Here is a 72,089-nt window from a genome sequence, read left to right as displayed (position 1 = left end):
GGTGCCAGGAATAATAATTCCTGTCACCTGTATGTGACATGCCAGGCCCCTCCCCCTTTCCACTACACCTACACACCCCCAAGCCCCTAGAGCAGTTCCCACCCCGAACCCCAAAAACCAACCCCCTACCCCTCTACCCCCAAAACCCCAAGTAGGTCCCCCCAACTCGATCCTCATCATCCCCCACCCACCACCCCTACATACAGGTCCCCCCAAACACCAACCTCCCACATGCACCCATTCACTTACATGCACACATGCATACATGAACTTAGACACACATCCCCCCACACATACACTCACGCACACCCCCATGCACTCACACACACACACACCCCCCTTCCCTCTCAGACAGCACTTACCTCTTCTGTCACGCTGCTCTGGGAGGGAACGGGCTCCCTGGATGCTGCTCCGCCCCTATCGCTGCCTCTCCATACACCGCCACACCTATAACTGCTTCATAATAGGCGTGGCGGTACATAGTCTGAAGAAGCGGTGAGGGTGAAGCAGCATCCACCCCCCCACCGACCGCCAGCATGGCGCATGGCAGCCCTCACTGCCATCAATGGCGGTGAGGCTCCATGCGCCAATATTAGTCGGGATGCCAGCCTCCAACATTGGTGGTCTTTCATTGACCGCCGGCATGGTCTAAGTCTTCAACAGATTCGCTACACTCCTGTTTACGTTGGAAGAAAGCATGTCTAGTAACAGCAACACATACAATTGGTGAATAATGTTCATTCAAATCTAAAATGGCTGATTGAAATACATCAACATCACCTCCTCTCTCAGACGTCTGCATTTGGTTGAAATATCTAAGACCTTCTGGCCCGAAACAGTGTAAAAGTATTCTTTTCTTCCTCTCAGCCAACAGTATATGGCCATTGTCTTCTAATGTTGCAATATAATTGAAAAAATACTCTTTCCATTCTTGCCATTTAATATTTGGTTCACCAGGATTAAAGAAAAATTCTTTAGGAGTATTGAGAGTAATTCCTATATTCATACTGCTTGGTAGTCTTTCTTCCATATGTATAGTATTCACTGTCACTAAAGCATTACCTATTGTGTATTCCTGAGATAAACACAGGTCATGAAACGTGACCTTAAAAGCGAATGCATCAGAAACACATTGAAGGTTGTTAACCAAAATGCATTGGAAAAGAATACACTCAAACCTGAAAGCAAAGCATGCGCTTGTATTTAAGCAATGCACGAGGCTGGCTTGAGGTAATTGTCAATCTTAATCACGAGCACAAGCCTTATCTGCATCTGCGCGAGAAAGAACAATGCGCTTGATGGTGACGGCTTTAATTTTAAAATAAACAATCCTTTGCCAAAAGGTATGCACTAGTGCTGAGCAAATAGTAAATCAATTATACATCACCACACACGCGTAAAAGTAACTTACATAGACTATCTTGATGAAATCGTCCGGAAAGTAAAATTAGTATTCAATCCTTTGACGCTGTAAAATGTTCTCCATCGGCTCTCAGGGAAAAGTCCAATAAGATGTGAGTTTGTATCCAGTCATCGCCAATTCTGTAGTGTCTGCCTTATTACTTATCCAGCTGAGACAAATGTTATGATCCACAGCCTTTATTGTAGAAAGGAGTAGATACACGTCCAGCTCTCTCCTCCTCTCCTTCCAACAGTAAACCCCTGTGCACTCTAATTTCGAAACTTCCCAGTCACACAGCCCGAGACCTACTTAACAATTCTACTACAATACTTCATCTACTTACTACAATACATCTGTACAGGTTGCTTAGAGACCTCTCTGTCAGTTCCATGGGGTCAGGATACCTCTCTCCTGAACCCTTAAATCCTATTTTATCTTTAAGTCCCCCTGAGAACTGTATCCCAACTGACAAAATGGTGGCTGCATCTTTTTTTTTAAGTTGCGGCCAGCCACTCACAGCAATGCTGTTGGTGTGTAGATCCACGGATCCACAGTGGTGGATCCACGTCTCTAGATGTACATAAATCTTATTTCTTTAACCCCTTCGCTTCCAGGCATTTCCCCCTCAGCTGCCAAGCCTTTTTTTGGCTATTTGGGGCAGTTTGCGCTTAGGCCCTCATAACTTGTCCACATAAGCTACCCACGCCACATTTGCGTCCTTTTTTTCCAAAGTCCTAGGGATTCTAGAGGTACCCAGACTTTCTGGGTTCCCCAGAAGAAGGCCAAGAAATTAGCCAAAATACAGTGAAAATTTTGTTTTTTTCAAAACAAATGGGCAAAAGGGGCTGCAGAAGGCTGCTTGTGTTTTTTTCCCTGAAAATGGCATCAACAAAGGGTTTGCTGTGCTAAAATCACCAGCTTCCCAGCTTTCAGGAACAGGCAGACTTGAATCAGAAAACCCAATTTTTCAACACAATTTTGGCATTTTACTGGGACATACCCCATTTTTATGATTTTTTGTGCTTTCAGCCTCCTTCCAGTCAGTGACAAAAATGGGCGTGAAACCAATGCTGGATCCCAGAAACCGAAACATTTCTGAAAAGTAGACAAAATTCTGAATTCAGCAAGGGGTAATTTGTGTAGATCCTACAAGGGTTTTCCTACAGAAAATAACAACTGAAAAAAAAAAATTGTAATTGAGGTGAAAAAATCTGCAATTCTTCTCTACGTTTTACTCTGTAACTTTTTCCTGCAATGTCAAATTTTTGAAAGCAATATACTGTTACGTCTGCTGGACTCTTCTGGTTTCGGGGATATATAGGGTTTGTAGGTTCATCAAGAACTCTAGGTACCCAGAGCCAATAAATGACCTACACCCTGCAGTGGGTTTTCATCCTATACCGGGTATACAGCAATTCATTTGCTGAAATATAAAGAGTAAAAAATAGCTATCAAGAAAACCTTTGTATTTCCAAAATGGGCACAAGATAAGGTGTTGAGGAGCAGTGGTTATTTGCACATCTCTGAATTCCGGGGTGCCCATACTAGCATGTGAATTACAGGGCATTTCTCAAATAGACGTCTTTTTTACACACTCTCTTATATTTGGAAGAAAAAAATGTAGAGAAAGACAAGGGGCAATAACACTTGTTTTGCTATTCTGTGTTCCCCCAAGTCTCCCGATAAAAATGATCCCTCACTTGTGTGGGTAGGCCTAGCGCCCGCGACAGGAAATGCCCCAAAACACAACGTGGACACATCCCATTTTTTGACAGAAAACAGAGGTGTTTTTTGCAAAGTGCCTACCTGTGGATTTTTCCCTCTAGCTCAGCCGGCCCCTAGGGAAACCTACCAAAGTGGTGCATTTTTGAAAACTAGAGACCTAGGGGAATCCAAGATGGGGTGACTTGTGGGGCTCTGACCAGGTTCTGCTACCCAGAATCCTTTGCAAACCTCAAAATTTGGCTAAAAAAACACATTTTTCTCAAATTTCGGTGACAGCAAGTTCTGGAATCTGAGAGGAGCCACAAATTTCCTTCCAACCAGCGTTCCCCCAAGTCTCCCGATAAAAATGGTACCTCACTTGTGTGGGTAGGCCTAGCGCCCACGAAAGGAAATGGCCCAAAACACAAGGTGGACACATACCATTTTTTTTACAGCTAACAGAGGTGTTTTTTGCAAAGTGCCTACCTGTGGATTTTGGCCTCTTGCTCAGCCGGCCTCAGGAGGGGCAGAAATGGCCTAAAATAAATTTGACCCCCTGTAGGAGGCTGGCCTGGCTTGTAGTGGGTACCAAAGGGTACTTACACTCTGTAGCAGGTCCAGTTATCCCTTATTAGTGTAGAAGAGGTGTTTCTAGCAGCTTAGGCTGATAGAAGGTAGCTATAGCAGAGCAGCTTAGGCTGAACTAGGAGACATGCAAAGTTCCTACTATAACACTGGTGTCATATGCACAATATCATAAGAAAACACAATACACAGATATTCTAAAAATAAAGGTACTTTAGTATCTCAGTGAGTACCCTCAGTATGAGGATGCCAGATATACACAAGATATATGTACACAATACCAAAAATATGCAGTAATAGCAAAAGGAAGTAATGCAAGCAGTGTAAAGTTACAATGTATTGCAATAGGAGCACATAGGTACAGGGGCAACACAAACCATATACTCCAAAAGTGGAATGCGAATAACGTATGGACCCCAAACCTATGTGAGCTCGTAGAGGGTCGCTGGGACTGTAAGAAAACAGTGAGGGTTCGTAAAATAGCCCACCCCAAGACCCTGAAAAGTAGGTGTAAAGTGCACCTATATTCCCCAGAGAGCACAGAAGTCGTGATAGGGGACTTCTGCAAGAAAGAACAACACCAGCAATGCAACCAAAGTGGATTTCCGGACGAGAGTACCTGTGGAACAAGGGGACCAAGTCCAAGAGTCGTGACAAAGTCGAGATTGGGCAGATGCCCAGGAAATGCCAGCTGAGGGTGCAAAGGAGCTGCCACCGGATGGTAGAAGCTATGGATTCTGCAAGAACGAAGAGGGCTAGAAATTTCCCCTTTGGAGGATGGATGTCCCACGTCGTGTAGAAGCCTGCAGAGGTGTTTCCACGCAGAAAGATGGCAAACAAGCCTTGCTAGCTGCAAGGGTCACGGTTAGGGTTTTTGGATGCTGCTGTGGCCCAGGAGGGACCAGGATGTCGCCACTTGCATGAGGAGACAGAGGGGGCACCCAGCAAGACAAGGAGCCCTCTCAGAAGCAGGCAGCACCCGCAGAAGTGCCGGAACAGGCACTACGAAGAGGAGTGAACTGGAGCTCACCCGAAGTCACAAAAGGAGATCCCACGACGCCGGAGGACAACTCAGGAGGTTGTGCACTGCAGGTTAGAGTGTCGGGGACCCAGGCTTGGCTGTGCACAAAGGAAATCCTGGAAGAGTGCACAGTAGCCGGAGCAGCTGCAAATCATGCGGACCCAGAGGACCGGTGATGCAGTCTTTTGTTGCCTGCGGTTGCAGGGGGAAGATTCCGTCGACCCATGGGAGATTTCTTCGGAGCTTCTAGTGCAGAGAGGAGGCAGACTACCCCCACAGCATGCACCACCAGGAAAACAGTCGAGAAGGCGGCAGGATCAGCGATACAAGGTTGCAGTAGTCGTCTTTGCTACTTTGTTGCGGTTTTGCAGGCGTCCTGAGCAGTCAGTGGTCGATTCCTTGGCAGAAGGTGAAGAGAGAGATGCAGAGGAACTCTGATGAGCTCTTGCATTCGTTATCTAAAGAATTCCCCAAAGCAGAGACCCTAAATAGTCAGAAAAGGAGGTTTGGCTACTTAGGAAGGAGGATAGGCTAGCGACACAGGTAAGAGCCTATCAGGAGGAGTCTCTGACGTCACCTGCTGGCACTGGCCACTCAGAGCAGTCCAGTGTGCCAGCAGCACCTCTGTTTCCAAGATGGCAGAGGTCTGGAGCACACTGGAGGAGCTCTGGGCACCTCCCCTGGGAGGTGCAGGTCAGGGGAGTGGTCACTCCCCTTTCCTTTGTCCAGTTTCACGCCAGAGCAGGGCTGGGAGATCCCTGAACCGGTGTAGACTGGCTTATGCAGAGATGGGCACCATCTGTGCCCATCAAAGCATTTCCAGAGGCTGGGGGAGGCTACTCCTCCCCAGCCCTGACACCCTCTCTCTGAGGAAGTCCTTTGCTCTGCCTTCCTGGGCCAGGCCTGGCTGGACCCCAGGAGGGCAGAAACCGGTCTGAGGGGTTGGCAGCAGCAGCAGCTGCAGTGAAACCCCGGGAAAGGTCGTTTGGCAGTACCCGGGTCTGTGCTAGAGACTCGGGGGATCATGGAATTGTCTCCCCAATGCCAGGGTGGCATTGAGGTGACAATTCCATGATCTTAGACATGTTACATGGCCATGTTCGGAGTTACCATTGTGACGCTACACATAAGTAGTGACCTATGTATAGTGCACACGTGTAATGGTGTCCCCGCACTCACAAAGTCCGGGGAATTTGCCCTGAACGATGTGGGGGCACCTTGGCTAGTGCCAGGGTGCCCACACACTAAGTAACTTTGCACCCAACCTTCACCAGGTGAAGGTTAGACATATAGGTGACTAATAAGTTACTTAAGTGCAGTGTAAAATGGCTGTGAAATAATGTAGGCATTATTTCACTCAGGCTGCAGTGTCAGGCCTGTGTAAGAATTGTCAGAGCTCCCTATGGGTGGCAAAAGAAATGCTGCAGCCCATAGGGATCTCCTGGAACCCCAATACCCTGGGTACCTCAGTACCATATACTAGGGAATTATAAGGGTGTTCCAGTATGCCAATGTGAATTGGTGAAATTGGTCACTAGCCTCTTAGTGACAATTTGGAAAGCAAAGAGAGAGCATAACCACTGAGGTTCTGGTTAGCAGAGCCTCAGTGAGACAGTTAGTCATCACACAGGGAACACATACAGGGCACACTTATGAGCACTGGGGCCCTGGCTGGCAGGGTCCCAGTGACACATACACTAAAACAACATATATACAGTGAAATATGGGGGAAACATGCCAGGCCAGATGGTACTTTCCTACACCCCCCCCCCCCCCCCCGGGGAGCGACCCATGCCTACGGGGTCGCTCCCCTAGCTTGACGGCGCAAAAAAAAAGATCCAAGGTGCCTAATGGTTTTTGCCCCCAGCGGGCAGAAATGGCCTAAATAAAATTTGCCCCTCCAGGGGAGCGACCCTTGCCTAAGTGGTCGCTCCCCATCTGTAAAACAACAACAACAACAAAAATCCCCGGTGCCTAGTGGTTTCTGCCCCCCTTGGGGGCAGATCGGCCTAATTAAAATAGGCTGATCTGCCCCACTGGGGGGCAGAAATGGCCTAAAATAAATTTTCCCCCCAGGGGAACGACCCTTGCCTAAGGGGTCGCTTCCCTTACGTGTAATTCACGGGAAAATAAAAAAACTCCCTGGTGTCTAGTGGTTTCTGTCCCCCTTGGGGGCAGATTGGCCTCATAAAAATAGGCCAATCTGCTGGTGTCTAGTGGGCGTTTTGACAGCCGGATTGCTTTCAATCCGGCTGCCAAAACGCAGAGAGAGACTTCAAAGGGAAGGAAATAACTTTCCTTCCCTTTGAAGCCTCTCTCGGCCTCCCCCACGTGATCGGAAGAGAAATGCTTTGCATTTCTCTTCCGGTCGCGCTGGAAGCTGAGCTTCCAGCACGATGGGAGGAGGCCCTGTGACTAACAGCGCGCGATCGCGCGCTGACCTCACAGAGGGGGTGGGGGGGTCGGGGGTGGAAGGGATTCCCCTTGCAGCCCTGGCCTGGGGGGAGGGGGGTCGGCCCTCGGGGGGAGCACTAGCGCTTCCCCCGAGGGCCGGTCCCAGGACGTAATGGTTACATCCATGGCGCCACACAGGCGCAGCCATAGACGTAACCATTACGTCCGTGGCGACGAAGGAGTTAATACCTCCAAAACTACTGAATAGATTTACATGAGATTAAAAAAAATTATATTTTAGTCCAAGATCTAGCTTTCTGCCACATTTTGAGTGATTTAATTCAGTGGTTTAGCCTGTAGTTGTGTCTTAAATAGAACAAAAACACTTTTCCTATTGGAACTAGATTCCAACTAAAAGTACTTACTGGCGACCACCAGTAGGTAAAATACAAATATATGGTATTTAATCATGAACATAGAGGCCGTCAAATCCAAGAATCCAGATATTTCATTGTATTTAAACTAAGAGCCCATATGGATTGAACAATGAAGAGAAACTTTATGTAAGCCTGGAAATATAAGCATGTTAATCTGAAAAGTGGCATGAAGAGGAACTTTATGCACGTGTAGGGAAATTGTGCTAATCTGCAAACTGATCAGAGGTTGAAAATTTTACATTAATGAGCAATAATGTTATATTATTCCAACCTAGATCTACTCCCATTATAATGATATGATGCAAGTTCTAAAAATGATTGTTACTATGGAAGAGTAGTCAAACAAGGTCTTGTATGATAATTTAAATATCACTAGTGTACCACTTAGACAAGCTGAGAATCAAGGAGTACTATATCTAAAAGAGAGATTATGGCGGTCATTATGAACATGGTGGGAAAGACCGCGACCACCGTGGTGGCGGTGAACAGAAAATTAATGGAAACCCGCCTTATAATGTAGTGTAGCCAGTTTTAATGTAGCTTTCTACGCGTTTGCTTAACGTATTAGGCCTCTGTGCACTTTTCCCTAGATACATTTTATTGAGCCTCGCACTGTTATTTTACAATAACCAGTTTCACGGTCTTGTTTTATTTCCTTCTATCACACTGTTTAGCTTACTTCAGCACTGTGTTCTCAAACAATACATTCTTGCTCGCTCTGTGCTTCAGTCATGGTTACAGTCTGGTACACTGCCGATAGACGTGGTAGAAGTTTAGTCTTTATGGTTCGTAGAAAGTACACATCCTTACGTAGGGACGTTTCTTAGAACACCGGCGTGTTAGTTATAAAAACACTTTCTAGTCCTGGTACACTTAAGAGGGAGATTCCGACCAGGAACCCACAACTAGATGCTGACTGCTCTGTTGCAGATGCTGATCCAGATCACAGGCCTTTGCTCAGGTATGAGGGTTGATGTCCTCCCGGGGGAACCAGAAAGGCAGGCTTAGAGCTTCACATGCTGTGCTCAAAATATAACTTAGAAAGAACATAATTTAGTTGCAATATGATAGCCTTATCTTATGTTTCACTCTCCTCGTTACTATTTCAATCCTGCTGTGTTGTATGGTTCTGGTTATTGCGGCTCACGCCTTGTTATCTAAAATGCAGTTGTTTTATTAAATCAATCTTTAAAACTCAAACTGCCTTTGTCATTTATATATGAGACCGCACTTTTTACGAGAGAACTGGTTGTGACCTGAGTGACCACGACTTCCCTGAGAAGCATTAAGATGTCACGTGCTCGGCTGCCCAATTGTCTCTTCCCTTTGGGAGAGATGAGGCACTGCTAGTTAGCCGGAGCATAACCCGGATTTGGCGTGACAAGGGTCCTTCACCGTGGGTCAGACTTAGTCCCCCACACTGCGAACGATCTTGCCGCCCAAAAATCCAGTAGTCTCATTAGGATAATGAGAGCTTACGCGACAATAATGAACGAAAATCCCAACCCCGCCAAAAATCACCAGTCCACCACTTCCCACCATGACTCTGTTGGCGGGAATCCCAGCCACCCCGCCACCGCCAAGCACACCCACATCCCGCCCTCCAAATAATGATGCACAAATCACCTCGGCTGACAGTGGAGGCCGGACGACCATTGGCGGCTGCGACCGCCACGGGCGGCAAGTGGACTCAACAGCAAAAAGTGCACACATTGGCTAGACGTATGAACCCACACACCTGACACACATCCAGAACCCAATAAGACACCCCCAGAAACACCCCACAATCCCTTGCAACAAAAGCAAGACAAGAAGACGGCGAGCACCAGAGCCATACAGTGAACGCCAGCATACAGGACACGCACACCGACCCACAGAAGAGCACCCCTACCTCGTTCCTAGCACTGACACCATTCCCCACACTCACCACGTCCCCCCCAAACATCCACGCTTCACCGAAAGGGATTTAAGGACCATGGTGGACGAGATCTTGAAGGTGGAGCCACAAATATTTGGGGACGAGGTGCAGCACACACCCATTGCAAGGAAAATGGAGCTGTGGCAGACCATTGTGAACAGGGTCAATGCAGTGGGACACCATCCACGCACCAGGGACGACATTCGAAAGAGATGGAACGACCTGTGGCGGTAGGTCCGGGGCATGGCATCAAGGCACCACATCGCAGTGCAGAAGACTGGGGTAGGACCGCCACCAACACCACCGACTACACTGACAGGGAGGAAAAGGTAATGCCCTCCTGCACCCAGAGGGACTCACTGGACTCACTGGAGGAATGGACTTGGGTAAGTGATCTACAATTACCCCATATCCACCACACCTGTAATGCATGCACCACCTCACCCCACCAACACCCACCAGGACCTACACCCCTCCCAGGCATCAGCCACTACATCCACCCCCCTGCATGACCACAAACCCACTAACAGGCCCACATCCCTCCCCCTGTGCACAGTCACCCAGCCCTGTATGTACCCACAATGGAACGACACCCCTCACCAAAATGCAACCCCACACTGGCACAAAATGCAATGTCAACCTCACAAAGGCACCCTGGAAGGCCACTGAAAGTAACACCAGCACAAAATGGCCCAGTCCTGTTCACCTCAAACGTTCATGCACATGTAACAGACATGTCTTTGTCCCCCAACAGGCACCACCACCCATGCAACCCTAACGGATGGGACAAGGAGTGCCAGTGCCCCCCAATCAATCAATCAATCAATCAAGGATTTATAGAGTGCACTAATCACCCGTTGGGGTCTCAAGGCGCTGGGGGGAAGCTACTGGTCGTAGAGCCATGTCTTGAGGCGTTTCCTGAATGTCAAGAGGTCTTGGGTCTGGCAAAGGTGGAGCTGTAGGGAGTTCCAGTTCTTGGCGGCTAGGTGAGAGAAGGATCTTCCTCCGGTGGTGGTGCATCGGATGTGGGAGATGGAGGCGAGGGCGAGGCTGGCGGAGCGAAGATTGCGGGTGGGGAAGGTGAGTCTGTCGTTGAGGTAGGCTGGGCCTGGGTCATGGAGGGCCTTGTGTGAGTGGATAAGGAGTTTGAAGGTGATCCTCTTTGATACTGGTAGCCAGTGAAGGTCTCTGAGGTGGGGGGAAATGTGGTTGCAGCGTGGAATGTCCAGAATGAGGCGGGCTGATGCGTTCTGGATTCTTTGCAGCTTTGTTAGGAGTTTGGTTGTTATTCCTGCATGTAGGGCGTTGCCGTAGTCCAATCGGCTGCTGACCAGGGCGTGGGTGACAGTTTTCCTGGTTTCGACGGGAATTCACTTGAAAATTTTGTGGAGCATGCGGAGAGTGCTGTAGCAGGAAGAGGAGATGGCATTGACCTGCTGAGTCATGCTGAGTGTGGAGTCCTAGATGAAGCCTAGGTTGCGTGAGTGGCTGGTGGGTGAGGGAGGTGGGCCACCAGGAATCATTCCAAGTTGAGGGGTTGTTGCCAAAGATGAGGATTTCTGTCTTGTCTGTGTTTAACTTGAGGTGGCTTGATTCCATCCAGCTCGCGATGGCGTGAAGTCCGTTGTGGAGGTTGTTCTTTGCAGTTGTATGGTCTTTCGTGAGGGAGAGGATGAGCTAAGTGTTGTCTGCGTAGGAAACTATGTTGATGTGGTGGGTTCGTGCGATGTTGGCGAGGGGGGCCATTTAAACGTTGAAGAGCGTGGGGCTGAGCGAAAATCCTTGGGGAACGCCACAGATGATTCTGGAGGCTTCTGACAGGAACGGTGGGATGCGGACTCTCTGGGTTCTGCCTGAGAGAAATGACGAGATCCAGTCGAGTGCCTTGTCGCGGATTCCAGCGTTGTGGAGGAGTGTGCGGAGAGTGTGATGACATACTGTGTCGAAAGCTGCAGAGAGGTCCAGGAGGATGAGTGCTGCTGTTTCTCCTTCAGCGAGCATGGTCCTAATGTCGTCTGTGGCAGCAATGAGTGCAGTCTCTGTGCTGTGGTTTCTGCGGAATCCGGATTGGGAGGTGTCGAGTACCTTGCTGTCTTCCAGGAACCGGCATAGTTGGCTGTTTACAGCGATCGTATGGTAGTTCTTGGGGTCATCTGGGTCTGCCTTTGGTTTCTTCAGCAGGGCGTTGATTTCTGCGTGCTTCTATCTTCTGGGAAGGTGGCTGACTCGAAGGAGCTGTTGGTGGTTTTGCAGAGGTTGGGGGCGATGATGTTTGCCTTATAGAAGATATGGTGTGGGCAGGGTTCCGATGGTGATCCGGAGTGGATGGAGCACATGGTGGTGGCGGTGTCCTCTATGTTGACGGGGGTCCAGGTGTGGAGGAGGTGGGTGTTGCTTGGAGCGTTGGGTTCTTGGGTGTTTGTAGTCAGCTGGTGGGTCTGGGGTTTGAAGCTATTGTGGATTTCTTCTATCTTTTGACGGAAGTGGGTTGCCAGTGAGTTGCAGAACTCCTGTGATGGCGGGGGTTCGTTGGAGCAGGTCCTGGGGGTGGAGAGCTCATTGACGATGCCGAAGAGCTCTTTACTGTTGTGAGCATTGACGTCAATGCGGTTTTTGAAATGGGTCCTTTTGGTGGTGTGGATCAGTTGGTGATGTTTGCGTCGGGAATCCTTGAAAGCGATGTGGTTGGAGTTGGTAAGGTCAAAGTGGCAGGTTTTTTCCATTCTGCGACATAGCCGTTTTGATTCCTGTAGTTCTGGGGTGAACCAGCTGGCCTTGATTCTGTGGGAGGTGTTTGTTTTTTTTTTGAGCGGTGCAAGGGTGTTGGCACAATCTTCTATCCAGCGATGCAGGTTGGTGGTGGCTGTGTTGGGGTCTGGGGTCCCAGGGGGTGGGGCCCGGGCAAGAGTGGAGATCAGTTGATCCGTTGATATTTTGCTCCAGTTGTGTCGGGGGTGTTGTGTGCAGTGGTGCTGAGTGACTGGTTTCTGGTAGGTGAAGTGGATGCAGCGGTGGTCTGTCCAGCTGAGTTTGGTGGTGTGGCTGAAAGAGACGTGGTTGCTGGCTGAGAAGATGGGGTCGAGTGTGTGGCCTGCGGAGTGGGTGGGTGTAGTGACGAGTTGCTTGAGGCCGAAGTTGTCGAGGTTGTCGATTAGGTTGGTGGTGTTGATATCGTTGTTATTTTCTAGGTAGAAGTTTAGGTTACTGAGGAGGATGTAGTCTGTTGAGGTGAGGGCTTGGGAGCTGATGGCGTCGGCGATGTCGTCGCAGAACTGCGGTCTGGGTCCAGGCGGTCTGTAGACCAGTTTTCCTCTGAGTGTGTTGTTGGCGTTGATGTGGATTTTTAAGTGGAGTTGCTCGGCAGAGTTGATGGTGTTGTGGGAGTTGGTGGAGACTCTTATGGTGTTTTTGTGGACTATGGCAATTCCTCCTCCTGGTCAGTTTTCTGGTATGGCTATGGCTACGTCTGGTTCCGAGGCCGAATTCATCCAGGTTTCGGTGAGGAATGCAACGTCGGGCGAGTATGTGGTCAAGAGGTCCCAGAGTTCAATTGCATGTTTGTGGACGGAGAGGGTGTTAAGTAGGATACATCTTAGGTGGTTGTCTGTTTTGATTTGGAGTTTGGAGGTTAGGTTGCAGGTGAAATTGCAGGCTTTGCAGGAGAAGGGTCCTTTGGTGCGCGTCGATGTGGACTGGAAGCAGATGGAGGAGCGTCCTGGATTAAGGGTGTGGAGTTTGTTGGCAGTGTAAAGGTGTTCGTGGTGCGGGAGGCGTGTTGGCCAGGGGGGTCTGGTGCTGGGCATGGTCTTGGGGCGGACAGGTGCAGACGGGCTTGCCTTTGGCACGGCGCGTCTGCGCTGCGGCCGGAATAAGAGAGGAGGTGGGAGGGAGTGGCAGCTGGGAGGAGGCAGGGAAACCTCCAATGGGAGTGCAGGGGCAGCAGGAGTCAGGAGCGGGAAGAGCTCCGAGGAGGAGGGAGGGGGCGGGGCCTTCCGGGAGAGGAGAAGCCAAGAAGCCCAAACAAGCCCAAACAAGCCCAGACAAGCCCAGACAAGCCCAAACAAGCCCAAAACAATGGCAGCACTTACCGGAGCAGTGGTGAGGAGGAAGCGACCTGCCTGCAAGTATGCAGGGTCAGAGGTTGCTTCTAACATCGCTCTGCGGCCGGCATAAGATGGGAGGTGGGAGGGAGTGGCAGCTGGGAGGAGGGAGGGAAACCTCCAATGGGAGTGCGGTGGGTGGGGGCAGCAGGAGTCAGGAGCGGGAAGAGCTCCGAGGAGGAGGGAGGGGGGCAGGGCCTTTCTGGGAGAGGAGAAGCCAAGAAGCCCAAACAAGCCCAAAACAATGGCAGCACTTACCGGAGCAGTGGTGAGGAGGAAGCGACCTGCCTGCAAGGATGCAGGGTCAGAGGTCACCCAGGGAGACAGAGGCACCTCACAGGACACTTGTGAAGGATCACTGGACACCGATGAGCAGGAAGGCCCCTCACACAGCCTGGACTTTCACCATGCAGCAGCCCCACCCAGGAAACCACTGTCCCCCCTACCACCCAGTCAAGACCAGCAGCCCAGGGCAGGTGTCTCCACATCAGTGTACCCCGGGCACAGACTGGTGGAACACAGGTACAGAGGCCACAGTCTCCTACTCCTAACATGCAGGAAGGCGAGGGTCCCAGTACAAGTGGTACTGCCACACCTGTGCAGGGGACACAGACACAGGGGGCTAGGGCAAGTGTTGCAGTGGGCCAGGGGGAGGCCACAGGATGGGTGCAGCAGCCCAGGACGTGATCTCTGAGGTACTGGGGGCCTACCAACATACCCATGACAGGTTGGCACAGATTGTGTCCACCCTGGAGCACAGTCAGAGGATGCAGCAGGAACAACACCAACAGGCCGTGGAGCAGTGGAAAGAGCACAATGCCACAATGGCCACCATAGCAGGAGCACTGCTGCAGCTGGTCAAAAACCAGTCTGACACCCACACAGGACAAGAGGCCCCAACAACAGCACCGGACAACCAGCATCAGATCACCCCAGCAGCAGAAACATCCCAGGACCTACCCTCACAGGAAACAAAAGGGCCTACCATGTCATCCGATGAAGCTAAACAGCAGGTGCCCAAACGGACCCTCAGGCCACGATATGGCACTGGAACCCCAGCTAAGAGCAAGGCCCCCCTCCAACAATTAACTCTGCAACAAATGAAAAGCAACCATCCCACCCAAGCACCAACCACATATTGCAGAGAGGCAATATGAAATACTGTTAGACAAGATGGACCCATCAATACTACCAACAAGCTGCCTCCATGTACCCCACCCTTACGACTTCCCATCACTGTAAATAGCACAATTCACTCACTTCAACCAATAAAACACTTTTCACACCTGTAACACTGTCCCCTGTGTTAAATTGTGAACAAAGTTGAGTATGGATGCAACAACTTTATTGTCGAATCTGCGCATGATGGGAGTCCTGTGTGCCGAAATGGTGGCAAGGAGGAAATGCGTATATTTTCAGTCAGTACCATGCAGAAGTGGGCCATGTTTCGCCTATCATTAGCAACCCCCCCTATATGACAGAGCACACTGACAGTATTAGTTACTAACTCCAATGACAGGGCTAAGTCCCACAGAGTTACTGGAAGTGGAGTTGTGTCAGTTAGTTCCTGGAATTGACATCTTCCCCTTCCTCATCATCACCATCACTCTCCTCAACTCTCTGAGGTAGCTGATCAGGACCTATAGCACCCTCCACCTCCGGGAGGGGGATAGAATGTCTCACTGCCACGTTGTGCAGCATGCAGCAGGCCACCACTACTCTACACACCTTATCAGGCCCATAGGCCAGGGAACCCCCAGAGATATGTAGACACCTGAATCTAGCCTTCAGGTGACCTATAGTTCGCTCTATTACCCTCCTAGTACGTACATGGGCCTCATTGTAATTCTTCTCTGCATCCGTCCTGGGATTCCTCACTGGTGTCAGGGGCAAACGCAAGTTTGGATAGCCAGAATCACCTAGAAAATGGTGCAATACAGACTTGTCATTGGTATGACCCTTAGTCAGACAGGCTGGTTTTCAGCAATGTGTCAGTTACTGACAGGCACATCTTCTGTGGCACACTACTGTTCCTCAACACAAAGGAATCATGGACTGAACCTGGGAACATGGCATTCACATGTGAAATATACTGGTCTACAGTACATACCAATTGGATGTTCATGGAGTGAAAGTTCTTCCTGTTTCTGTTCACCTGTTCACTCACTCTTGGGGGATGATCGGTATGTGGGTGCCATCTATGGCACCTATGACATGGGGTATGTTGGCAAAGGCATAGAATTCAGACTTGATGGCAGGGAGGTCAGTACTTTGGGGAAACCTCACATAGGACTGCAGGTGTCGGACAAATGCATTCAGAAATCTTGTCAGTACCATGCCAAACACTGGCTGTGGAAAAACCAGCACCCATGCCCACTGTCACTTGAAATGAGCCCGTGGCCAGGAAATGGAGTGCGGAGAGCACCTGCACTTCAGTTGGAATGGCATGCTGATTACGATTTCCCGGAGTTAGTGCAGGATACAATAATGCACAAAGGTCGTGAATAGTTGCACATGTGAGTGTATAAGTGATTATGATCTGACGCTCCACCATGGTCCCAATATCCACAAGTGGTCTGTACACCGATGGTGCCCTTCCTCGTCGCAATGGTCGGTACCTAATAAGGGGTTACAAAAAGGAGTGATGAAGACACATACATAGGTACACTTGTCATCATTTGTGCAGTGCATTGTTCATTGTAGTGTCTCGACAATAGCTGATACCTGACAGATATACATGTACATCACAAGGAGGGAACATAGTATTTCATGTGTGCTACTATACTGAATGGACAGAGGCCTAGGTGCTTCATGTGGCTAGTAGGGCCTGCATTGTGAGTAGTAATTAATTATAGATGCGTAGGTGATAGCAAAATGTCTGCCCACTGTAGATCTGTCCTTTCGTTGTGGAAGTGACCTCATACCGCTAGCAGTTGACATCACAGCATAAGGCGGTGTTTACCGCTGTTTGCACCCTCATTGGCTAACATGGATGCCAATGGGGAATCCTGGCAATCTTGATCGCCGCCGGCGGTGACGGTGCATACCGCCGCATACCGTACGCGCTTTTGTTATCGTTTGATCACTTGACTCCCTGATCTCGTGCGGACAGGTACTCCACTCTGTGTACTGCTGTGGCCTGCCTCTGGCTATGGATGTGCCACGTGTTGCAGGGAAAGGGCCCCGGCCTTCACCCAGGAGGAACTGGAGAAGCTAGTTGATGGGGTCCTGCCCCTGTACGCGAAACTGTACGGACGGCCAGAGGTACAGGTGAGTCTGGGTTGGGGGGCACTGTGTGTGTGTAATGGATGGTGTTGATTGCACATATCTGTGCAGCTCTGAGCCTGCATGGGCCATGGTGCATGGCATGCTGCGTACGACTGTCCTGTAAGTCTGAGAGTACTGTCCATCCCATAGTGGACGATTAGCCAGCTGTTCCTATCGTGCAAGTGCCTGACCTCTGTGTTCCCTTTTAGGTCAGCGCCCACCAGAAGAGAGCACATTGGCATGCCATCGCCAAGGAGGTGCAGACATTGGGGGTCTACAACCGGCGGAGCACCCACTGTAAAAAGAGGTGGGAGGACCTGCGGCGCTGGGCGTGAAAGATCAGTGAAGCCCAGCTGGGGAAATCCTCCCAACGTGGAAGGGGTGCCCGTCGGGCACTGACCCCCCTCATGCGACGGATCCTGGTGGTGGCATACCCAGACCTGGATGGGCGCTTGAAGGCTGCACAGCAGTCACAAGGGGGTGAGCACTCATTTCACATACTTCAGTCTGGAAGGATGTCTGGGTGTGCATTAGGGTTCATGCTGCTTAGAGGCAGGGACTTTGACTGGTGTCCATCTACTTTATGGTCCCCAAGGGGTGTAGGGGTGTCTTTGTCATGTCTCCCATACGTCGCCTCCTTAGGTAGTCCAGGGGATGGGTGTAGAGCAGTATTCTGGTCAGTAGTGAGGGGCAAGGCCATGGGCATAGTGAACGGTGCTGCCTGTTGGGTGTGTCTTTTGGTTGGGTGTAAGTCTGGCCATTATGTGCCTGCATTTAGCTATTTACAAGTGTCTCTCCTGTTTCGTCTCCCCATCCCTGTTCTCTTGTGTTGGTTTGGTACAGCATCAACATCAGATGAGGAAGCTGAGGCACCGGCAAGTGGGTAGGTAGTGGCCCACGGATCCTCCGAGGCAGAGACAACCGACGCCCAGGGGACCAGTGGGTGGGAGGGCGAGGGGAGTTCCGCGGGGAGGCTACTACCACAGGAGGTAGTGACTCTGAGACCTCCTCTGATGGGGGCTCCCCGGCGGTGGCGGACCCTAGTGCACACACCACTACTGTGACATCTTTGCCACCCCTATTCCATCACCGCCCTCCCTTCTGCTCCCCACCGAGTTGCCCGTGCCCTCCCACCCAGGAAGGTGGGTATCTCCTTCGCCCCAGGCACCTCCTCTCCTGCCCCAGTCAGCCCTGCTGCCCTCACAGAGGAGTCTATTGACCTCCTGAGAACCATCTCTGTAGGGCAGACAACCATCGTCAATGCCATCCAGGGGCTAGCATCAAAGGTGCAGCAGACTAATGCCTATCTGGATGGCATTCACGGTGCCGTGTCAGCTCTACAGAGATCTTTTCAGGCTCCAGCCTCCTCTCGGATGGCAGCCAGTTTCCCGGGCCATTCTGTCCCCCCTCGAACCTCCTCTACCCCTTCCAGCACCCCACTCCCTTCACCCGTCCAAGGCACACATTCAGACACCCAGTCAAGCACATCAACACACAAGAAACACACTTCAAAACACAAGCACCACACCTCCCACCACAAGCATTCACACAGCCAACCGACACCTGCACACACAACAATGTCCACTTCCCCCAGTGTGCCCACCTCTTCTGCCTCCCTGTCTCTCCCCTCTACATCCACACCCTCATGCACTGCACCTTCACTCACTGTTGCTGCTCCTCTTCCTGCATTCACCACAATAGCAGACAGCCATACATGCATCCCATACACCATATCTGCACTCACCACCACTACTGTAGTCGACACATGCAGCACACTCACCAGACTTGCAGACACCCACTCAACATACATCCACAATAGCTGTCTGTCTTCTCCCACTGTGTCCACTCCCCCTCCTCCAAAAACACACAAACGCACCAAGACACCCACCCATCAGACATCCACCACATCATACTGAGCAGTCACCTGCACCCACTACACACACCCCTACACAACATACATCCACACACTCTGCCTCCACTCCCACGCCCTCATCCATACCCACCCCAATTGCTCCAAAGAAACTTTTTCTCTCCTGTGCTGACCTCTTCCAACCCACTGGCCCACCCCGTCTTGTCCCCAAACGTGCACATCTCCTTGCCCTTTCTGCTCCTTCCACATCACAGCCCACCCCTGTATGCCCTTCACATTCCCGTGCCCCTTCCCCAGATAAGAAAAAGGCCCGGACTGAGCCTAGGCCATCTAGCTCCACCCGTTCCAAACAGCCCTGACCCCCTTCAAAGGACAAGCTCACCTCCCCTCCACCTTCCAAACGAAAGTCAAAGGCCCACCCTGGTCTGAAATCCCCACCCCCTCCACCCCTTCCACCCCCTGCCCCCCTTCCGTGAGGTGCCTGGATGCCCATATGGTGCCCCATGAGGTGGAGTACCATGCACTTGTGAGAGTCGGTTTGGGCCCATTGTGGCCCATGGCAATTGTTGACAAACGGACTGGCCATTGGCCCTGTTTAGACTGTTTGGCTCAGTGAGCTTCATATTAAAGTTTCTGGGTGGCCTGTGTTAAGGCTGCATGCCGTTGAACCCTGGTCTTTTGTTTCATTTATTATGGGTGTGGGGCATTTGTATGTACTATGGTCATGTTGGATTAGCCTTGTGTTGGGTAAGTACCTCTTGATGTGGGGTGTATGGGTTGTGCTGCTGTGAAGGGTTGGGGGTGGCGTTGCAGGATGGGTGGAGTGGGTGGGTATGTGACTGTGCCCTTTTTTCCCTTGTTCAGAAGGTTGCAGTACTTACGTCGTCGTCTTCGTCGGCGGTCTCGGTCATGGAGGTATATGGCAAGAAGCAGTGCTGGCATGATCTGCAGCTCTCTATCCATGTCTGCTGCGGCGTGTTCTGCGGGACTCCAGTGAGTGTTTCCTTCTATTTGGTTCATTTCCGCCTGGCTTTGTGTGGCGGTGGTTCCCGCCCCGGAACTGGCGGCGGAATGGTGGTTCATAATTTGATGGGCGGGTTGGGCCTTTCTGACGGCCTGTGGGCGGACTCTTCCGTTGTTGTCGGCACTCCTCTGGCTGTGGGTAGTTCGCGGGATGCCTGACTTTCGTTTGGTTCATTATTTGGCAGTCCGGCCTGCTCCTCTGTTGGTGGTTTCTGCCGCCGGCGGAGCAGAACGGACCGCCACGTTCATAACGAGGGCCTATATTTTGGAAGTAAGTTAAAGTTAACTAGGTATGAGATCTCAATAGTATTTGCACTAGTTTGTAGCATAAACAGTATGCCACACCTTGATGAAATAGAGTATCAAAGCAAAGAGATTCCAATATAAACAGCAGTATATTCTTTATGGATTGGTATATAATTGACAGCAATTAATGTTAGCCAGTGATCTTGGTAACATGATTTTTTCATTATCTCAGGAAGTTTGATGGAATTATAATTGATTGTTAGAGCAAATATAAGAGAATATGAGGGTACTATGCCATGGCCTGCATTAATTTAGTAATTGGAAAGGTGTTTATTTTGACTATCTAAACATGCTCAAACTATGTTCATTAACATGTTTTTTTTATTGTATGACTGCATAACCCACAATATGAGCTAGATGGCCTGTTTTGTATGTAAGTGAAAATTAACAAAGGACTCACCAACTGTGAGAAAGATTGGCAAAGGTCCAAAAGCATTGGAATGAGTGTCTTATCAAAATAATGTCTTTTGGATTAAACAGGTCACAAGTGCAGTAATTTTGTTTCTTAAGAATAACTTCGGGGAATATGGTCAGTCCCCTGTCTGCACCAGATGGAGAGCATGGCAATTCACTACTTGACTGCATTGTTGAAATATATATATATATATATATATATATATATATATATATATATATATATATATAAATATATATATATATATATATATAGATCTATGTCTATATATATATATATACTTCAACAATACACATATATATATACACACAAACACATATATATATATATATTTATCATGCCCGAAGGTAACTATAACTTCCACCATGCACAGTTTTTTCTGCGTAATATGTTAATATGTTGCAGTGATATTATCAAAGATGGTATAAAAGATGTCATGAGTGCTACAATATCTGGGGGAATTACCATGCAGCTAGTTTTCATCCTTCATCTTTAAAAGAAAGAATCCCCTATGGAGAGCTCTTATGAGCTAAAAGAATCTGTAGCACCGATAATAGATTTGTAGAGGTTGAAAATGATATGCCAACAAGATTAAGAGAAAGAGGGTATTCGAATAATACTATTACAAATGGCAAAGAGGAAAGCGAGACAGCGTACTAGGGATAATATCCTATTTGACATATCTTAAAACAGCAGCACTCAGCTGAACAAACAACAGATGGTAAGATTCATAACAACATACAATACGGCTCATACACAAATACGCATGATACTGCAGAAACATTGGCACATATTGAAATGTGATCCGATCATAGGAAAAGACATTAGAAAAAATCCTCAGATAACTTACCGGAGAGGCAAATCTATGCGTGATGCACTTGTAAGAAGTGATGTCAGACAGCATGATAACAAACAGATGTGGCTAACTCCTAATGATGGTTTTTACAAATGCTCCAAATGGAAGGCATGTAAAAATGGAGAGAACATTAAGACAGTTGTTAAAAATGGGAAAACCATTCATAAGATTAAGGAAGTATACATGTGTAAGAGTGATTATGTTATTTATGATCTCAAGTGCAGCTGCCTTAAGATGTACATAGGCAGCACGAAACTGCAGGTACACAAACGCATCCTACAACATTTGAGAGCAGTTCATAACAAAGATGAGCCAGGCACAATCTGGAAATACATGGAGGAGATACAACAAATATAAAATACAGTGTGATAGATGGGATACCTAAGGACCCCAGAGGTGGAGATAGAGAGAAGAAGTTAAGAACTCTTGAGTCAAGGTATATATTAGCGTTTGACACAAAAGAACCCAATGGATTAAATAGGAGTGAAGAGGTACACATACATTTAAAGATTTAAATCACTTCATGGGCAGTCATTGATTATCACAATTTTTGCAAATGAAGCCATTTGGGTTGATTTAATAAAATGTGATAATTGTATCTTAACTAATAGATTGAAGTGACACATGGATCAAAATGTAACACATCATGGGGAACAAGGATCTGATTGATCATGTTGAAATTGGTGAGGAAGTTTTTTCACCATTTCCGCTTAACAATTCAAGGACATTTAATGAAATTTAATGAAAATTGAGTTTTTTCACATATTTTTAAACAACATACACACTTTTTTATTTCTATTTTCACTTATTATTTTTTATCCGTAGTAGCCTTACACAGATAAACCCAAATTATTGCCTGAAATGATCTGATGTGAATATTCTCTTGCAGTGAATTTATGTTATACTTTTGGTATGATCAGGTATAATATTGTGTAACAATTGTCATTATTGTGATTTATATTTGGCGGTTTCACTGAAGTTTTGACACTAATCGATAAGATAGTTTTACTATTTTGTTAAAAGCATATATGATTTTTTAAAGTAGTTAGTATTTGAGGTGAAATAGATTTGGTGAGAATATTCACCTGTGATTAGTTTTTTGCCGTAATGATCAGGCATAGTATTGTGTAGCAAACGTCATCATTGTGACGTATGTTTAGGCGATTTCACAGAAGTATTGCAAATATCCGATATATTCGTTTTTACTGTATGTTTTGGTATATACATACTATGAGAATTTATGTAATTTCATTGCACTTGTTTAAAGTAATAGATTGTGGTTGAATGGATATGAAAAGATACGATTGTATCAAATTGTATAAATAGTGAACAAAGATGGCGGCCAGCAGGCCAATGAAAGCAGTTATGCTGAAATGCTTTCCTGTTGTGCTTGCACAATAAAATTCAAGAATACATGCTCTGGAGTGCTGCCCCTCTGATTTATTATTAGAGGCAAGTGTGGCTTGTAGAACGTGGTGGCACGTGTTCAATAACAGCACCACCGGCGATTTGGTGCGGAGCGACCTCGCCGATATAAGTGTTTATATATATATGTATATACGTATACATATATATATAATAAAATATATATAGATGTATATATATCTATATATATATATATACATAGATGTGGATATACATATCTATATCTATATATATATATATATATATATATACTTCAACAATACACATATATATATACACACAAACATATATACATATATATAGAAATGAGAAAAGCATATATGCATGTAAACATTTTCTACATACAAGGTCTTTAAGATATCTGGCCCATACTGACATGATCATTGAGATGATAAAATACTGCCTGCTTAACAATATTTTCCTTTTCAATGGCAAACTCTATAGACAAGCCCTTGGGACTGTTATGGGAACTTGCTTTGCTCCCAGTTTTGCCTGTTTGTTTTGGGGCTTATTGGAAGAAGAGATTTTTAAAGATGAAGAAAAGTACTCTGAAATTACCCAGTCCCTTCTGTGGCTTAGGTATATTGATGACCTTTTTATAATTTGAAAAGGATCGTAGAATGAGGCTATACGGTTTATTGAGAAACTCAATGAAAATGATTGTAATATTAGACTGACATACAACATCAGTCGGTCATCGATCGATTTCTTGGATACTAGAATTAAGATTAAAGATAAGATGATCCATACTGAATTTTTCCAAAAAATCACTGCAGGAAATAGTTTATTGCACGCAACTAGTGGACATCCCGATAAACTCAAATGGAGTATCCCTTATGGTGAACTATTAAGGGCTAAAAGAATCAGCAATACTGATGAGGTTTTTGAACGTGAACAGAAAGATATGATTATGAGGTTTAAACAAAGAGGTTTCCCGGATTAGGTAATCAAAAAGGCCACCGATAAAATCAAGAATGTAGAAAGAATCCAGACTCTTTTTGATAATACTGTGAAGGTGGAAAATGAGAAAGATGAGGACATCAGATTGATCTTAACCTATAATGAGGATACCACAGAAATTAAAAAGATCATTTCTAAACATTGTAATATCTTGAAGTGTGATCCTATTATTGGTAAAGAGATCCAGAAGTGGCCCTCGATTACTTACAGAAGAGGTCGTAACCTTCATGATAGGCTGAGATCAAACGATGTCACCTCTATCTCTCAATTAAGAGAACATAATTTACAGGGATTCTTTCCATGTGGTCATTGCAGAGCATGCCGCAATAGTGTGGTCAGGAAAGAGTACCCGACAAGCAAACCAGGAACAAACAGACAAATCAAACAATTTCTGACGTGTAGTACTCCATTTACTATTTATATATTGGAATGTCATCTTTGGTATGTGGGAAGCACTAAACATGCAGTGAAAAAACGTATTCTTGAACACATGCGTGCTATTACAACAAAGGATCCTCATTATCCTGTAGCTAGACACTTTCAGGAGAATCATAATTCTGACATTACCCAATTATCTTATTTTGGTATTGAACATGTGCCATCTCATCATAGAGGTGGGAACAGAGAGTTGACTCTACGTAAAAAAGAATCTCGACACATTGTTGATTTGGAAACCAAGACACCGAAAGGTTTGAATATGGGGGAAGAGTTAAACACCCATTTATTTAATGATTAGTAAAATGGATTTGTTCTGAAATAGGGAATTGCTGATGTTGTATCACACTCTTTATAGTAGTTTTTTATTGAGAGGAGTAGTGTCTCTCCAATTATCTCTGATTCTGATTTTAACTTTGTTATTTTGTTATTTTGATTATCTCTTTTCAGAATGGTGGGGTCCAGCTGGATTCCCGATTCCTGAATTATTTACTGCTTGCTTTTTCACGTGGTGATGGGTATTAATATTATTATAGAAATAGTGTTGAGTTTTTCCCTTTTCTTTTCTTTTTTCTTTTTTAGAATTCCATAAGGATTTAATATGAAGAATGAATATCTTTTTGAAAATTATAATACTGATACTATTTGACATTTGGGGGATTCTGATTTGAAGAAGGGAATATCTCTTTTCAAATAACAGAGATATACATGTTATGTGAACTTTATCATCTCTTGCAGGAGGGAAAGACACTCAGAAACTTTGATATTGGTTTTAATCATATTGAAGAAAAATTAATTAATTTATTAATTTCAACAATATTCTTGTACTGGATGTATATATATGAATTATATCTATATTTATATTTATATCTATTTATATACATTGATATTTTCAGTATTTATTGGAATATACGTGTCTTGCATTTATACAGTTGATTAAGTTACTATCAATGAGATGGATATTTTTACATGAATATACATATATATATATATTTATTTCCTACTGAATCAGCTCCTTAAATTAATTTAATATTTAACATTTTAAAAAATTCAATTTATATTGACATTTATAAGAAAGGTAGTAAACTCAGTCCTGTTTCTACAACTATGTTCGTTGGGTATTTAAGGCTGTGTATATTGGTCAAAATTATACATGTGATCAAGGCTGCTTGTCAGCCGAAACGCGTTGTGTATGAAATAAATACTCCCTACTTATGATTTCCTGAGCGTGCGGCTTTATGGTTACTTTTATTGTGAATGAAATTTAAACCGGAGCGCTCTGCCGGTTACTACCGCACCACCCTTTAATGGCCGCTTGGAGCCCATCTGTGAGCACGCCCTGTTTGAAAGAAAATTTCCCGAGGGCTCCTGCTGGCCGGCCGGCGTCGTAGTGAGAATTGGAGGACTTGGATAAAAGATTCGTAAGCTTGGCATCATTACAAAATTACACGATTTGGTTGGACTACTTATAACATATTTCGCAGTAGGATATTGACGTTTGTTGGTTCAGCGCGACCTGACCTGTGGAAAGTTTCTGCGGTCGGGAGCAGGAGTTCCGAGTGCATCTCTTCTTTCAGAAATACGGTGAGAGCATACGGCTCTGTTGTTTTAAGCTGAAATTAGGACGCTAACAGCCACGCAATCAGTAACGCGCGTCCTGGATATTATTGGCTTAAGACCTTGAATTTTCAGTATGTCTTTGCAACAGTATACAAATACTAATTTAATAACGGCGAGAATTGCTTAATTTAAATAACTTTTGCACTTCCATTTTACCTCGGATTTCACAAATGATTTAATTTTGGAAGGCGCTTACGATTGGCAACATATGAAATAATTACCGATAACGTGACAATATCTAAAATACTGCATTGACTTCCTGGGCTCTACCTTCTGGATTATTTTCTAGTGTCTACAATCTGTGTATATTTGGTATTTTGAAAAACGAACTTGTTGCTTCAAATAAATTCAAAAAAATATTATAAAATCACTAAGCAGACATACAATATCTATTGTGGTTGGACGTGGCAAAGGTTTGGGGAACTGGGCATTCTACCCAGGGGACTTCATTTGAAGGATTGAGTAGGAGTTTCTTACATTATTCTTATTTTTTTATTTAAATCTTTTTTTGCACAGTTGAATTTTATAATAGATTAGTCACTATGGATGATGATATTGATAATCAGAGAAAAATGGCTGCTCAGGCACTGTTTGCTAAGACTGCTATAAGAGGAAACATTTCTGGAAATGATACAGGTTGCAACAATGACTTGAATACACTATTACATAAATTAGAAAAATTGTGTAAGCAAGAAATATCTAAATGGTGGGAAGCTACTTCTTTACAAAATTACATTGATCAAGATATGGTCCCGAGAGGATTGAGAATTTTTATTACACCAGCATATGAATCACCTAATCCGGAGATGTTGAAAGAATGGGCGGAGAATTCGGCAATTAGTTCCAAACATATGCTTGAAATCTTGGTAAAATTTGCATGGCGGGACAGAGAGGTCCTATTGATAGATATTAAGAAAATAAAAGAGGAGCTTGCTTCTAGGCCTGAGAAAGAAACCATCCCCAGTTCCCTTGACACTATGAAGATAAAGCTAAAAAAACATGAAGATGAAATAAAGATTAAAAAACAACAGAAACTTCATAAAGATATAGGTGATTATGAAAGCGGAAGGATCTTAACATTTAGTAGAAAATATGATCACCTTTATAAACCAGGATTAAATTATTCTATACCTGCAAGTCAGCCCTCAACCTCCGAAAGTGAACTAGAAAGTGCGAGAGAGATGGATTCCTTAAGTTCAACTGACAGTGAGATTTCTACTGTCGAAATTACCAACAAGCCGGCTACTTTTTTAGACGAATACCGCCTGCTGCGACGTGGCAGACAGGTGATGTACAAACAAAAAGGAGAGGGACAGAGTTCCAGAGGCAGATCAATGGGCCGAAGAGGAAGACGAGCCGGAGCCAAAAGAGGAGAGAAAGACTTAGAAACCGTAACAATAAGAGATCCAAATTCGGAGCAAGTGGGAAAAATAACAAGAGGCTCCAATGCTCCGATATAATGGATAATGAAACGGTGAATAAAACTATTATTAACTTGTCAGACCATCAGCTAATAGAGGAAGATAAAAGAACATTATGTCTAGGGCTTTCTTTCTGTCCAACTGCACGTTTAAATTATGCTGAAACTCGCATTGATCTGTTTAAATTTATAAGGAAATTGAAACTAAAAAAATGGTTTAAATTGAAAGGTAATGTTGTAAATTCCTTAGAATCTCCTATAACTTATGAGAATGGTGAAAATGTCTTAGCTATTGGTGATGTTGACACTTTGGTTACCCTTCATGAATTAGAACAAGATTCACAAGTTGAGACTGATAAGAAAGACTTATATGAAACTTTAGATGATTTGGGCATTGTATATGATCTTACAGCCCCGTCTGGTTTCAAACCCAAATCTACATTCTTTCCAAATATGAATCACGACAATATTGACACAATATTGACAAAGTTTGACACATTTTCGACATCGAACATGGTTTAAGTCCCGATATAATAACAATATGACATACAGACAAAATGAAACTATTAGATCTTTGGCGGAGGATTATGACACTATTATCTGCCCTGCTGACAAGGAAGGTAATATAGTACTTTGGAAGAGACAAAAATATATTGATGAGGTTATGCGACAGTTGAGTAATACCCAATTCTATAAGATAATATCTAAAGATGTTTATATGAATAGTATTACCGGAATTTGGGATCAGTTATCGGAGTGGAAGGATAAGGGATTGCTTTTATGGGAAGAATACTGTTTCCTGAAATAAGATTTTCCCAAGTTACCCATACTATATATCCTCCCTAAAATTCACAAAGATAGAGACAATCCTCCGGGGAGACCTATAGTCTCCTCCTGTGGGAATGTATTGGAAAATGTATCTAAATATGTGGATTTTTTTTGGAGAGAATTTGTGATGAGTTTACCTTCATATGTCTGTGATACCAAGGATTTTTTAGGTAAATTAGAAGGTATTATTTGGGAAGATGACTTTTTGCTCATCTCGTTAGACGTAAATTCTCTGTATACCATCATCGATCACGAGAAAGGCATATATGCATGTAAACATTTTCTACATACAAGGTCTTTAAGATATCTGGCCCATACTGACATGATCATTGAGATGATAAAATACTGCCTGATTAACAATATTTTCCTTTTCAATGGCAAGCTCTATAGACAAGTCCTTGGGACTGCTATGGGAACTTGCTTTGCTCACAGTTTTGCCTGTTTGTTTTTGGGCTTATGGGAAGAAGAGATTTTTAAAGATGAAGAAAAGTACTCTGAATTTACCCAGGCCATTCTGTGGCTTAGGTATATTGATGACCTTTTTATAATTTGGAAAGGATCAGAGAATGAGGCTATACGGTTTATTGAGAAACTCAACGAAACTGATTGTAATATTAGACTGACATATAACATCAGTCGGTCATCGATCGATTTCTTGGATACTAGAATTAAGATTAAAGATAAGATGATCCATACTGAACTTATCCGAAAAATCACTGCAGAAAATAGTTTATTGCACGCAACTAGTGGACATCCCGATAAACTCAAATGGAGTATCCCTTATGGTGAACTATTAAGGGCTAAAAGAATCAGCAATACTGATGAGGTTTTTGAATGTGAACAGAAAGATATGATTATGAGGTTTAAACAAAGAGGTTACCCAGATTGGGTAATCAAAAAGGCCACCGATAAAATCAAGAATGTAGAAAGAATCCAGACTCTTTTTGATAATACTGTGAAGGTGGAAAATGAGAAAGATGAGGACATCAGATTGATCTTAACCTATAATGAGGATACCACAGAAATTAAAAAGATCATTTCTAAACATTGGAATATCTTGAAGTGTGATCCTATTATTGGTAAAGAGATCCAGAAGTGGTCCTCGATTACTTACAGAAGAGGTCGTAACCTTCATGATAGGCTGAGATCAAACGATGTCACCACTATCTCTCAATTAAGAGAACATAATTTACAGGGATTCTTTCCATGTGGTCATTGCAAAGCATGCCGCAATAGTGTGGTCAGGAAAGAGTACCCGACAAGCAAACCAGGAACAAACAGACAAATCAAACAATTTCTGACGTGTAGTACTCCATTTACTATTTATATATTGGAATGTCCATGTCATCTTTGGTATGTGGGAAGCACTAAACATGCAGTGAAAAAACGTATTCTTGAACACATGCATGCTATTACAACAAAGGATCCTCATTATGCTGTAGCTAGACACTTTCAGGAGAATCATAATTCTGACATTACCCAATTATCTTATTTTGGTATTGAACATGTGCCATCTCATCATAGAGGTGGGAACAGAGAGTTGACTCTACGTAAAAAAGAATCTCAACACATTGTTGATTTGGAAACCAAGACACCGAAAGGTTTGAATATGGGGGAAGAGTTAAACACCCATTTATTTAATGATTAGTAAGATGGACTTGTTCTGAAATAGGGAATTGCTGATGTTGTATCACACTCTTTATAGTAGTTTTGTATTGGGAGGAGTAGTGTCTCTCCAATTATCTCTGATTCTGATTTTAACTTTGTTATTTTTTTATTTTGATTATGTCTTTTCAGAATGGTAGGATCCGGCTGGATTCCTGATTCCTGAATTATTTACTGCTTGCTTTTTCACGTGGTGATGGGTATTAATATTATTATAGAAATAGTGTTGAGTTTTTCCCTTTTCTTTTCTTTTTTCTTTTTTAGAATTCCATAAGGATTTAATATGAAGAATGTATATCTTTTTGAAAATTATAATACTGATACTATTTGACATTTGGGGGATTCTGATTTGAAGAAGGGAATATCTCTTTTCAAATCACAGAGATATACATGTTATGTGAACTTTATCATCTCTTTCAGGAGGGAAAGACACTCAGAAACTTTGATATTGGTTTTAATCATATTGAAGAAAAATTAATTAATTTATTAATTTCAACAATATTCTTGTACTGGATGTATATATATGAATTATATCTACATTTATATTTATATCTATTTATATACATTGATATTTTCAGTATTTATTGGAATATACGTGTCTTGCATTTATACAGTTGATTAAGTTACTATCAATGAGATGGATATTTTTACATGAATATACATATATATATATATATTTATTTCCTACTCAATCTGCTCCTTAAATTAATTTAAAATTTAAAATTAAAAAAAATTCTATTTATATTGACATTTATAAGAAAGGTAGTAAACTCAGTCCTGTTTCTACAACTATGTTCGTTGGGTATTTAAGGCTGTGTATATTGGTCAAAATTATACATGTGATCAAGGCTGCTTGTCAGCCGAAACGCGTTGTGTATGAAATAAATACTCCCTACTTATGATTTCCTGAGCGTGCGGCTTTATGGTTACTTTTATTGTGAATGAAATTTAAACCGGAGCGCTCTGCCGGTTACTACCGCACCACCCTTTAATGGCCGCTTGGAGCCCATCTGTGAGCACGCCCTGTTTGAAAGAAAATTTCCCGAGGGCTCCTGCTGGCCGGCCGGCGTCGTAGTGAGAATTGGAGGACTTGGATAAAAGATTCGTAAGCTTGGCATCATTACAAAATTACACGATTTGGTTGGACTACTTATAACATATTTCGCAGTAGGATATTGACGTTTGTTGGTTCAGCGCGACCTGACCTGTGGAAAGTTTCTGCGGTCGGGAGCAGGAGTTCCGAGTGCATCTCTTCTTTCAGAAATACGGTGAGAGCATACGGCTCTGTTGTTTTAAGCTGAAATTAGGACGCTAACAGCCACGCAATCAGTAACGCGCGTCCTGGATATTATTGGCTTAAGACCTTGAATTTTCAGTATGTCTTTGCAACAGTATACAAATACTAATTTAATAACGGCGAGAATTGCTTAATTTAAATAACTTTTGCACTTCCATTTTACCTCGGATTTCACAAATGATTTAATTTTGGAAGGCGCTTACGATTGGCAACATATGAAATAATTACCGATAACGTGACAATATCTAAAATACTGCATTGACTTCCTGGGCTCTACCTTCTGGATTATTTTCTAGTGTCTACAATCTGTGTATATTTGGTATTTTGAAAAACGAACTTGTTGCTTCAAATAAATTCAAAAAAATATTATAAAATCACTAAGCAGACATACAATATCTATTGTGGTTGGACGTGGCAAAGGTTTGGGGAACTGGGCATTCTACCCAGGGGACTTCATTTGAAGGATTGAGTAGGAGTTTCTTACATTATTCTTATTTTTTTATTTAAATCTTTTTTTGCACAGTTGAATTTTATAATAGATTAGTCACTATGGATGATGATATTGATAATCAGAGAAAAATGGCTGCTCAGGCACTGTTTGCTAAGACTGCTATAAGAGGAAACATTTCTGGAAATGATACAGGTTGCAACAATGACTTGAATACACTATTACATAAATTAGAAAAATTGTGTAAGCAAGAAATATCTAAATGGTGGGAAGCTACTTCTTTACAAAATTACATTGATCAAGATATGGTCCCGAGAGGATTGAGAATTTTTATTACACCAGCATATGAATCACCTAATCCGGAGATGTTGAAAGAATGGGCGGAGAATTCGGCAATTAGTTCCAAACATATGCTTGAAAACTTGGTAAAATTTGCATGGCGGGACAGAGAGGTCCTATTGATAGATATTAAGAAAATAAAAGAGGAGCTTGCTTCTAGGCCTGAGAAAGAAACCATCCCCAGTTCCCTTGACACTATGAAGATAAAGCTAAAAAAACATGAAGATGAAATAAAGATTAAAAAACAACAGAAACTTCATAAAGATATAGGTGATTATGAAAGCGGAAGGATCTTAACATTTAGTAGAAAATATGATCACCTTTATAAACCAGGATTAAATTATTCTATACCTGCAAGTCAGCCCTCAACCTCCGAAAGTGAACTAGAAAGTGCGAGAGAGATGGATTCCTTAAGTTCAACTGACAGTGAGATTTCTACTGTCGAAATTACCAACAAGCCGGCTACTTTTTTAGACGAATACCGCCTGCTGCGACGTGGCAGACAGGTGATGTACAAACAAAAAGGAGAGGGACAGAGTTCCAGAGGCAGATCAATGGGCCGAAGAGGAAGACGAGCCGGAGCCAAAAGAGGAGAGAAAGACTTAGAAACCGTAACAATAAGAGATCCAAATTCGGAGCAAGTGGGAAAAATAACAAGAGGCTCCAATGCTCCGATATAATGGATAATGAAACGGTGAATAAAACTATTATTAACTTGTCAGACCATCAGCTAATAGAGGAAGATAAAAGAACATTATGTCTAGGGCTTTCTTTCTGTCCAACTGCACGTTTAAATTATGCTGAAACTCGCATTGATCTGTTTAAATTTATAAGGAAATTGAAACTAAAAAAATGGTTTAAATTGAAAGGTAATGTTGTAAATTCCTTAGAATCTCCTATAACTTATGAGAATGGTGAAAATGTCTTAGCTATTGGTGATGTTGACACTTTGGTTACCCTTCATGAATTAGAACAAGATTCACAAGTTGAGACTGATAAGAAAGACTTATATGAAACTTTAGATGATTTGGGCATTGTATATGATCTTACAGCCCCGTCTGGTTTCAAACCCAAATCTACATTCTTTCCAAATATGAATCACGACAATATTGACACAATATTGACAAAGTTTGACACATTTTCGACATCGAACATGGTTTAAGTCCCGATATAATAACAATATGACATACAGACAAAATGAAACTATTAGATCTTTGGCGGAGGATTATGACACTATTATCTGCCCTGCTGACAAGGAAGGTAATATAGTACTTTGGAAGAGACAAAAATATATTGATGAGGTTATGCGACAGTTGAGTAATACCCAATTCTATAAGATAATATCTAAAGATGTTTATATGAATAGTATTACCGGAATTTGGGATCAGTTATCGGAGTGGAAGGATAAGGGATTGCTTTTATGGGAAGAATACTGTTTCCTGAAATAAGATTTTCCCAAGTTACCCATACTATATATCCTCCCTAAAATTCACAAAGATAGAGACAATCCTCCGGGGAGACCTATAGTCTCCTCCTGTGGGAATGTATTGGAAAATGTATCTAAATATGTGGATTTTTTTTGGAGAGAATTTGTGATGAGTTTACCTTCATATGTCTGTGATACCAAGGATTTTTTAGGTAAATTAGAAGGTATTATTTGGGAAGATGACTTTTTGCTCATCTCGTTAGACGTAAATTCTCTGTATACCATCATCGATCACGAGAAAGGCATATATGCATGTAAACATTTTCTACATACAAGGTCTTTAAGATATCTGGCCCATACTGACATGATCATTGAGATGATAAAATACTGCCTGATTAACAATATTTTCCTTTTCAATGGCAAGCTCTATAGACAAGTCCTTGGGACTGCTATGGGAACTTGCTTTGCTCACAGTTTTGCCTGTTTGTTTTTGGGCTTATGGGAAGAAGAGATTTTTAAAGATGAAGAAAAGTACTCTGAATTTACCCAGGCCATTCTGTGGCTTAGGTATATTGATGACCTTTTTATAATTTGGAAAGGATCAGAGAATGAGGCTATACGGTTTATTGAGAAACTCAACGAAACTGATTGTAATATTAGACTGACATATAACATCAGTCGGTCATCGATCGATTTCTTGGATACTAGAATTAAGATTAAAGATAAGATGATCCATACTGAACTTATCCGAAAAATCACTGCAGAAAATAGTTTATTGCACGCAACTAGTGGACATCCCGATAAACTCAAATGGAGTATCCCTTATGGTGAACTATTAAGGGCTAAAAGAATCAGCAATACTGATGAGGTTTTTGAATGTGAACAGAAAGATATGATTATGAGGTTTAAACAAAGAGGTTACCCAGATTGGGTAATCAAAAAGGCCACCGATAAAATCAAGAATGTAGAAAGAATCCAGACTCTTTTTGATAATACTGTGAAGGTGGAAAATGAGAAAGATGAGGACATCAGATTGATCTTAACCTATAATGAGGATACCACAGAAATTAAAAAGATCATTTCTAAACATTGGAATATCTTGAAGTGTGATCCTATTATTGGTAAAGAGATCCAGAAGTGGTCCTCGATTACTTACAGAAGAGGTCGTAACCTTCATGATAGGCTGAGATCAAACGATGTCACCTCTATCTCTCAATTAAGAGAACATAATTTACAGGGATTCTTTCCATGTGGTCATTGCAAAGCATGCCGCAATAGTGTGGTCAGGAAAGAGTACCCGACAAGCAAACCAGGAACAAACAGACAAATCAAACAATTTCTGACGTGTAGTACTCCATTTACTATTTATATATTGGAATGTCCATGTCATCTTTGGTATGTGGGAAGCACTAAACATGCAGTGAAAAAACGTATTCTTGAACACATGCATGCTATTACAACAAAGGATCCTCATTATGCTGTAGCTAGACACTTTCAGGAGAATCATAATTCTGACATTACCCAATTATCTTATTTTGGTATTGAACATGTGCCATCTCATCATAGAGGTGGGAACAGAGAGTTGACTCTACGTAAAAAAGAATCTCAACACATTGTTGATTTGGAAACCAAGACACCGAAAGGTTTGAATATGGGGGAAGAGTTAAACACCCATTTATTTAATGATTAGTAAGATGGACTTGTTCTGAAATAGGGAATTGCTGATGTTGTATCACACTCTTTATAGTAGTTTTGTATTGGGAGGAGTAGTGTCTCTCCAATTATCTCTGATTCTGATTTTAACTTTGTTATTTTTTTATTTTGATTATGTCTTTTCAGAATGGTAGGATCCGGCTGGATTCCTGATTCCTGAATTATTTACTGCTTGCTTTTTCACGTGGTGATGGGTATTAATATTATTATAGAAATAGTGTTGAGTTTTTCCCTTTTCTTTTCTTTTTTCTTTTTTAGAATTCCATAAGGATTTAATATGAAGAATGTATATCTTTTTGAAAATTATAATACTGATACTATTTGACATTTGGGGGATTCTGATTTGAAGAAGGGAATATCTCTTTTCAAATCACAGAGATATACATGTTATGTGAACTTTATCATCTCTTTCAGGAGGGAAAGACACTCAGAAACTTTGATATTGGTTTTAATCATATTGAAGAAAAATTAATTAATTTATTAATTTCAACAATATTCTTGTACTGGATGTATATATATGAATTATATCTACATTTATATTTATATCTATTTATATACATTGATATTTTCAGTATTTATTGGAATATACGTGTCTTGCATTTATACAGTTGATTAAGTTACTATCAATGAGATGGATATTTTTACATGAATATACATATATATATATATATTTATTTCCTACTCAATCTGCTCCTTAAATTAATTTAAAATTTAAAATTAAAAAAAATTCTATTTATATTGACATTTATAAGAAAGGTAGTAAACGCAGTCCTGTTTCTATGACTATGTTCGTTGGGTATTTAAGGCTGTGTATATTGGTCAAAATTATACATGTGATCAAGGCTGCTTGTCAGCCGAAACGAGTTGTGTATGAAATAAATACTCCCTACTTATGATTTCCTGAGCGTGCGGCTTTATGGTTACTTTTATTGTGAATGACATATATATATATATATGAAGAAAATTTCTGTCACTTAATCAAAAGAGCAGAAAAAAGTCACACCCAACATGTCCACTCCTCAAAAATTGAATTTTATTTGCAAAAAATATGTTATCCACAACCAAGCAAACTGACTCAAAGGCAACGCATTTCAACACCAAAGTGTCTTCATCATGGCCAAATTGAAAAAACCTGGGCACTTGCCAAGCCATACTTAAATACCCTTTGCAGTAAACAGAAAATAAATAATATAAAAAGGGAAAGTTCAGAATATAACATCAAAAAGATCAGAATAAATGCTATAAAGCAATTCAAATAAATTGTAATGTACACATAAATCAAGGTACAATTGCCAATATTTTAAATCTAATAATCCTTTTCATTCCAACCTGTGTACCCTCATTAATAATATGCAAATACCACTGCATGACCAAGATAACAATTTATGGGTAATATCAAAACAATTTAAAAAATAATACCCACTAAAAATATAAATAATAACCAATCATTTACAAACTAGAAATACTATATATAAATATACTTGTATCTAAATGTCACAAGCTATAATCAAAACATGAGATCCGAAACGGAGAGGACAGGGAAAGATAAAATACGCATTCCCAATAGTAATAATCATAATTAACCAACATGCACATAAAGTTCCTCATCCTCATTGAGGCCCCCCGGGGTCTTCGTCCCAAGAAGAAGAATGTATTCTGATTCCCTAATCCTAAGGACTCTCTCTCTGTCTCCTCCCTGTACATTTCTCTCAATCCTATCAATCCCAAAATAACCTAAGCAATCAGCATCTCTATTATGCATTCTAGACCAATGTCTTGCCACAAGATAGGAAGTGTCAGAATTCTTGATGGCCCTATACTGTTCTTAAATCCTCTTTTTAACCGGGCCAATAGTGCTACCAACATACTGGAGGCCACAAGGGCATTGTAATACATAGATACAGTAATGTGAAACACATGAAATGACTTTGTGAATTGTTCTAACCTCTCAACAGGCTGTCTTAAACGTCTTAACATTTAACATCAGCCTTGTGAGGTGGATGTAGCCGGTTTAGTGGTTCTCTTTATTGTTATATTTATATATATATATATATATATATATATATATATATATATATATATATACATATATATATATATATAATGCCCGAAGGTAACTATAACTTGCACCATGCACAGTTTTTTCTGCATTATATGTTGCAGTGATATTATCAAAGATGGTATAAAAGATGTCATGAGTGCTACAATATCTGGGGGAATCAACAATGCACAGCAAGGGCTTAAGTTATAGCTAACTTTGGGTATGAGTTATAGTTACTTGAAATAACTCTATAACAGGTGAATTTCTATGGTTTTGTACATTTAAAACGTGAGTGTAAATATAACAACTGTGGAAAGCCATCCTTTTTGTCCTGGTCACCCCCAAACATTTTGACTGATACTGTTGGTTACTGACTCTGACTGTGCCCTGGGCTCTGGTAACCAGACCCAGGGCCAGTTCTCTGTAAAAAATGATAATATGCAAATTAGGAATAATTATAAGTGGCTCTGACAACCTACCGATCAGTTCCTAATATATGGTAGGGCATGTAGATTTAGGTACCCCCGGCAGATAGAGCACCCTGGTGCCATTGTAAAGACAGGCCTGCCTTGCTGGCTACTGTTAAGTTAAAATATACCCCAACTTCTACTTTGGGTTTAAAGTACTTCCAAAGTCTCAAGCAAACATATTTGTGCATATAAGTCACACCTAAGGTCTGCCTTAGGTGCCCCAAGGGTTGGACGTAGTGTAAATGTAAGCCAGGACTTTATAAAAGATGTTTTATAAACACTGTTGAGTGAAAAACAGCCAAAGTCATTTTTTACCTTTGTAATAAATGGGCTTCATAAGCTAACATTGGGAGACTTTATTTTAAAATAATAAAGTCTTATTTCTGACAGAGAGGTGCTTAATATATCAAATGTGGTATAAAAATAAATGTTATAATAAATCCAACAACTAGCAAAGGTTGAATTTATTATAACTAGAACAAAGATAACGTTTAGAACTCTTTCTGAAAGTTACCTAATTCAGCCCTGTAATGCCCTTTCCTGACTAGTTAGCCTCTGGCAGCCTGAGCCAAGCCACCTCAATGAGTTGTGAAGTGGCCTGGAATGAGACAAAGGAAGCATCTGGTGGGATGAGAACTGCGGCAGCAGATGGCAGAGCAGGATGAGGGAAGAGTAGCCAAACTGGTCTTCAAAGGTGGGACAGCCACCTGGGACAGAAACTGGACTTTCTCCATTTCCTGCTCCACCAGACAGATGGGAGCCCCAGTGATTAGATGAGGAGGGGGACTAGAAGGGCTGTGTTAGGGAGACTTAGCCACACCATTGGGTGGACTCAGCCAGATCTAACCTCAAAGGAAGAATTGTCTTCATGTTGGATTTTTAGAGAATGTTGCTTTCTAGGATTGATTTTTGCCACATTTCACAGGAAGTGGTTCCCCTAGAGGGTGGAGGCCTGCACCCCCATTGGACAGGAGCACCCCCTTTCTTCCCAAGAGCAAGGATAACTATGGCAGACCTGCCCCACAAATTCAGATCCCTGCTGGAAGAAGATACTAGAGAAGATGGACTGCCCCGTTCGACCCCTGTCTTGCACCTGAAGAATTGCACTCACATGGACTGCACCAGCTGCACACTTTGGGCTTAACCAAGAAAATGACTTTGCCTTGCTTCCGCAACTCCAGGAGTGGACTCCCTGTAAGGTATAGGCACAAAGGAGCTGACCAGAGTCCCCTGCATCAAGTTCTGCAAGAAGGGCCCAGCTGACCAGTGTCCAGTGGACATTTGAGGATTCTGGCCAGGTGCATTCAGGGAACTGTAGTCCCAACCTCCAAGGAGCATCTCAGAACTTTTTGAACCTTGGATCAAGGTAGTGGACACTTCAAGGACCCAAAAAGGACTTCTGGAAAAAAGGTTTTGAGCAACTTTGTAAAACAGCTCCATAATGGAGCCGACACTGAGAGTCAAGCTGGCAAACTTCAACCGAGACCCAGCCTGAATTTCGGGTTCGTCCCGCTGAAAGCTCCGGGGCTCCAGACTTCCAGGTTTTGACCAGGGGCTCGCGGAAAGGTAATCTTATGATTTTAAATCTACATCAGCTTGCTGGGGAGGTCTGCCCAACATCAAGGAAGAAGAGCTCCAGAAACGTCTCTAAGTGAGGTAAAACTTTGACTGAGGCCTCCTGCTCAGTGTACTTTGCCCCATTCGAGTGCAACCAGATGTCCGCAGTTGGTGCATTTGTTTTTTAGGCGCTGGAAAGCATTTGTTTCATTTAATCTTTTACATTGGATTTTTGTTTTGGTGTCATTTAAAAAAAAATCATATTTCCTATGTTTTAATTGGTGTCAGCTTTTTAATGTGTGTTTTGTTTTACTTATTTACTGTTTTGGTGATATTAAATGCTTTACATACTTGCCTCTAAGTTAAGCCTAACTGTGATGGGCCAAGCTACCAAAGATTGAGCAAGGATTCATTTACTGAGCCCTTGATTGGACCTACTGGGCGTTTGTGGCCTCTTGCTAAGTGTCGTACTTACCCGCCCTTACCAATAACCCAGTTTCCAACAACAACCCTGTAATCTTTGTTTTTTTAAGTGAATTTGTATTTTTTAAATTCTATTTCCTAATTATAACATTCCTATAACCTTAGTTTTTTTAGTGAATTACTATGTTTTTTTAATGTGAAGTAGTTTCAATTACTATACTTTAATCCAACCACTGCCGTGCATGGTATTTGGCCATGCGTGGTGGGGTTGGCACAGGGCCTAGCCTTGTGGTCAGCCCCCTATAACCACCCAGCCTGCACATCCTTCCTGCATGCATTACACACATTACCCTGGGGAGGTGGCTGTCCTCAGGGTTTCAGAAGTCCTAGGAGGACTCTCCTCAATTTTGTAAATACCCCCAGTACCATGCAGGTCGGGGCAAAATGAAAAGCAAGTGCTGTTGTAGTTGAACTCTCACTCTTAGGCAACACTGCTGGTTTAGGGATGACAGCACTTTTGTTTGTAGATAACTGAATTACTCCTACAACAAGTCACAACTGTCAACCCAACCCTCCCGGCTCACAAACAGTACCTCACCAAAACCCAAACAGTAAAAGGTGATTTCTGGCAGCCTTATACATGGACTCTAGAGTGCAACATCTCAGGGAAGTCATGGTGGAATGAAAGTTACCCTTTTCTTATGTTAGTAATACGTCTCAGTCACACACATGCAATGAAAAATATGCAGGAGAGTTTTCAGTATATTTATTAAAAAGACTGCAATCTACAGTAAAATGCATGAGCTGCAATGATTAGGATAACGAACAATAAAATAAACATAATTGTAAAGATGAGAGTCATGAATGCAAAGACCCCCACCATCCTGCAATAAACATGAAATGTAAAAACCCTAGCAACAGAACCTAATCTCTAACTTAATGAGAGCTAGGTGTGATAAATCTAATCTGACAGTACCATGTCCATGAGAAGCGCTCCATCCCTTGTTACCTTGGAATGAGGTATCTAGGTCAGACTCCGTGGGGACACAAAGCTGAGTTCTGCAGCAAGGTGATGGGCAGCATGGATGGGATAGATGGCATCTGGAAGGAATCCCTCTGATAACCCTGTCTGTGTGAGATGTATTTATACAGATCTTTTAGGACCCCTGACGCTGGTATGTTCCCAAACAATTGATAAGGAAGCAGACTTGTGGCAGCAATTATGTAAACAATCCCCAAGAAGTGTACATTATGTTCCTGTCACACTTAAGTGAGAAAGGGACATGATGTGAATACCTACGTACATCACTTGATTATGACGGCTATAGTGATGCCTTCACAGAGTGGCATCAATAATGCAAATCAAAACATTTTCAAAACTATAAACAATGGCAGCCATCTTAAAAGAAATAATAAAATAAATAGACTAAAACAGAGCACGCTAGGTGGATTAAAAGTCACTAGGTGACGGGCCACAGGCCTGTAAGCTAAAGGTGCAAAGCAAATCTCCTGCTTCCCAATAAAAACTAATATAGATTCACCACAGTGCCAGAGATTGTGCTTACTTTTTATGTATTAATCCATGGTGAAATGTGCGAATATTCGCGATGCATGAGTTAAAAAAATGTTTTCTAGCCCTGTGTCGGGGGTGTGTGGGGGGAACCCCTGGACCAGGACTAGGGGTTTATGGTAACAGTCCTAGACAAAGGTGTACAATGTTGGAAGCACCTGTGTGCTTCTACATGACGTTTACTGTCCCACTGAGGACTGGGCAAAATTGGAAGTGCGTGTGCACTTCTAAACAGGGGTCTATGGCCCTGCTGGAGACAGGGGGAATGGTTACAGCTCTCAAAGAGTTGCAGGGAGTGCCTTCAAGATCGGGAGCACCAGCGAGGTCATAGCCACGCTCTCAGGACCGTACTGGGCAGGTAAACACCCCCTGACCTCAAACAGTACCTTGATTGTTGCAGCAGCATGTATCAGGTGGGCTTCCAGGGTTGCAGTTTCCTCTCCTGGGGCCATGGGAGTTGTCCCAGTGCAGCACTGATCCCGGACTGGCATGTGTCTCCTATAGCTAGTGGTGAATATGTGGCTATTACATTACAGCACGACTCACAGTGCAGCCAGGACTGGGATGCATATCCTAGGTGCTCCGCCCCCAGAGAGGTGCTCCTTCCTGGCACTCAGAAGCAGGATCGCCTGTGTGAATGGATAACTGCAGGCTCGCCATAGGCAGGCGGTACAGGAGCTGAAGTATGGCATCATACTCAATCTTTTGCCCGTACTAGCACAAAAGTAAGGCACCCTCTGGTAGCTTAGAGCGCCTGTGCAGGTCACAGAGGATAGTGAGCTGGGTCACAAAGTCTTTGATATCCCAGAGACCTCTTGCAGAACAAGAGTAAAGCTAGCAAGCCCTTGGATCATCAGTTTTCAAACTTTTTAATGCTTCCCCCCCCAAGTGGGGGGACAAAATCATTGGGCCTTCCTCAGAATTTTTAACAAATATTCCATGAAGTTGGCAATGTTTAAACATATCTGGACTTATTTAAACATTGCAGTTAAGTTCTGTTACATTTTTTCAAAATGCAATAAATTGTTTTCTGCTTAAAACAAAGCACCTTTATCTGCATAATGCTTCTTTTGGCCAGAGCCTGGTGCCTCTGCTGGGATCACTTGAGGCCCACCAGGGGGTCCCGCCTCCCAGTTTGAAGGCCCCTGCCTTAGTGACTCATGGGAGTGGGAATGTAGAGAAGAGTCCAGTCCTTCTCATTGGAGGATAGAGGTTGCAGGCAGCAGGCCAACACAACAGAGCAAGTTGCAGTGTGGCAATCCCTGCTACAGAAGCAGCAGTAGGCCAACACAGCAATGCAGCTGCAGAGTGGAAGTCTCTCCTGGTAGCACAGCAGTCCTTCTTCCTGGCAGAATGTTCTTGTCCCAGTAGAGGTCTGATTTAGTGGGGTTTTGGGTCCACTATTTATATTTTGGTGCTGTGGTTCTGGACGATGGGAGAAGCTTCTAGTGGTAGACCGTTGAAATGACCAGATACCCTGCCTCCCCTGTCCTGGCTCCAAGCAGGCTGGAGTGACAATACAGGGTTATTTATCCCCATTGTGGATGGGCCGTACAAGTCTATTTAGGTGTAAGTGAGGCAGTGCTAAACTCCGCTCCCATCAAGCCAGTTAATGGCCCACTAAGGCCCATAAGGTGACACCTAATCTCCCACTGTGTGTGGCTGTCAAGAGGGATTGCACAGAGCTCATATGTCACCCAACTCAGATATATATTCAGAGGCAGGCAGAGACACAGAATGGTCAAAGTAAGAAAATGTCAACTTTCTAAAAAGGCCATTTTCAGACTTACAAAAGAAAATCCAACTTCACCATAAATTGTGATTTTAAATTGTGAGTCCAGAGACAGCAAACTCCACATTTCTACAGTTTCTCAATTGGGTGTTACACTTAAAAGTTGTTTTAAGGTAATCCCAATGTTATCCTATAGAAGAGATAGCCCTTGCAATAGTGAAAACGGATTTAGTAGTTTTTCACTACCTGGACATGTTAAGCCTAAAAGTACATGCCCTACTTTTTAACTATACTGCACCATTCCCTTGGGTCTGACAAGGTCCTAACTTAGAGGCAACTTACATGTAATAAAAAGGAAGGTTTAGGTCTGGCAAGTAGGTGCACTTACCAGGGAAAAATGGCAGTCTAAAACTGTACACACAGCTTCTGCAGGTAGTGAGACATGTTTAAAGGTCAACTGCAGTGGGTGGCACAATCAGTGCCACAGGGCCACTAGTAGTATTTAATGTACAGGCCCTGGGCAACTATACTGCACTTTACAAAGGATTTACAACTAAATTCAATATGCCAACTGTGGATAGGCCAATGTTACTATGTTTTAAGCAGGAAGCATGTGCACTTTAGCACTGGTTAGCAGTGGTAAAATGCCCAGAGTTCTAAGTCTAGAGTCAACAAAAACAGGGTCAGAAAAAAGGGAGGAGGAAGGCAAGAAGTTTAGGAATGACCCCACAGAAATGGTCATTTCCAACAATGCCACTCCACTCTATGCCACCCGTCTCTACCCGACTCTACTCTATGCCACCAGTCTATACCACTCATCTGTAGGCTATTCCAGTGTACTCCACTTCTCTCTATGCCACTCCAGTCAACGTCACTACATTGTATGCAATGCCTCTCTATGCCACTCTATTCTATGCATTCTACTCTACGATATTCCACTCTATGCCACTCCAGTGTATGCCATTCCACTCTAGGCTATTACACTGTTTGCAACTTACTCTACCCCACCTCACTGTATGCTACTCTATTCTACCCCATTCCACTCTGCGCTCCAGTGTACATAATTCCACTCTATTTGATCCAACTCTACTTCATACTACTCCACTGTACTCTATGCCACTCCACTGTACGTCACTACAGTCTACATCACTCCACTGTACTCCACTACACTATGCTACTCAATTATAAGCTATTGCACTGTATGCAACTCCACTTTACACTATTCCAGTCTATACTATTCCACTCTACACCACTCCACTCTGTACCACTTTACTGTACACTATTACACTCTATGTCCCTCTACTCTATGCCAATAAACAACACACTCCAGTTACGCTATTCCACTGTACACCACACAACTCTACTACATTTCGTTGAATGCCACTGCACTCTGCACTACTCCACTGCACACTATTCTACTGTACGCCACTCAACTCAATGCTACTCCATTCTGTGCTACCCCACTGTATGCCACTACACTGTATACCGCTCCACTCAATGCTATTCAACTGCATGCAACTTCACTGTATGCCACTCCACCCTATGCTGTTTCATTCTACGACACTGCACTGTTCCCCCTCTTCACTACATGCTATTGCACTGTTTGCTACTCCACTCTACTGCACTCCACCCTAGCCTACTCCACGCTACCTTACTCCACTCTACACCTCTTCACTCTGTGCTAATACACTCTACGCCACTCCACTCTATGCCACTCCAATCTACACCACTCCACTGTACTCTACTATGCTCTACACTATTCAATTCTATACTATTCCACTGTATGCAATTTCACTCTACACTACTCCAATCTATGATATTCTACTCTACGCCACTCCACTCTAAGCTATTCCACTTTATGCCACTACATTAAACCTCACTCCACTGTATGCCATTGTACGAGGCAGGCCCTGTATGTAGTGTGCAAAGCTAGGCACACTGTTTAGGGGAGTTCAGGCAACCACACGTTGGTTTAAGGAGGGAATAACTCAAGACCAATTTATAAAAAATAAAAAAAAACTTCAAAATGTTATATTAATTTTAAGAGCAAGATTGTCAAAATCGGAAAGAACTTTTTAAGTTATGGATTTTTAATAGTCTTTCTGTGAGTAATTACGCACCATAGAAATCAATAGCAAAATATTTTAAAAAATCACAGTGAATTAGGCAGTGTGTTTACCCGTGTCTCCTTTTGCAGGTATGTCAAGGTCATTGGTGGGTATCCTGGACAAGCTGGAGAAGTTTGGGCGACTTCCGGTTCCAGAAGGAGCCACTGCAGAAAGTCAATGGAGCTGGTGCAAGGCCACTGTGGGACACCACTTGGAAAGGTTCTGCACTAGTGGACTTAGAGGTGAGTCCAGAGGGTTCCCTTGGAGTGTTGAGGTCACAAGAGGTCAGGGACCCTGAGGGCACAGCTGGATCTTTGACGCAGGGCACAGGGTGGCCATGTGCAGAGCGAATCAGTGAGCCAGGAGCTGTGCGCAAATGTGCCCTTGGAAGCAAGAGGTACGTACCTTGGAGGGTCACTTGCAGGTCCGCAGGGGCACTTTGGTGAGAGGTCCAGGTGGTTCCTGAAGACCCTTGACTAGGGCATCCTCCTGTTCCTTTTTCGGTCTGGAATGGACTGTCCTTCTGGGTGTCCGATGTGAGGTGACCAGCACCTGGGGTATTGCACAGTCTGGCCACTTGATGTTGCATTACCACCAAATGTGGCACACTGGTAGGTTTTTGTCCTCACAGTCTGATGGATGATGTTTGGTCCAGCTGCGGCATCCGCTTCCTTGGTCAGAAGCCGGTCAGTAAAGTAACCTTCACTGGGTCTTTGGTTCCTTGGTGTTGCAGAGTGATGCCTTCACTCTGGAGGGAGATCCTTCGTGAATTTTGAAGAGGTCCTCTGGGGTTTGTAGAGTCTGTCCGACATCCAAGCAACCCCTCAGCAGAGATTGTTGAGCACTGAGTGCAGCAAGCAGGGTTTGACACCTTTTCTTGGTGCAGCAGGAATCGAGCCTTGGGTCTTCTTTGTTACCGGTCTCCTTTTGTCCATGGAATCTGATTTCCTGGTCTAGGGATGCCCACTAAATACTGTATTTGGTGGGTGTTTTAGGGGTCACAGAGTAGTGGCCATCTACCTTAGTGTGCCTACACCAAGTAAGTGACCACTTCCTGTGGACAGAGGTCACTTTCCTACACCTGATTGTCTTTTTTCCATCCATGCAAGATGGAAGAAAATGAAATGGAGGGGGTTACCTCATCGGCAATACCTGTGGGGTGGTGCAAGCCAGGACTGACCACCCCTCCTACCCTTTGTTTGCATTCCCGTCATTGCTCCCACCAAAAGCTGGGGTTTGCAACCGCTGTGGCCATCTGCTGTTAGCAGCAGGCCTGGGGGTTGAGTTTCAAGGGCAGTGTGCCCTTGAAGCTGACCAGCAGGGCTGTGCACATTCCTGAGGGATGGGGTGTTAGCATCTCCACCCGGTAAGGGCTTTGTTCTGAATCCCAGAGAGCAGGATCTCCCACCCCAGGGATTCAGACTCTTCTCTGGTGGTGGCATGCTGGTTTGAAGCTACATCATTTACCAGGCAAAAAGTGGGGGCTAACCATGTCAAAAGAGGCCTTTTCTCACAGCCTCCCCACTTTGTTCTGTTACACCATCTCTCAGTCTGATATTCCACTGTACAAAATTCAAGTGTTCACCACTATGTTCTATGCCACTACACTCTACAACACTCCACTCCAATATAAACCACTTTACTAAATGGTATTCCATTGTTCGCAACTACACTCTACACCATTTGACTGCACACCACTCCACTCTACCCCACTCCACTGACATTACTCCACTTTGGGCTATTCCACTGTAAGCTACTCTATGGTGTACCACTCCATTCTATGCAACTCCACTGTATGCCACTCCACTGTACACTATTCCAATCTGTGCCTCTCCAATCTATGCTACTCCACTCTATGTCAGTCCACCCTCGCCCACTCCATGCTATCCCACTCCACGCGACACCACTTCATTCTAGCTATTACATTCTAAGTCTCTCCACTCTATGCCAATACACTCTATACCACTCCACTGCACACTAGTCCACTGTACACCACTTGACTCAATGCTACTCCATTTTGTACCACTGCACTGTACGCCACTCCACTCAATGCTATTCCACTGCATGCAACTTCACTGTACGCCACTCCACTCTATGCTATTTTAGTCTATGCCACTCCACTGTACACGCTCCACTACTTGCTATTTCACTGTATACTACTCCACTCTACACCACTCCACTGTAGCCTCACTCCACTCTACACCACTTCACTCTATGCTATTCCACTCTATGCCACGCCACTCTACGCCACTCCAATCTTCTCCAGTCCACTGTACTCTACTATACCCTACGTTATTTAATTCTACGCTATTCTACTGTACGCAACTTCACTCTACACTACTCCAGTTTATGCTATTCTGCTCTATGCCACTCCACTCTAAGCTTTTCCACTTTATGCCACTACACTCTACCTCACTCCACTGTATGCCACCCGCTGTGTTCTATTACACTCTTCCCCACTGCACTCAACACCTCTCGGTCTGATAATCCATTGTACAATATTCTACTGTACATCATTCTGCTCTAGGCCACTACACTCTACAACACTTCACTCCAATCTATGACACTCTACTATATGGAATTCTATTGAACGCAACTACACTCTATGCACTCAAATCTACACTATTCACTTGGATAGCACTCCACTCTACCCCACTTCACCGACACCACTCCACTTTAAGGTATTCTGCTGTACGCTACTCCACGGTGCACAAGTCCATTCTACGCCACTTCACTGTATGCCACTCCACTGTACGCCATTCCACTGTCCACTATTCCAATCTATGCCACTCCAATGTGTGATACTCCAGTCTATGACACTCCACTGTAGGCCACTACATTCTATGTTATTTCAGTGTATTCTACTGTACTGTACAGTATTTCACTGTATTCCTATCCACTTCACACCATTCCCCCATACTCCACTCTCTACCCCAGTCCACTCTACTGCACTCCAGTTTACATCACTGTCCTGCAGACTATTACACTGTACTCCACTTCACTCTATTCCACTCTAGTCAAAACACGACACTGTACACCACCCCACACAATGTCACTCTCTACTGTATGTAACTCCACTCTATGCCATTCCACTCTATGCAACTTCACTGTGCACCATTCCACTCTATGCTGTTTCACTATATGCAGCTTACTGTACCCCACTTCCACTCTATGCTACTCCACTCTATGCCACTTCACTCTATGCTATTCCAGGTTAATGACCCCTTAACGACCTAGTTTAAAGTACACATGGCCAAAACAAAAAATGCTGATAATAAATAACTGTGGCCCAGCTAATGATGTACCATATGACCTCTTATTTAAGTGTACCTAAGGGGGCAGAGGTGATCTAAAGTGTAGGCATGCAGCTGCTGTTTAAAGTGCATAGGTGTTGTGTAATGATTGCCAAGCACACGACTTGACTAACACCTCTGGAAGGATCTAGTTTAAAGTGCAGGCAGGAGAAAAATTATGAATAAAAGTAAAAAGAAAAATACTAACAGAGAGTTTCAAAAGATTAAAATATCACACAGCTATTATCAAACAATAATAGTAGTTTCGAACAAATGACATCTTTGGCCCACAAGGTAATTTGTTCCACACTGTAGTTTGCTCCAAATGTGTTTTTTTCCACATTGTAATTTGCTCCACACTGTACTTTGCCCCACACTACGATGTGTTCCACAATGTACTTTCTCCATCCTGTGATTTTCTCTCAATATGTTGTGCTCCACACTGTGCTTAGCCAAACATTGTGATTTGCTCCCCATTGTGCTTGCTCCAAATCTATTTTTATAACTTGTTCTACCTCAAATTAGTGTCGAAGTGTGTCCTTGTATTCAAGGCGTTCAGTGTTTACAGTATATCATAAGAAGCTAGATTGGTTTCTAAATAACCATTAGAATAATAGACTAGCAAATGCACCTTTGAGATAGTCATTCCCTAGTTACAATGCAAACAAATGTCTTAAAAATAATACTTTCCTTAAACATCCTGAGAACTTCATAATGGATAAATTCAACAGCCTGAAATCCAGGATCACTGGGTCTGACCAGCTTTTTACAAATGACATTTGCACATGGTTGAAAAGAATACCCTCTATGACCTTTCACCACAACGAAAACTGAAAAATATCAAGTGTATGTCTACCAGAACCAGCCTGCATGCTGGTCTTTGAAACAATGGCAAAGGTATGATCCAATCAACTAACATAGGCATACACATCATCAGGACACTATTAACCACCTTAAAGTCCAGGACCCTAACCTATCTTCCAGAGCCTCCACCTGCCGTTCCAACAAAGCTGTCAATCTGAGTCCTCCTACCAGCTTCTGTATTATAGCTTTCCAGCATGACTTTTCTTCTTTTCTCATCCAACCCAAGTCTCATATATTCCCAGAGCATCCACCACCTATAATACCCCTCAAAATCCTACTTGACACTTTAGCCATTGCATTGTAAGTCTGGGTATGTGCCAAAATCAATGTGTGCATGCGTGGGAACACCAATGCTCCACTCACGGACGACTTCCCAGGAAAGAGTAAAGCAACTTGCTTTGTCTTGCATTACTCCTTCAGAAAGAAAGATCTTCTAAAACTGGTAGTGTACTTACTCTCAATATTCAAATAACATGTCAAAAGTAGCATAAGTTGAACTCAAACTGTATCTTCATGTGAAACCGCTGCCTTCAACCTCCCTACTTAAAATGCAGTTCAAGAAACATTAGATGCATTTATCCTTTTGTCACTCCCTAATAACAGTGCACTTTTGTTTGGATGCTCCTGGAAATGATAAGTGATAACTACTCATTCACAATGACTACCTAAATATCAATGATTCTACCTTTCCCAGAGTAAAGATCTCAACAGGGCTGTGGTTCAATTGAGAACTTTCTTTCCAGACTATTAAGATTCCTCCTTCAACACCATATTGAAGGATTCATCATTGAACTCATCATCATCAAGGATGAGTTGGTGTGAGTTTCCAACTCATTCCTGGTAGAATGATGTGAACTATGACCTATTCAATTTCTCCAACCACCACCTCCCACCATGTTGTACTCTCCCAAGAACAAAACTAAAATAACCACTAGAGATCTAAAATGCCCTAAGGTAACTATAACTCGTGCTTCGTGATGCACTGCTAACGACCCCACCAGTTACTGCACTCATGACATCTTTGATAACATCATTGATAATATCAATGTAATATTTGCAGTAAAATACTTGATGAAAAAAACTGAGCATGGCGGAGGAGCAAGTTATAGTTACCTTAGAGCATGTGCTATAGTTACTTAAGGTAACTCTAACTCAAACTGGTGAATTTCTATGGTTTTGCACTTTTAAAATGTGAGCCTAACTATAACCTCTCTGTAACCTTTGATTTGTTAAGTGAGATATATATATATATCCCTTTCTCAGTCCTCCCACACAGGCCCAGGTGCTAAACTATAATAAAGGTCTAACCCACATTCTAAACTCCACTGCTCAGCTCACAATCAAGATTAAATCAACTGCCAAATTATTACCATTGGTTCACCATTCAAGTCAATGCCTAAAGGCATGTAGCAAGAGCTGTCTGAATGAAATCAGAGAAACTAGCCCTCTGTACTTACGTTCTCAAGACTCAGGTGTAAAGTTTTTAGTATTTGGTACCACTCTCCTGAATTTCAGACTATTCCACTGGTGCAGTGATTGTCCTCCCATTCCCCCCAAGAACAGCTCTCAGTATAAGTCTGGAACAAACGTGAAGGGAATCAGGGAAGGAATATGAAAAAGAAAGAAACCTTCTGGAAGTCACCTAGTTCTCCATACTGTTGACCGTGTCAGGAAAGTGCCTCATCTTCAGACTATCCTTCTTTTGTGTTCAGTTATTTACTCAGGCTGGTAGGATTTTCAGGAGATATCTGTTAATGAGAAACAGTGATAACTTATCAACCTTTCATTGTAACCATGCATAAAATACTAACAGCATTAGGCTTTTAAGCACTTGTTAGGTTTTGCAAAGAAACCTACAAATGCTGGGATCCTGATGAGTCAAGGCAAGTAAAGATAAGGTTCACATAAAGTCTGTCATAATCTAAGGAGCACACCCAACAATTTAAAGGTTCAGGTCTTTCGAAGTCCAAAAAGGCACAATGCTTCATATAGCAAACATAAAGAGCCGCAGACAGGCTAATAGCTAGCAGCATAGTCTCTTGAACTGCACTTGCAGTAAATTGTCTGACTCTCTTGTGTTTAGTTTCTGTGTGCCACAAGATTGAGAGGCAGTGCCGCCTAAGTGTGTACAAAAGCTGAGATCTTCCTTGCTGCTTTTCTTGTTTTGCAGGTTTAAGGAGGAGGAGAACAACCATCCTATTGTGGGGGAGATCCTGGTGTTCAGGAAGGGCAAAGCTCCCATCAGATAAGTGTTCAAGATGTTCTCTAGGCAGGAGAGACAAAGTAAAGCAGGGCCATATGAGTGGGGAGTGGTATTTATAGCAGCACCACAAGATGGCCCCCGTTGAAGGTGGCAAGTGGAGCACTCACTAGACTAGCAGGATATCGAGCACCAGTTTGCACCAACAAATCCCACAGGAGTACCAAGACTAGTGGGATGAGAATTATATCAAGTGGACCCCAAATGATGACACTGCATGTGCCTAGGAAGACAAACATGTGGGGAATGCAAGAAAGTTGTGCATTTCCCAAACTATTATCGATGTGTGGGGCTGCTACAGGAAAGGACATGTTGTGGTGGGCAGAACAGGTTTCATCAATGTCTCAGGAAGGGAATCAACCCAAGAGTTTGGGCACCTGGCTTTCTGAAAGATAACCAGATGAAGGTTGTGCATATGATGTGGTAGAATGTGTGCGGACATGGTGGTCATGACAAAAAAGATGCTACACAAAGTTAAGTGCACAAGCATCAAAAGCAGACTAGATTCTCCTAGAAGCCTCCTTAAGGAAATGTTTCACAAATTTAAACAACAGTTCTCAGACCCATTTCTCCAAATTGTTGACTCCATGCAAAAACAATCCACCATCTGTTTTTCCAACAAGATCATAGTTCTTAGAGAAGTGATTGATTAACTCCTTTTCCATTAAGGCACATTCCAGATGACTGGAAAGTTTTTTTTACTACCATAACCCTCCTAAAATTCAAGAACGCTATCTCAGAAACTAGACCATCCTATCATGCAATCTTATCCATGTGCCTAAGGCCAGACAACTCAACAATATCTTAGCATCCAAATTAGTAGCTCACGTCAGTGCTTTGATCCATGCAGGCATAGAACTGGATTCTATCAAAATTGCCCATGTTTAACTTTTCTTCAAGAAAACAATATTGAAGGCTTCAAAAGTGAAAATTTCAAAACAGTCACCAGACTCCCATTTCACACCAAACATATCAGAAAACACAGTAGAGCACAGGTACCAGTCTCCTCATAATTGTTGATGACACCATCGTGTTTCTGCACAATGGAGAATCTTGACTCCTGGTACTACTCATTCTCTCCTCATCCTTTATAAACATCCATGATATCCTCCTTGCGATCCTCATAGCAGGAATTGGCTACAATACACTGTAGTGAATTCTAAATTGCTTTTGACTTATCTCTCAAAACCATTTCCAGTAAATTAACATTGTGAACTCAACCTTTACCCTTACACTGTCACTCTTTGTGGTTCTATTTTGGTTCCCATCTGTTACACCTTATAGGTAGAGCTTCTAGGGAAACTGTTACAGATCTGGGATGGTGTCTTCCACCTGTACCCTGATGACACATAGATCTACCTCAAGATGGACTGCACCTATATCCTCCCAACCCTAATAAACTGTCTAACTTATATACAAAAGTGGTTGAGCCACCTGAAAGTGAAACTGACCAAACAGAATACTGGATTTCCTGTTCTTTCTTCCAAATCCAACAAGGAACTACCACCAAAATGGAAGGGGAAACTAGAATCTCTGCTATACTATCATCCCAGACACATTTGTGTCACACTAAATTTTAAGCTTATCCTTGATTCACAGACCAGAGCAACTGCTAAATGTGCCTCTTCCCTTCTCTGCATCATTAGGAATATCAGCCACTTTGTTCAAGCACAAAATATTTGCATAATAAAATATTACAGTGCCCTATTAACTAGCCTTTCCACATTCCCATATGCCCCTCAAAATGCTTCTTCTCTTTCCTGACTGACTCAATGCCAAACTGAAGAATGTTGATCACATCAAACTTATGATGAAATCACTAACCTGGCTACCCTTGGATGCTAAGTACACTTTCAAGACTGCCATCATTATATACATGGCCGTACACTCAGCACCCCCCTCATACCTGGCCTCCAAACTGACTATCTGTTGGGACCAGAAATCCAAGAGTTGGAATTACCCTATCTCTCAACCTCTTCTTGAGGAAGTGAGCCATATCCACCAATGCACCTAAAATCTGGATGTCCCTCTCCAGTGAGAGTTCCACCAAATTGTCCTTTCTTCTGTTCAAAACTAACCTGATGAAAAAGATCCTGGAGTCTGGCTCGTTCTGCTATCTACCACATGACCCACTTTACCTTCTGAGCTCCTTTCCTGATTTTAGACATGCCTTGTTATGCTGTGTTCTTGATCTTTCCTGCTGTCTAATTATCTTTACATATTGTGCCTGTTGATCTTGCTTTGTATTGATAATATACATGTGTTTTTTTATGCTACTTGGTGCTAAGCAAGCCACATTTATCAGTGCTTGTTGAAAGTCTACTCTTGGAGATGTTTCTCTTTGCAAAGCACTCTGACACCTTGTAGTGGGAAAAGCCAGTGCTATTAGAAACCAACAAAATAAAATAAAATAAAAATAAAATAAAATAAAATAAAATAGGCTCAAAACAATTTAAAATAACAAAATCAAAGGATAGTATGTATCGTGTGTTGACAGGTGCTCCCTAACAATATATTATTAGGTCTTTGAATTACCGCAACAGTGTCCTTCTCCGTTACCAGTCCAGCAGCCACATCAATTGCTGACTAGGTCACATACTGGCATTACTGAGCCTACCAGCCACTGTGTCAGGGCTACGTCACACTTGTTGTGCAATTTATCAAACAGTGAGATATCAGGATGACATCAGGGCTGTATACATGGCTATATGGCTCCAGTGAAAAGAGTGTGCAAGTTCCTGCGTGGACTCATGTATGCTGATCTCTGTTAAATGCCCAGGTGCACCAACAAAGATACAACGTCATTGAATGGCACTTGAAACGCAGCATTGCTGCAAACTGTGAATTGCACTTCCAAACAAGCAGTGGCTGCAGGTGGCTAAACCAAAGCCCCTCTGAATATTTTGTTCTGTCTATTTTTATGTTGATTGCATTAGCATAGGAGAGACAGCTAAAGCTGTTACTAGCCTGGACCTAAACAGAACAAGCATTGGTAATACCCAAAGTGTATAGTGTATCACTGATGTATGAACCATAATGGCTAACATAATGCTTCTAAACATTGTGGACATCTTGGAATGGTAAAATAATGATATACATTGGACAACGCCATTCTAAGATAGCTTCCCAGTTTGGATGCAGCACAATGCAGGTGAAATGAGCAGCACAGTAGCACCTGGTAGGGCTGTCCCTGGAGTTGCAGGATGCTTTTAAAAACAAAAGACGACAAAAGAAAGTGGACCTATAAAAGTAAATAAAGGATAACAAAAGGCGTGGCCACCAGCCAAAACACTGGAGCCCACTTATTCTCAGGAAAGTGTGCACATGTGATCAGGAAAACAAATGTTACTGACAGGGCGATAGATCTAGTGAAAGAAATGGAGTCATCGATTTCCCCATGCAGTATGCTGTAATAGGGGTGAAGCAGAATGTGACTCGAACAGACAGAAGACACAAAGATCCTCCATGCACGTACATATATGTCGGGTCTTCTAAATGTTTTTTACATGGGATTGACCAACAAATACACCTGCAAGACCTCCTAAGAGGTTGTAAGAGGGACGCCTTAGTGACAATTTTCTACCCACAGATTTTGCCAAAGTAAGTAATGAATACCTAAATCCTTGCTTCAAGCATCACTTTATGAGATTCCATATAAAAAAGCCTGTCTACGACAATTACCATAGCGTAATGGCAATTCACGCTTAAAAGTTTATTGGCTTCACCATGTGCTTTTCACAATAAATAAGTCAGGCTGTCTGTCCTGGTCATAACTTTTTGTAATAAACAGATCAGTCCTGGGCCATTAAACATAACTTTACAAAATGAATCAAACAGGCATAATGTATTGTTGGATTTATTGTTGGCTTTCCATCATTAGCAATTGAGGCCTACTATATTGGGCAAAAACTTTCGCACACGACAGCTATTAGGCAAAGAGCAAGAAAAAACACAAATAAATGTAAAACTACAATTGAACAAACAATAGACAACCCTTTCTCTTATAAGAATGTCTAATACGGATTATTTCAGTGCAAATCTACCCCACAGATTTATCTAAGAGGTAACAATACCAAAATGACTGTTTTCTAAATTACTAAACCGTTGCTTATAAAACTAAACTGTGATATTCCATGTAACAAAACACCAATCTACAGCCTTCAACAATCCATCCTTGATTGTATGTATTGGTTTCAATAAATGTATTCTCAATGGGTAAGTCAGACTTACTACCTCTGTCATATATTTTCCTAATAAGTAGAACAGACCTATAGCATCTAATATAACATTTCCAAGTGAACTAATCAAGCCTATAGCCTCCATCATTGATTTGTTGCCATAACTAACCAATCCTTCATATTTTGCATTTAAGCTGGTCACTGTCATAACACTACAAATATATTCAAAATGACAGTTTGCAAAACAATATTCAAAGCTATGAAAATAGCCGAAACAATATTATCACATTGGAAATCTTCAACTCCAAGTGTTTGCCAGAGGTGCTAAGAAGCACCAAAATAATTGGCTTCTAAAGTATATTGTGAGATTCCATGTATTAAAATATGTCTCTACAGCCTTGAACACAGCGTAACAACAATTCCCTGTTAAATACCTATTGGCTTTAACATGTCTTTTGTAAAATAAATGAGTCAACTGTACTGTTTTTTAAGCAAATGTTCAGATCTGAGATTAGACCCAAGACCTCTGACATAACTTTTTTTCAAATTTACCAATCAAACCAATAGTCTTTATCACTAGCTTGTCACATAACCAACTCATGCCTACTGCATTTCACATACACCCTCCCACAAAGAACCTATACATAAATACTCATAAAATTGCAAGTATGAAAAAATATAGTTGGCAAAGGAATATGCAACTCCTCCTCAAATAGCATAAATAGGATTTTCAAAATGCACACATTCTACCCAGAGTGTCTGTTACAGGAGATAACAAATCGCAAAACCATTGTTAATCTATAAGATCCCTGCAACAAAATAGTAGCTTACACGCTTTGACACAATGTTATCAAAGCCAACCCTGGAGGCTTATTGGCTTTAACACATACTTTCACAATTAGTTAGACAGTATGTTTCATAACAAACAGATCAGTGATTTTACCTCAATCAATGACTTGTCACCATAACCAAGTCAGTCTTGCTGTATTGAGGACATGTTTTCCCACAGGGCAAACAATGCAATCCAAGCACTCGTATTCAGCAGAAGTACACTTCTGCCTGATTAAATTCTGTTGTTATTAAAATGAATATTTGGGCAGAGTCAAAGCTCCTCCCTCCTGTAGATACTGAACATATGTGGGATCAATATATCTCATTAAGTTGCATCTGGGTAGATGGCAGCAAGTAAGATGTATTTTTTCTTAAGGTTTCTAAGTGTTTTCATGGACAACTAGTGCTTTGTTCTCAAAAGCTATGCTATCACTTAGAACAATAGTTGAGTTTCTCCAGTTAGGCCTTTGTTCAAGAAAATACCATGGTGACTAACATAGGTTGTGGAGGGCTGGATGGTATGGGACATATTTAAGAGCGGTACTATGACACTCTTGCACCATGCAAAATGGTGCATGCATGATGCCAGCCAAAAAAGTTATTTATCAAGCCATGCAAGGTCATCTTCCATGGCCATAAGTGACTTGATAAATACAGAGTAAAGCAACACAGCATAATTCCCTGCATCTGCATTTGCAGTCCTCTGCCCTTAAGGAGGCATTCAATGAGTGTACCAGCGCAATATCGATGAATTTTGACACATTCCCAGATTTATCAAAAATGGTAGACCTTGTGAATGGTTGATATTGCTTTGCTTTCCCAGGTGAGATGTAAAGAGGAGAAATATCTGTATTTCTCCTCATTACTTCCTCTTTTTATGTGTGCTGCATTCTGCAGCACACATAGAAAGAGGGCAATGCCTTGAGGGGATTGTTTTTAAGCATGAAAGTGCCCCTTCCTAATCAACACAATCCTCCTTGCAATGCAGGCACCCTTGCACCATGGTGCAAGGGTGCCTGCTTTGGCACTAAGCAGCAAAAACAGTGCCAGTGCAGGAACAAAGGCAGGAATGTGCAGTATTCTTTTTAGTACAGTGTATTCCTGCTCTTTCCTTGTCACACAACGCAAGCTGTGCTGAGTGTCTTTGTCATACATATGGCTCTGCAAGTGTGTGAAATTTGGATGATTTACTTTCGTGAAATTTCTGGAAAATTAGATGAAGTCACCTGTACATTTTTGACACACTGATGCATTTTAGAAATAGAGCAAAAAATGTAATCAACACAAATAGCAAATGCTCCTGTTCTGATTATCCCTATTGCTCCAGAACTTATGTTCTGTGGGGCATATTTATGAGAGCCATGCCCTGCCATTGCTTCATTTTTTTGATGCAATGGTGGCACAGGCAGCACTCCATATTTACAGTCTGACGTATGTGGTCCAATGCATCACTTTTAGTAAGTGTGTGTCGAAAAATACCTGCTCCAGAAACGGTTGCACCACGCAGATCTTAAAATATGCAAGGTAGGCATTCCCTCTGAAATCCTAACATAAAATTGGTCCAATGATACTTATGTTTTTTGGAAAATGTGATGCATCATCTGCAAGTGGCATGCAGAGCCTGTTCCCTCATTAATCTCAGGGAGGATGAGACCATCACATACTACAGACTCAGGAAGGAGTCAAACTTTGAACTGCTCAAATAATTGTGCCAAGACTGCAACCACTAACTGCCAGGCCAACCAACATCCCTCCACAGGCCAGGCTGATGGCAGTCCTCCACATGCTGGCATCTGGTTCATTCCTGTGGTACTGAAAATTCTGGACCCGTGTTATAAACATCGTCGTATCACAACGATTTTGGTATCAGCAGACCGAGAATGATTAGAATAGTATGCACAAGCATTGTATTCATATTCGGGTAACGAAATCACCCGAATATCAGAGTTTCCGTCCTGAACCCTCGGGTTCCATTTAAACGACAGCCATTTTGTGATTGCCCTCACATAGGCCAATGACTAATGCCGAAAACGAGTCTGAAGGACACGTACATCTTTGCTGACTCCTCTGTGACCTGGGCAAGCTGACTCCACTGCCTGAAGCCAAACCTGTTCGGCCAGTTTCTTTCCCAGTGGCCGAATGAGATTAGTATCAAGGCACAACACATCATAAAACCTTTCATCACACACAAACCATGCCTAATCTTACACGCACCTGTCCCTGCTTCTTTCTTTAGGAGGTGCCTGTTTATATTGGGGGTCCGTTGATATCTGATGAAAGTACTGAGCCTTGCCGGGTAATTGATTGAGGGCTGGACAAACTGAAATATGGGCTTGTCATCATAACCCTGCTATTTCTTTGTAGTGAAAATATGTGAATGGTCAACTGTAAAATAAGGAATGTTTGCCCAAAGCATAATATTTTGTATAAAAGAGAAGGTTAGCTTTGCAAGAGCGGCAGTCTCCTGAGAATATACACAGTGTTGTACTTCTAGGATACCTGTTACTGGCTGCAGCCAATAAACAAGATCTTTGACTTCACCAAGAAGACTCTGTGTTTCTGTAGTCTGAAACAGGAAGGACTCGAAGTCTTAGGGTGTGTTCCCTGGCACCACTGGGTTCTGAAAAACCCAGTACTTCAGTTGGCGCCCAACGTGGGGCGATTTCAGCGGTACCAGTCCAAGCCAGAGGTTCGTGAGGAGCTTCGTGTGAAAATTCTGGAGGGAGGCCGCCACTTCATCGACCCCTGTATGTCGACGTGGTGCGAAAGTCTTTGCTGCGAGGTTCCCCGTTTCCCGACGGCTACGAAGGACTGCTGCCCTGACTATCGCCCTGTTTTGGACCCTTGATGATTTGGTAGAGGGAAATGATAAACGAGTCTTCTGGTGACATCATCGATACCTCAGTTAAGTATAAGTGGAGCGTCTCCCAGTCCTTAGTTTGGTTCTTAGTTTGGTATCCCCTTGGGATCTTTGATTTGGAACTTGCAAGTACCAAAGCCGAGGGATTCGTGTATTCACGAGACTATCGTATTCGATAATCCTTTGAAGTTTGTAGCTAGACTAGAGAGCGAAGATGTCTGGTCTTAGCAGATATGGAAATTTGTTTTGTCTTGGTTATAATAGGGATTCCCGATTGGAGGACTCGTGTCCGGTTCCTCCGATTGGAACTCTAACCTATCAACTATATGTGAAACATGGCATAGGCCCCCTCACATATAATGTAGTATGGATCCGATACACCAGGAAAGATGGTGTTTTAAAATGGCCCCAATATGGTAGTTTTGACACAGAGATTCTGAATAATCTGGAGGTTAAACTTTTTAAGAAGAAAGCCTGGCCGGCGATGTTTGACTCTTTCCGCCTATGGCGTAAGGAAGCCAAACAGAAGGAAATTAAATTAGCAAAGAGAAATAAGAGGGAAGAGGGTATCTCGATAATGCAAGCTGCCATGCAGTTTAAAGATGATGAAGAAGAACAGATGAATGAGCAGTTGCACAGGCAATGTAAAATGGTGACCGATAAATGTTATCCAGTTCTTCTGCTTCTGCAGCAAGATGCAGCAAAAGAACTTGAGAAAGATCCTTTAATGTCACACTTGTTGAGTTCGCCACCCCCTTATGCGCAGAATGCTACAGCACCTCCGCAAACTTTAGCTGTGCAACCTCCGGTTATTATGCCTCAGGTTCTTCCACAGCCGCCAGCTCCTCTTCAGTTGGCTCCTACTACTATGGCGCAGCCCCTTCAAGGGCCGCCGACTTCGCTACCTGCTCTATCTGTACCTCCTGCGAGTTTATGTACTATATCGACTGCCTCTTCTGGTGTTCTTCCTGATACTGCCTCTGCGTCTGCTTCTGCGTCTGCCTTGCCTCCCTCTGTTTTTCCTCCTGTTCTTTCATCAACTTCTCCTTCTGTCCGACAGAGAATGACAGATACTGTTGCCAGCCTTATATTTCCTCTCTTTGGGTCATCTGGTGTGACCCCAGATTCGGAGCGTAAGCAGTCGCGTAGTCAACTGCCTAATTCTCGAGAGAGAGAAATGTTTGACCGTATGGCGCGTAAATGGGTTGTTTACCCTTTAAGATACGATGTAGAGTCTGTTATGGATGTCTTCCGTCAATGGGAAGCACCGAAACAAAGATACGTTTTTGAAAAAATGTGTGCTTTCCTTTGTGAGGAATTGGAGGATAATGATTTGGAAACAAATCCGCCTGATTTGTGCCATGTACGGTTTGAGTTTGAAAAAGGCACGATTGTGGGTCCCGATGTTGAGAAAGCAGTTGCAACGTTGTTGTCCTTTAGGAATAAGGATCATTCTCAGTCATTGTTCCAACATGACTCCTCTGTTAAAAAAAAGGTGCGACAGTACCCAATGAGAGAAGTCCCTCCGGTATGGAAGGACGATGTTGCGGCTGATGTTGCTAATCAAATTGATGCTGTCCCAGCTCATTTTCAGCGTGTTTGGGTACATGTTCCGTGGAAGCGAGCTGAAGTTTTACCCCTTAAGCAGACTTTGCCTGATCCCCGTAAAAACCCTGCAGGGTATTATAAGGAATTATCACAGACTGCAGACTCATGCATTATGAATTTAGCCGACATAGACATGTTATTTGGGAATGTTGTTCCACAGCCTTTGTGGGGATTGATTCGCCATACAGATCATGCACAAGAGTTAGGTGACTCATGGGCTAATATTAGTGCTGCAAATAATAGACAAGTTGGTGGTGCCAAGCCTGAGCCTTTGGTAGCAGAACTGCCTGCTAGGATCATTACTTACATGAAGACTTTAATGCCTGCGATGCGTGTGAATTGGGATAAATTGTCTGCGTGTAAGCAGAAGAAAGATGAAACAGTGTCTGATTTCTTCACCAGGTTTGAGGAAACGTTTATCGACCACAGTGGTCAAGATATGAGTACAGAAGGTGGTCAACGGTTGTTTGTCGACAAGTTTGTGCACAATTTGCTTGCCGAGCTGTGTAAGAAATTGAAGGATACAGAGAGTTCTTGGGCCGTTTCCTCTCCAGCACAAATATTGGCTACTGCACAGTACTACGAAAATAGGGATAAAGATGAGAAGGATAGAGCAGACAAGAAAACTAAAGAATTAAAGACGAAGGTTCTTTTACAACAGGCGTATCCGCCACGTGGTGGTCAGAGTAACTATCAGCAACCTCAACAGTTCCAGAGAAACTCGCAAAGGTTCGAGTTTTCTCAACCACGTGTTCCTGTAGGTCCCAATCAGTGTTCATATTGTAAAGAAGAGGGTCATTTCAAGTATAGTTGTCCTATTTTGTTACAGCGTACGAATGGTGCTTCTGGCGCAAGAGGTCGAGGTGTTCAACAAGCTCCTAGAGGTAGAGGACGTGGAAGTTTCCCCCAGAACACGCGTTCCTTTCCGTCTCAAAACTCAATGAATAGTTTTGACCAGCAACATAACGCGTCTGGTAGGACGGCTCAGTACTATGCTGACGACTACTATGCAGAAGATGAGAACCTGGAAGGTAATAATTGCTAGGACAGCCATAGACGAAGAGAGGGAGTTTTTTTAGTTCCAGTAGATCAGAATGGACCTTATGTTAAGGTGATTACCTCAGGTGTGTCGGAGCCTTTTCTGTTGGATACTGGTGCTACAAAGAGTTCTATTATGCACTCAAAACTCCCTGGCGCACCTTTGTCTGGCGAGATGAATGTTTCAGTAGGTTTTTCTGGCGCCCCGGTTAGGAACCCGATTTCTAGTCCTATGTCCCTTTCTGTTGGACCTTGTGAATTGGAAGCACCCCTTATTCTGACGACAGGTTGTGGTGAAAACTTGTTAGGATTGGATTTGTTGAAAAGATTGTATGCAACATTATATTGTTCTCCTTCGGGAGTACAACTTACACTGGGTAGGAAAATGGTCTCTCCAATGTATTTGTCGAAGGATAAACTTCCGACCGAATTGGCGTTTCTTCCTGATACCATTTGGGCTACTGGTTCTAATGACGTGGGTCTGTTTGAAATACCGCCTTATGTTGTGACATTGAAAGCCAATGTTAAATTACCACACATTCAACAATACAAGATCTCTAGTGAAGGTGAAAAGGCGTTGCTAGCGATCATTTATGATTTAAATGAAAAAGATGTAATTGAAGAGACAAGAGGCAACGTTTGTAATAGTCCTGTTCTGCCTGTTTTGAAACGTACTGACCAATCTAAGCCACCTGTTTACAGGCTCGTGATTGATCTTAGAGAGGTAAATAAAATAGTTGTGCCACAGTTTCCAGTTGTTCCTAATATCACTGCCTTATTGACTATGATTCCAGCTTCTGCCACCTGGTTCTCGGTGATTGACTTAAAGAATGCTTTCTTCAGCATCCCGATTGCAGAGGAGAGCAGGGATATTTTTGGATTCAGTTTAGGAGGCCAAAGTTTCCGCTTCAAACACGCTCCTCAAGGCTACTGTGAAAGTCCATCAATATATAGTCAGGCTTTAAAAACACAGCTTGATGCAATTGTTTTACCTGACGGCGCTACCCTTATTCAGTACATTGATGATTTGCTAGTCGCTACAGATACTGAAGAGATTTGTAAAGAAGCCACCTTGTCGTTGTTGCATCATTTGTCTGATTAACATCACAAAGTGTCCCTTTCAAAACTACAATATTGTCGACAAGAAGTGACCTACTTAGGTCATCTCTTATCGAAGGAGGGAAGGAAACTGACCTCAGAAAGAATTCAGGCAATTGCAAAATTGAGTGTGCCAAGGACACAGAGAGAAGTACGTGCTTTCTTGGGCATTACATCATACTGCAGACAATGGATACCGAATTTTTCTTTACTGGCCAAACCTTTGGTAGCATTGACCTATAAAGATACACCAAACCCCGTTCTGTGTTCTGAAGATTGTCAGAAAAGTTTTTCCGAATTGCGTAATGCATTGTGTTCGGCTCCTGTGTTGGGTACCCCCGACCACAGTAAGCCCTTTACACTGTATGTCCATGAGAAAGAGGGTTGTGCATTGTCAGTGCTAACACAGTCTTTTGGAGACAAGCAGCGCCCATGCGCATATTTTTCGTCAACTTTGGTTCCGCTAGCTAAAGCATTGCCGAGTTGCTTGAGAGCCACAGCGGCAGCAGCTGTTTCTATTCGACAGTCTGCTGGGTTAGTGATGAATAATATGTTGATTGTGATGGTTCCACATGCAGTGGACACGTTGTTAAACAGGACCAAGACACAGCATTTAACTAGTGCTCGATTGTCAGGTTACGAGTTGACACTGTTAGCTAGTCATGTGCACATAAAGAGGTGCAATACGTTGAATCCATCCACGTTATTGCCGATTTCAGTAGAGACAGATGATGTTGAACAACATGATTGTTTTCTTAGGACAGAAGAAGAAACGAAAGGGAGAGTAGATCTTAAAGATACTCCTCTTGTAAAGTGTGATGGTACCTTATGGGTGGATGGTTCATGCTTCAAGCTTCCGAATGGTGATACGACTGCAGCATATGCTGTCACAACTTTGCATACGATTGTTGAAGCTGCACGTATACCACATAAGTCAGCTCAAGCAGCAGAGCTGATTGCACTTACGAGAGCGTGTGAGTTATCAAAAGGAATGAAAGTGACCATATATACCGACAGCCAGTATGCGTTTGGTGTGGCCCATAGTTTTGGACGATTGTGGAAAGAACGTGGGTTCCTGACTTCGCATGGAGCTAAAATTCAGCATGGTCAGTTGGTGAATGAGCTTCTTGAGTCACTGACCTTGCCATTACAAGTTGCGATTGTGAAATGCAGTGCACACAAGAAGGTTACTGATGATGTCGGTCGTGGCAATGCATTTGCTGATGAAATCGCAAAAGAAACAGCAAAAGATGTGATGAATCGAATGTATGTTGCAGGCCCCGCAGGATGGGTTGGTGACGTTGGAATATGTGAAGATACGATAGAGGGTGTGAAGTCTCTTCAAGCTGAAGCTTCAGAGAAAGAGTTGAGTGTGTGGAAAGAAAGTACGGGTAAATTGGATGAAAATGGTTGTTGGGTTGACTTGTCAGAACATCAGCGATGGTTGTTACCCGATGCGTATGTGCTTGCAGTGGTGACAATGGCTCATGGAATGGCCCATATCAGTGTGAAAGGGATTTGTAAGTTGTTGGCTCCAGTATGGCAAAATGCTGGAATTCCTAAATGTGCAGAGAATGTGGTCAAGAATTGCATGGTGTGTCTGAAATACAATCCTGGTAGGGGAACCCCAACTCCAGCTGGTCATTTTGCGCCTCCAACGTATCCGTTCGAGGTTTTGCAGCTAGATTTCATCCACATGGAAAGGTGCAACAATCTGAAATACGTACTTGTTGTTGTTTGTGCCTTTTCAAGATGGGTAGAAGCATATCCCTTAAAAGACAACACTGCCTTATCCACAGCTAAAGTCCTTGCCAAAGAATTCTTCCCTAGGTTTGGAATGCCGAGAATGGTCTGGAGTGATAATGGGAGTGAATTTGTGGGTCGAGTGATGAAAAAAAGTATGTGAGGGGCTAGGTATCCAGCAAAAATTCCACGCTGCAAATCACCCCCAATCAGCTGGACTAGTAGAGTGCTATAATGGCACGCTAAAACTGAAGTTGGCAAAGATACAAGCGAGCTCTGGTCTTAAATGGCCTGACGCTCTGCCTTTAGCATTCCTATCAACAAGAATGACTGTGCATTTGCGAGTGGGACTTAGTCCCTATGAAATTGTGTTCGGCCGCCCGGCCAACATATGAGGAGTGCCAAGACCAACAATAATTCAGTGAGATCGAACACCCTGTACTGCTTGATTATTTGTATGAATTGACGGCTAAATTGCGTGCTCTACACCAACAGGTTCACGATACTCTGCCTCAGATCACTGAAGCTCCAGGACATCTTATCGATCCTGGATCATGGGTGCTGGTCAAGAACTTCCAGCGGACAAAGAATGACCAGCCCCGTTGGACCGGCCCCTACCTCGTCCTTCTCTCAACAAGATCAGCTGTTTGAGTGGAAGGGAAAAAGAACTGGATCCACAGCGTACACTGCAAGAGGGTCCCTTTTCCTCTACCGTACGACCGATGGGTCCAGGAGGGGATCGCTGACTCTGAGACTGAGACTGTGCCTCATTTTTTGCCATTTAGCGATGCACGTGTAAAAGGAACAATTTCTGAACGAGAAAGTGACAATAATTTGCAAGAAGCTGTGCCACCGTCAATTCGATTCAACACTACAGAGCCTGAACTCTTGTTCCAGAACCAGACAGTACCTGGAAAAAAACGTTATAATTTGAGACCAAGAACTAAGGACAAATAATTTTTCCCGTTCCTTTGCTACTTTTTTCTTAAAGTGCGGCTCTCTCATCTGAGAAACTTTCTTCTTTTTTTTTTTTTTCTTTTCGAACCGCCATCCGGGTTCAGCTGTAGGGTCGTGGTTGCCCAAGTCTTTGGAATGCAGCTGAAGACGTTAGGTCGACAGTTCTGGTCGGTCTAAGGGAGTTGCCCTGGACTGACAGAAGCATTCCCTAGCATAGAACACCCTACCACCATGAGCAGCAATTAGAGAGGATGGAGTTTTTCAAGAATGAGAGACCTGCCAGACAGATGGACTTTAAAGCCAGAATGGGTATAATAATGACAAAGAAACGATTTTTGATATTATGTATTTTCATGTTGCTTAGTGTAATGACGTTTTTAATAGGATATGTTTTATTCTCTTTTCAAGTGACATTTGCACCCATTACTCAGCCCATACCTCCTTCTACTGTTTCCTCGCATTCTTTTCACCCCCTGCCTGAACACGAGTCTGCCAGAAGATTAGAATGTGTCAACCATTCATTCATTCAGCTTCTACACCAACACCAATTAGTAGTGAACACAACTAACTGTTGGGTGTGTGGTCTTATGCCTCATACTACTGATAAAGGTATCCCTTATCTGGTCCTACCTTTCAGCCATAATGGTTCTGTGTGGGCATATAGAACGGTGTTCATATACGCGTATGAAGCCAACCCCCTACGTTCTGTGAAAGATAATCCTAAGAATAGTGCTCTAGCTAAGGGTATAGTAGATATGATTAGGAAAGATATTTCCTATGAGACTATCCCGAGAGTAGAGACAGTAGCATATATTGGATGGAACATAACAGGATATGGAGTTACTCTGAGTGGGAACCAGCGAGCAAAGAGATCCTCCCCGATTTGGATTGTACCCCATCAGGGTCACCTATGTCTGCAAGGTAATGGCAAGAATCCCAGAGCTCAGTTAGGGAAAAGTATCTGCACTGAAACATATGTTTTTGCATCTCAGACTTCTCCTTCGTTCTTAGCAGCTAAGGGTACCTATTTCATCTGCCATAATAGAGCCTATACATGGTTGCCTCCTGACTTCTCAGGCACATGTTTTGTTTCGTTCCTGTTACCTCCCACCTACACGGCCGCGGCAGATTACCATAAGACAAGGATAGTTAGAGGTGTCATAAGTAAAGGAGACACTACAGGACAAGAATTTGGAGATTTCGTAAAGGGTTTTCTGCCGTTTTGGGGTCCTATGGTTAACAGCAGGAACATAAGGCAATTGACAAAGGTGGTTGAATCCACGGTAGTTGAAACCGCCGGTGCCCTTGGTAGTTTGACTGCTGAGCTCCAGTCGGATCGCCTTATGACTCTTCAGAACAGGGTCGCATTAGACGTCATACTTGCAGACCGAGGTGGGGTATGTAAAGTGATCCAATCAAGTTGCTGTGTTTTCATCCCAGATAACGCTCCAACAGTCTACCAGGCCATTTCCAAACTGCATAAGATCTCCGAATCTATTCACGTGGATAAAGGAGATTGGTCATTGATGGGGTGGTTCTGGGAGCTGATATCCGCCTGGGGATGGAAGACTCTGGTAGTCATTGGGATGATCTTAGCCATTCTTTTCCTGTCCTGTCTGTGTGTACAGTGTGCTCCTGCAATATGTGGCCTCTGTGCTACATCGTGTGTAAGGAAACCTGTATCAAAAGACGAGCTAAGTAATAGGATGATGCTACAGCAACATCTCAACGACTTTATGAATATAGACCGGGACTCAGATTAGCGTGAGTATAGGTTATTGCCTATGTAAGGGCAAAAGGAGGGTCTGTGGTACTGAAAATTTTGGACCCGTGTTATAAACATCGTCGTATCACAACGATTTTGGTATCAGCAGACCGAGAATGATTAGAATAGTATGCACAAGCATTGTATTCATATTCGGGTAACGAAATCACCCGAATATCAGAGTTTCCGTCCTGAACCCTCGGGTTCCATTTAAACGACAGCCATTTTGTGATTGCCCTCACATAGGCCAATGACTAATGCCGAAAACGAGTCTGAAGGACACGTACATCTTTGCTGACTCCTCTGTGACCTGGGCAAGCTGACTCCACTGCCCGAAGCCAAACCTGTTCGGCCAGTTTCTTTCCCAGTGGCCGAATGAGATTAGTATCAAGGCACAACACATCATAAAACCTTTCATCACACACAAACCATGCCTAATCTTACACGCACCTGTCCCTGCTTCTTTCTTTATGACTTGCTTTACAAGGAGGAGGTGCCTGTTTATATTGGGGGTCCGTTGATATCTGATGAAAGTACTGAGCCTTGCCGGGTAATTGATTGAGGGCTGGACAAACTGAAATATGGGCTTGTCATCATAACCCTGCTATTTCTTTGTAGTGAAAATATGTGAATGGTCAACTGTAAAATAAGGAATGTTTGCCCAAAGCATAATATTTTGTATAAAAGAGAAGGTTAGATTTGCAAGAGCGGCAGTCTCCTGAGAATATACACTGTGTTGTACTTCTAGGATACCTGTTACTGGCTGCAGCCAATAAACAAGATCTTTGACTTCACCAAGAAGACTCTGTGTTTCTGTAGTCTGAAACAGGAAGGACTCGAAGTCTTAGGGTGTGTTCCCTGGCACCACTGGGTTCTGAAAAACCCAGTACTTCATTCCTGAGCACAACAGCCGGAGCGGCAGGAATATCACAGCCTTCTTTTCCTGTGGTCCTACCCTCTGTCCTGGATGCCATCATCAGCCTCCCTTTCCCCGAGACCCAACAACAGCAGCTGGTCACCAAGCAAGGCTTCCATGCCATTGCAGGGTTTTTACATGTCTTGGGTGCTATGGACTGCAGATGTGTGCGACTGGGTCCGCAATAGAAATCACTGCTCCTCCATCAACGTCAGGCATCATGGACCATCTGGGGACGTTAACAAATGTTATGACTAAGTACCCTGGGAGTGCTAATGATTCATACATCTTCAGACACTCCATCATCAATGAGCGCTTCCGGGATGGGCGATATGGGAATGACTTACTTGTTGGGAAGTAAATCTGAAATACATAAGTCCATAACAGACCTACTAACAGTAAAACGTGTATGAAAAAATAGCCATCTCTGTGTCTGTCAACCAAGATAGGGCCATATGTATGGGGGTGTGCCTCATAATTGCACCATATATCATGGCACATGTGCAATGCAAACCCACAAGTCACACATGTTAAGAAAGGCAAAGCCACATTGTGCGCCTTTGAATTGTGTAAAGATCCAGAGCAATGCAATGCTGTAAAAAATGCAGTGTTGCATCATTGTTTGCATAAAAGGGGTTACAGCTCCATTGTGTAAGTCTTCTTGTACAACTCCCCTGGTTCATGAGGCATGTCATGTATCCCACACCAGGTAAATTGTGAAATGTGTCAAATCAATTGCTCTTCCTAGGTCATGTATACCAAGGAAAAGAATTAACTTAAGTCAACCAAGACCTGCACAAGCTGCCAAGGGGAAGGGCAAGGATGTATCACCAGCTGTCAAGGGCAAGGAGGCACCACCACACGGCAAGGAGGCACCACCACACGCCAAGGCAAGGAGGCACCACCACCAAACAGCAAGGGCAAAGGGCCTGCCCCTGCAGGCAGGAGGGACAGGAGGCCTGGTGCTGTGACAGAATCTGAGCCCCTAACACCAATCATGGCGCTTCAGCTGTCCGAGGCTGCAGGGGAAGGGCTGGAGCCTCCCCCCACCCCTGGCAACACCGCCACATGCAGCGCCATCAGCACCAACACCAGCATCACTGGCAGCAGCACCAGTGGGCAGCCGTCCGATGCCGCAGGGGAAAGACTGGAGCTCCCCCCACCACTGGCAGCACCAGTACCGCCATCAGCACCGCCACATGCACCGCCACCAGAACCACTGGCACAGCAGCCCCAGTGAGCAGCCGTTCAAGGCTGCAGGGGAAGGGCTGGTGCCTCCCCCACCACTGGCAGCACCAACACTTGCAACGGCACTGCCACCACTGTGCAGCGGTCGCCGCCGGTGTATGGTCTGTAGTCCTGCCTCCATGGAGTATAATGCATCCTGCGCACTGCAAATCTTGTGGGTCTGACACCCAGGTGAGAGACTGTGACCTTGCACTCCCACAGGTCTGCATCACCAGGCACAAAGACCCTCCAGAACCAGTGGAAGAAGGCATCCACTCACCCTCTCCTTGCCAGGATGAAGCACACTGGGCACAAGGCCCCCTCCAGAACCAGTGGAGGAAGCCATCCACTCACTGCATCCTTGCCAGGATGAAGCACACTGGGCACAAGGCCCCCTCCAGAACCAGTGGGCAAACCACCCACTTGTGAAACTGTGGCTTTGAACTCCCCAGGACCAAGCAGTGGACAATCCACCCACTAGAGAGACTGTGGCTTTGCACTCCCCAGGACCAAGCAGTGGGCAAACCACCCACTAGAGAGACTGTGGCTTTGCACTCCCAGGACCAAGCAGTGGGCAAACCACCCACTTGAGAGACTGTGGTTTGGCACTCCCTAGGAACAAGCAGTGGGCAACCCACCCACTAGAGAGACTGTGGCCTTGCACTCCCCAGGACCAAGCAGTCGGCAACCCACCCACTAGAGAGACTGTGGCTTTGCACTCCCCATGACCAAGCAGTGGACAAACCACCCACTAGAGAGACTGTTGTTTTGCACTCCCCAGGACAAAGCAGTGGGCAAACCACCCACTAGAGAGACTGTGGCCTTGCACTCCCCAGGACCAAGCAGTGGGCAACCCACCCACTAGAGAGTTGTGGCTTTGCACTCTCCAGGACCAAGCAGTGGGCAAACCGCCCACTAGAGAGACTGTGGTTTTGCACTCCCCAGGACCAAGCAGTGGGCAAACCACCCACTAGAGAGACTGTGGCCTTGCACTCCCCAGGACCAAGCAGTGGGCAACCCACCCACTAGACAGACTGTGGATTTGCACTCCCCAGGACCAGGCAGTGGGCAAACCACCCACTAGAGAGACTGTGTTGTTGCACTCCCCAGGACATCGCACAGGGCATGTAGCCCCATCCAGGACCAGTGGCATTGTACCATCTTCCGACTGAGGTGGCCCCCATTCCCCATCCCCCTGAGGTGCCTGTGTATTTTTTACCTGATGCCCCAGCAGTGTACTCTCCGTGTTGATGCAGGAGTAAGATGGGGCCTTGGTCTGTGTGATGTGGCCCTGTGACCCACGGACATTATGGACTGGGCAGTGCCCCTCCATTTGTATATCTGTAAATACTGTTTTGAATTTTGAAGAGGTTTTTCTGGATTTGTATCTTATTACACTCACTTTAATCACTTTTGTCCTTGCGTTATTCCTGAGGGGTACGGGGTGGATGTGTAATGTTGTTGCATCTGTTTGTGTGTATGTTGTTGGGGGTGGGGGTGGGGGTGCGGATGTTGCGTGTGTGTGTGTCGCTCTCTTTTTCCCCCCCGTGTGCTAGGCAAGTGTACTCACCATGGTCGTCGTTGCCGGCGTTGGTATTCCTGGGGTAGGAGGAGGTAGACCAGCATGGGGAAGATCTGCAGTTCGGGCTCCATGGCCTTGTGGTTGTTCCCTGAGTCTCCAGAGGTGAGTCCTTTAACTTCTGGGGATCTGTTTCCGTCGTGCTTTTGTTGTCGTTGGTACCTCCCCGTAAAAGGTGGCGGATAGGCCTCTTGTAATACAGTGGCTGTTGGCTGTTACCACCACGGTGCTTGTTGCTACCGCCGTGGCGTTCGGTGTGTTAAAGTGGCTGTCTGTGTTGGCAGTTTCCACCGTGATCATAATTCCATTTTTGTTACCGTCGGCCTGTTGGCGGTATTACCGGCACTTTATAATTGACCGCCAGGATTGTAATGAGGGCCATTGTGAGCTGACTGAGGCCCTCATTATGACCATGGCGGTCTCTAGACTACCAGGGTCATGGTCGAGGTCAGATTGCTGGCACCATCACTTTTCGGCCACCTGACGGCCTGGCCTTGCTGGCAGTCCCAATCAACCAGGGCAACGCAGGGAATTACGACCCCTCTCTCCGCCGGCGCTTACATGATGGTGAAACCGCCATGTAAAGGCTGGCAGAGACGGGGTGCCAGGGGCTCCAGGGGGCACGACAGAACAGGGGCCCCCTGGCCAGCCCCGTCGTGCAAATCGGTGACTGCTTTGTAGACATTCATTTGCGCGGCAGGTGCTGATGCACCCAACGCACAACAGCATTGTCGCCGGCTCTATTATGAGCCGGCGCCAATGTTGTTGCGGGTTTCCCACTGGGCCAGTGGGCAGAAACTGTGTTTCTGCCTGCTGGCCCAGTGGGAAACTCATATTAGGGCCAGCGGGAAGGAGACTGCACTAGTGGTCTCTTGACCACAGGAGTTTGGCCTTTTCCGGACGCCAAACTCATAATTAGTTCAGCTGAGTGTGTGTGCTGCACGTCATAATGCTGGTTTACGTCAGTCACGTGTGCCTCATAGTTGGCTCCACCAATGTCCTGAGATACTAAATAGAGGGGCAAGGAATGTGCATAGCCACAGAGTGCAGCACTGAGATAGTCCCTAATGAATGCTATGTGTAAAAGGACATTGTAA

The sequence above is a fragment of the Pleurodeles waltl genome, chromosome 11 (assembly GCF_031143425.1).
Source record: "Pleurodeles waltl isolate 20211129_DDA chromosome 11, aPleWal1.hap1.20221129, whole genome shotgun sequence".
In the NCBI taxonomy this organism is placed as follows: domain Eukaryota; kingdom Metazoa; phylum Chordata; class Amphibia; order Caudata; family Salamandridae; genus Pleurodeles; species Pleurodeles waltl.
The sequence above is the reverse complement of the archived record's forward strand: the minus strand, read 5'-3'. Positions refer to the sequence as shown.